General features: G+C 40.0%; 3 protein-coding genes across 17 annotated transcripts; 1 reads left to right on the forward strand and 2 right to left on the reverse strand.

Moving 5' to 3' along the window:
- The first annotated feature begins 29,113 nt into the window (after positions 1-29,113).
- On the forward strand, positions 29,114-38,917 carry LOC110809259 (RNI-like superfamily protein). Of its 4 annotated transcripts, XM_022035023.2 has the most exons (6): positions 29,118-30,679; positions 33,881-34,314; positions 34,422-34,583; positions 37,512-37,587; positions 38,083-38,238; positions 38,437-38,917. In XM_022035023.2, the coding sequence occupies exons 1-6, from the start codon at positions 29,426-29,428 to the stop codon at positions 38,578-38,580; spliced, it is 2,226 nt and encodes a 741-aa protein (XP_021890715.1). In that variant the 5' UTR covers positions 29,118-29,425; the 3' UTR covers positions 38,581-38,917. The 4 variants fall into 4 exon arrangements, 3 of the variants coding, with proteins under 3 accessions (XP_021890716.1, XP_088063105.1, XP_021890715.1); XR_002538783.2 differs by lacking the exons at positions 38,083-38,238; positions 38,437-38,917 and adding an exon at positions 34,685-34,864 and having other exon boundaries at positions 29,114-30,679; XM_022035024.2 differs by lacking the exon at positions 34,422-34,583 and having other exon boundaries at positions 29,115-30,679.
- Positions 32,681-41,865, reverse strand: YLMG2 (YGGT family protein). Of its 12 annotated transcripts, none has more exons than XR_002538785.2 (5): positions 41,443-41,865; positions 41,165-41,367; positions 40,822-41,079; positions 40,185-40,249; positions 39,510-39,679 (listed from the first exon to the last, which is right to left on the reverse strand). XR_002538785.2 is itself a non-coding variant. In XM_088206982.1 (4 exons), exons 1-3 carry the CDS (start codon positions 41,803-41,805, stop codon positions 40,833-40,835), a joined length of 813 nt encoding a protein of 270 aa, XP_088063108.1. In that variant the 5' UTR covers positions 41,806-41,865; the 3' UTR covers positions 32,681-32,943; positions 40,822-40,832. The 12 variants fall into 12 exon arrangements, 8 of the variants coding, with proteins under 8 accessions (XP_088063108.1, XP_088063109.1, XP_021890745.2 ...); XR_015813084.1 differs by having other exon boundaries at positions 39,510-40,002; XR_002538786.2 differs by having other exon boundaries at positions 40,818-41,079.
- Positions 39,510-39,936, reverse strand: LOC110809280 (uncharacterized). Its single transcript, XM_088206984.1, has one exon. The coding sequence runs from the start codon at positions 39,934-39,936 to the stop codon at positions 39,601-39,603; it is 336 nt and encodes a 111-aa protein (XP_088063110.1). The 3' UTR covers positions 39,510-39,600.
- Positions 41,866-72,089: the final 30,224 nt, after the last annotated feature.

Consider the following 72,089-nt stretch of genomic DNA (forward strand, 5'->3'; position numbering starts at 1 on the left):
GTGGTCTCCTCCACCAACTCTGGGCCGAATAATTTTATGTCGTCCACTTCTTCCCAACAAATCGGTGATCTACATGGACGCCCATATAACGCCTCATAAGGAGCCATGCCAATGCTCACTTGGTAGTTGTTGTTGTAGGCAAATTCTATCAGGGGTAGATGGTTATCCCAATGGCCTCCAGAGTCAAGGACGCAAGCTCAAAGCATATCCTCAAGTGTACAGATTGTCCTTTCTGACTGTCCATAGTCTGAGGATGGAAAGCAGTACTGAGAGACAGCTTTGTTCCCATATCCTGCTGAAAGCTACTCCAAAACCGAGAAGTGAACCTGGGGTCCCTGTCGGATACCACTGTCACTGGAACTCCATGCAATCTGACTACTTCCCGGATATACATTTTTGCCAACTTGTCCAAAGGATTGGTCATCCTGATGGCTAGGAAGTGGAAAGACTTGGTAAGCCGGTCAATAATTACCCAGATGGCATCATGTCCTGAACGTGCCTTAGGTAATCCCGTTACGAAGTTCATGGTGATATGTTCCCACTTCCACTCCGGGATCGGTAAGGGCTGAAGTAACCCGCCTGTGCATTGATGCTTTATCTTGACCTGCTAACATATCAAGCATTTAGATACAAAGTCAGCTATATCCCTCTTCATCCCATTCCACCAAAATCGGGGTCGCATGCTTTGGTACATTTTGGTGCTTCCGGGATACATGGCAAACTTCGAGCTGTGGGATTCTGTCATGATGTCTTTCTTCAACTCACTGTCGTCTGGGATACACACCCTATCTTAGAACCGGAGTAACCCATCGCAGATATTCGGAATTCTGAGCTCACTCCCTGTTCTGCATCATTTTTGCGGGCTATTAGGGCGAGGTTGACTAACTGGGCTTCCCTTATTCTCTATATTAACTCGAGCTGAATGGTCAGACGACCCAAACATGCGACTCTCTTCAGGTTCTGAAGTCGAACCTGTTGTGTGGCCCTAATTCGCCTGCGTTCTGAAACCATTAAATGGGCTAATATACCTGTACTTTTCCTGATGAGGGCATCTGCCACCACGTTGCCCTTATCCGGATGATATATGATATCACAATCATAGTCTTTAAGGAGTTTCATCCATCTACTCTAACGCATGTTGAGATCCTTTTAGGTGAATATGTGTTTCAAACTCTTATGATCGGTATAGATCTGAAAGGTCTCTCCGTATAAATAATGGCGCCAGGTTTTCAAGGCGTGTATGATTGCGGCAAGTTCCAAGTCATGGGTGGGGTAATTCTTCTCATGACTCTTTAACTGTCTAGACCCATAGGCTATGACCTTCCCATGCTACATCAGGACACAACCCAGGCCTAGATAAGAGGCATCACTGTAAACTGTATATCCCCCCGATCCACTCGGTAAACCCAGTACGGGTGCAGTGGTCAACCGCTCTTTTAATTCTGAAAAATTTCTCTCACAGTCCTCATTCCACTCAAACTTGGCATTCTTCTTTGTGAGTCGGGTTAGGGGAGCCGCTAGACTAGAGAATCCTTCGACGAACCTGCGGTAATAACCTGCCATTCCCAAGAAGCTACGGATATCCTTAACTGATGTCAACTTTTCCCAGCCAAGTACCGCTTCAACCTTTTTGGGATTCACTGATACTTATTTCTTCGATATGATATGTCCTAGGAAGGCGGTCTGCTCAAGCCAGAATCCACACTTACTCAACTTTGCATATAGCTTTCTTTTTCTGATGACCTGAAAAACTTGGGCTAGATGGTGAGCATGCTCTTCTCTGCTTTTTGAGTAAACCAAGATGTCATCGATGAACATAATAATAAATTGATCCAAGAATTCTCTGAAGATCCTGTTTATCATATCCATAAAGATGGTCGGGGCATTGGTTAGCCCAAATGGCATGACCAAGAACTCATAGTGTCCGTACCTAGTTCGAAAGGCCGTTTTGGGGATGTCTTCTATTCTTATTTTCACTTGATGGTAACCTGATTGCATGTCTATTTTGGAGAAGACCTGCGCACCCTGCAGCTGATCGAAGAGGTCGTCAATTCTAGGAAGGGGATATTTGTTCTTGATTGTAACCTTGTTCAATTCTCTGTAATTAATACACAGTCTCACTGTTCCATCTCCCTTTCTGGCAAACGTGACTCCAGCACCCCAAGGAGACACACTGTGTCTAATAAAACCACTGTCTTGCAATTTAGTGATCTGTTTCCTCAGCTCTTCCATCTCAACGCGGCTCATGCGGTAAGGAGCAACCGAAATGAGCTGAGTGCCTGATTGAAGGTCTATAGTGAACTCAACTTCCCTGTCCACTGGCAGTCCGGGCAGTTCGTCCGAAAACACATCTGGAAAATCTCGGACTACCGGAATCTCTTGGATACAAATTTTCTTCTTGGGCTTGCCTAGTTAGAGAAAATAGCAAGGTTAAAGTACTTGAAAATTAAAGAAACTTGCCATCAAGGAATAAGTATCAAATAATTTTATTAATTTGTAAATGGCTCCTCATTGGGAGGATTAAATACAACCTTCTTGTTAAAGCAATCTATGGTGGCGTGATACGCCGCTAGCCAATCCATCCCTAAAATTACATCAAAATCTCCCGTGTTTAACTCTATTAGATCCACACTCAGTTTTCTATTTGCTATCTCCATCGCACAAGCCCTGTAGACAACTTCACCTAATAGTGTTTTACCCCCAACAGTAGACACAAACAACATTGAATCAAGTTTATCAGGTGATACAATAAGTTTGGATGCAAAAACATGTGAAACAAATGAATGCTATGCACAAGTGTCAAATAAAACATGAGCAATATGGTCACAGATAGTGTACATACCTTGTACTACGTCCGGATCGGCATCGGCATCCTGCTGTGTGAGGTTGTAAACCCTGCCCTGAAAATGAGGTCTTCCTTGGTTCTGGTTCCTCGGGCACTCTCTCGCACAGTGCTGGGCACTACCACATATGCGATAGGTGTTGTTGAGGCGATAGCATGGTCGGTCCCCGTGATCCCTGCCGCAGTGTTGACAGACCTTGCCATGTGCTGCCCCTAGAGCTTGAGGGGGAGCCTGGATCGCCGGTTTGAGCCTCTTATTTTGTTGGACATGCGCAATAGGTACTGGTCTGCGGGGTGGAGCTTAGGGTTTGTGACTCCCTGCTGACTGGGAAAGGGTGTTGAAACTCCTTTCCATGATCTGCACCTTTGCCAGAACGGCTGAATATGTCTTGAGCTCTAGTACCAATAAGTGCCACTTGATCTCTAGGCGGAGGCCCCACTGGAACCTCCTGGCCTTTCTGCCCTTATCCATCAATGTCTTAGGGGAGTATCGGCCCAGCTCTAGGAACTTACGAGCATATTCCGACACCGTCATGTTTCCCTGGACCAGCTAAATAAACTCCGTCTCCTTTAAATGTCGGATGTGCTCAGGGAGGTACTCCGCATGAAAGGCTGCTAAGAACTGCTCCCAAGTAACTGGCGTAGGCAGGGTGGTCTGCTTGAGCTCGATCCAACGATCTACTTCCCTCACCAGCATGTAGGAAGCAAGAGTAACCCTCTGCTCACGAACCACTCCTAAGGTCTTGAAAGCCTTCTCTGTCTCCGCCAACCAGTACTAGGCATCTTCGAAAGAGGACTCCCATGCAAAAGTGGAAGGGTTTAGTCTCCTGTACCTCTCTACGTAGCCCGGGTCAATCAGGGAAGGAGTTGGGTCCTATGGAAGAGGGACTGGGCTGGGCTGAGGATAGACTAGGGGGCCATGTGGTGGCACCTGCTGATATAGTGGGGGGCACCGGATCATACTGTGGTGATGTCAGGCAATACTGTGGCTGAAGCACCGGATTATACTGCGGCGATGGTGCCGGGTGGTATTATGGAGGAGCAGGCTCTTGCTGGGGTGGATCGGGATCCGCTCGCTGCAGCGGTGGCTCAAATTGTGGTAGTGGGGGAGGGTCGAGTAATTCCCTTCTCTCCTCTCAACCTTGTTGAGCAACAATGATCCTTTCAAGCATCTCAAATATTCTGTCAACATCTTCCCGAAGCGAATTATCCCGGGCTGCTCGATTTAGTGAGGGTCTCCCTCTCCTCATCTCTCTGCACCTGCATTTCACAAGGAATGGTTGAGTAATAATTCTCAGTTTGGTATTCCTCTAAGTATTATTGTGTAAGGGATGGGTCCGAGGAACGCGGCTCTGATACCAACTGTAACGGCCCCCGAAATTAAAAAAAAATGTATATATTTATTCTAAGTGCGGAAGCGAAATAAAATAGATTATGATTAACATTCCTTACACAATAATCAAAATGTATAAACGTATGAAAAAATAAACTAACTAAAGAAAATACTATGAATGAATACTATAAGGAAAACTATTAAATTCTTAGGCTTCTACTCGCCATCTTCCTGCAGAACGGGCTCAGGAACCAAGTCCTGCTGATCTGAAATGGTTAAGTAAGGAATGAGCTACACTAACCCAGTAAAGACATCACACTATTTGTAACAGCCCCAGTAATTTAAAAAAAATGTATGTATTAAAAATTTTAAGTGCGGAAGTGAAATAAAAATTCTGATTAATATCCCTTACACAATAACCAAAACGTATTAAACGTATAAAAAAATAAACTAATTGAAGTAAACACTAGTAATGAATGCTATAAATAAATTTATCAAATCCTTAGTCATCTACTCGCCATCTTCCTGCGGGACGGGCTCAAGAACCAAGTCCTCATGATCTGAAATGGTTAAGTAAGGAATGAGCTAGACTAACCCAGTAAAGACATCACACTATCTCACTGCCACAGGAGTAAAGGTTGGTAAAAAACAAAAACGACCAATGGAGCATAATTTATAACAAACTAATTTATCAATAATAAAAATCTTTACTGTCCACTTACCTTGGTGAGATTCATGAAGACAATTTATGAAACACAATAACATCATAACATCATAAAATCATGCAGACTCTGTAACACAACATATATCATACTCTCGTTTTTCAATCATCAAACAATAATTTTTCTCTTTTATCAGCCTACTTGTATCCATGGGGATCCATAGGGGTCCCCGCTACACGTGAACCATTCACATTGATAACTTGATGTCAGGGCCGTCCCCATACCCCGTCCGGTATGGGTGCCAAAACACATAAGGTCTCCATACCCCGTCCGATGTGAGAGACCACATTCCCGGTAGGGTTCCCTATGGACCCGATCCGTCCACCATCTCCTAGGATATCTAGTTAGGCTGTCAACATTATCCATTTATCAATTCACATACCTTTTTCCATTTTTCTTAATCTCAATTACCCAATCAAACATAAACACGTAAACCAGTAATAGACACCAAATAAGGCAACACAACATCGGGTTCACAATAATTCAAACCATAATAAATGAAACCGTGATTCATGCATACGAAACCATAGAATAAACACATCAGGCACCATACTGCATTTAAAACTGTAAAATAAATCAAAGAACAACTGACCGAAAAATGCATCAGATTCGGGCTCCATTAGCAACCTTAATTAATTATACATATCTATTAATTCACAAATACCATTTTATCACTTATTAAGCTTTAATGTCATAATAGGAAATAGGATGAGAGATCCTTACTTGTTTCGATGTCTGAAATCGGGTTCTCACTATGCCTACGGGTTGTCCCTAAATTCTCTGAATTTTTTTTTCTGAGAAACTGAAACACACTTCCGGTACCTACACATGTCCCCAAAAAACTCCAAATCAGACCTGGGCCCTTTCGGCCAATATCAGAATTCCGGCACGGCGGCTCCACCATGCTCCAGCGACGACTCTGTCGCCCACGAGGGCGATCCGCCTCGGGTTGGCCATTTTCGGCCATATTCAGCCAAACTCGCATCGATTCCTACGATAAAACACCCTAGGGCCCTCGGTGGGCCAAAAAATACGAAAAACTGAGACTTACCGACAACGGAGCTCTCGGGTATGACAATTTCTTCGGTACGGGTCGCGATTTGATGTTTTGCTCCGGTCAACCTGTAGAGAAAAAGACGGTGATCACAGTGGTATAAAAATTACATCAAACGGGAATCGGGAAGGGCCTCATCGAAGGCAAAAATCAAGGAAAGCCGCGGCAGCGCCGCTGGACTTCGGCTGTATTTTTCGGGCGATTAGCCGGTGATTTGGCTCCGATTTGACCACATGTGGATTCAGCATCGAAAAACGAGCCCAGGGGAGAAATTTTACCTCGTTTGGCGGTCGAAAAATCCTCCATGGTGATGTGTTCCCACTTCCACTCCGGGATTGGTAAAGGCTGAAGTAGCCCATCTGGGCGTTGATGCTCTGCCTTGACTTACTGACATACCAAGCATTTAGATACAAAGTCGGCTATGTCTCTCTTCATCCCATTCCACCAAAACTGGGGTAGCATGCTTTGGTATATTTTGGTGCTTCCGGGATGCATGGCAAATTTCGAGCTGTGGGACTCTGTCATGATGTCTCTCTTTAACTCGTTGTCGTCTGGAACACACACTCTCTCTTGGAACCGGAGTAACCCATCGGCAAATACCCGAAATTCTGAGCTCGCTCTCTGTTCTATATCGATCTTGCAGGCTACTAGGGCGCGGTCGATTGACTGGGCTTCTTTTATTCTCTGGATTAACTCGGGTTGGACTATCAGGCGGCCCAAACATGTGACTCTCATCAGGTCCTGAAGTCGAACCTGTTGTGTGGCCCCAATTTACCTGCATTCTGAAACCATTAAATGGGCTAAGATACTTGTACTTTTTCTGCTGAGAGCATCTGCTACCACGTTGCCCTTACCCGGATGGTATAAGATATCACAATCATAGTCTTTAAAGAGTTTCATCCACCTTCTCTGACGCATGTTGAGATCCTTCTGAGTGAATATGTGTTTCAAACTCTTATGATCGGTATAGATCTGAAAGGTCTCTCCGTATAAGTAATGGGGCCAGATTTTCAAGGTGTGTATGATTGCGGCAACCTCCAAGTCATGGGTGGGATAATTCTTCTCATGATTCTTTAACTAGCTGGACCCATATGCTATGACCTTCTCATGCTGCATCAGGACACAACCTATGCCTAGATAGGAGGCATCACTATAAACTGTATATCCCCCCGATCCACTTGGTAAAGCCAGTACGGGTTCAGTAGTCAGTCGCTTCTTTAATTCTGAAAAACTTCTTTCGCAGTCCCTATTCCACTCAAACTTGGCATTCTTCTTTGTGAGTCGGGTTAGAGGAGCTGCTAGACTGGAGAATTCTTTAACGAACCTGCGGTAATAACTTGTCATCCCTTAGAAGCTCTGGATTTCCTTAACTGATGTCAACTTCTCCTAGCCAAGTACCGCTTCAACCTTTTCAGGATTCACTGATACTCTTTCCTTCGATATGATGTGTCCTAGGAAGGCAGTCTGCTCAAGCCAGAATCCACACTTACTCAACTTTGCATATAACTTCTTTTTTCTGAGGACCTGTAAAACTTGGGCAAGATTGTGAGCATGTTCTTCTCTGCTTGTTGAGTAGACTAAGATATCATCGATGAACAAGATAACAAATTGATCTAAGAACTCTTTGAAGTCCTTATTCATCATATCCATAAAGATTACCGGGGCGTTGGTTAGCCCAAATGGCATGACTAGGAACTCATAGTGTCCGTACCTGGTTCGAAAGGCTGTCTTGGGGATGTCTTCTGTTCTTATCTTCACTTGATGGTAACTTGATCGCAGATCTATTTTAGAGAAGACATGTGCACCCTACAGCTGATCGAAGAGGTCATCAATCCTGGGAAGGGGATATTTGTTCTTAATTGTAACCTTGTTCAATCCTCTGTAATCAATACACAGTCTCAATGTTCCATCTCCCTTCCTAGCAAAAGTGACTCCGGCACCCCAAGGGAACACACTGCGTCTAATAAAACCACTGTCTTGCAATTCAGTGATTTGTTTCCTCAGCTCTTCCATCTCAATACGGCTCATGCGGTAAGGAGCAACCGAAATGGGCTGGGTGCTTGGTTGTAGGTCTATAGTGAACTCAACTTCCCTGTCCACTGGCAGTCCGGGTAGTTTGTCCGGAAACACATCTGGAAAGTCTCGGATTACCAGAATCTCTTGGATACAAATTTCCTTCTTGGGCTTGCCTAGTTAGAGAAAATAGCAAGATTAAGGTACTAGAAAATTAAGGAAACTTGCCATCAAGGAATAAGTACTAAATGATTTTATTAATTTGTAAATTGCTCCTCATTGGGAGGATTAAATACAACATTCTTGTTAAAGCAATTTATGGTGGCGTGATACGCCGCTAGCCAATTCATTCCTAAGATTACATCAAAATCTCCTGTGTCTAACCCTATCAGGTCTACACTCAGTTTCCTATTTGCTATCTCCACGGCACAAGCCCTGTAGACAACTTTCCCTAATAGTGTTTCACCCCCAGTAGTAGACACAAACAACATTGAATCAATTTTATCAGGTGATTCATTAAGTTTGGATGCAAAAACATTTGAAACAAATGAATGCGATGCACCAGTGTCAAATAAAACATGAGCAATATGGTCACAGATAGTGTACATACCCTGTACCACGCCCGGGTCAACGTCGGCATCCTGCTGGGTGAGGTTGTAAACTCTGCCCTGAAAAGGAGGTCTTCCTTAGTTCTGGTTCCTCGGGCACTCTCTCACATAGTGCTGGGCACTACCACATATGCGACAGGTGTTGTTGAGGCGGTAGCATGGTCGGTCCCCGTGATCCCTGCCACAGTGCTGACAAATCTTTCCACGTGCTGCCCCTGGAGCCTGAGGAGGGGCCTGGATCACTGGTCTGGGTCTCTTATTTGGTTGGACCGGCGCAGTAGGTACTGGTCTACGGGGTGGAGCTGATGGTCGGTGACTCCCTGCTGACTGAGGACGGGTGTTGAAACTCCTCTCCACAATCTGCGCATTTACTAAAATGGCAGAGTATGTCTTGAGCTCCAGTACCAATAAGTGCTGTTTGATCTCTGGTCAGAGGCCCCACTGAAATCTCCTGTCCTTCCTGCCCTCATCCATCAATGTCTCCAGGGAGTATCGGCCCAGCGCTAGGAACTTACAAGCATATTTCAATACCGTCATGTTTCCTTGGACCAGCTGAACAAACTCCATCTCCTTTAGGTATCAGATGTGCTCAGGGAGATACTCCACATGGAAGGCCGCTAAGAACTGCTCCCAAGTGGCTGATGTAGGCAGGGTGGTATGCTTGAGCTCCCACCAACGATCTACTTCCCCTACCAGCATGTAGGAAGAAATGGCAGCTCTCTGCTCGGGAACCACTCCCAAGGTCTTGGAAGCTCTCTCAGTCTCCGCCAACCAGTACCGGGCATCTTCGAAAGAGGATCCCCCTGCAAAAGTAGAAGGGTTCAGTCTCCTGTACCTCTCTATGTAGCCTAGGTCGATCAAGGAATGAGCTGGGTCCCATGGAAGAGGGACTGGGCCCGGCTGGGGATAGACTGGGGGGCCCTATGGTGGCACCTGCTGATATAGTGGGGGCACCGGATTGTACTGTGGCGGTGCAGGGCAGTACGGTGGCTGGGGCACCGATTCACACTGCGGCGGTGGTACCGGGTGGTATTGTGGTGCAGCAGGCTCGTGTCGGGGTGGCTCAGGATCCGCTTGCTGTAACGGTGGCTCAACCTGTGGTAGTGGGGGAGGTTCGGGTAACTCCCTTCTCTCCTCTCGACCTTGCTGGGCGGCAATGATCCTTTCCAGCATCTCAAATATTCTGTCCACATCTTTTCGAAGCGAATCATCTCGGGCTGCTCGGTTTAGTGGGGGTCTTCCTCTCGTCATTTCTCTGCACCTGCATTTCACAAGGAAGAGTTGAGTAACGATTTATCGGTGGGTATGTCTCTAAGCATTATTGTGTAAGGGATGAATCTGAGGAACGCGGCTCTGATGCCAACTATAACAGCCCCGGAAATTTAAAAAAAAATGTATATATTAAAAATTTTAAGTGCGGAAGCGAAATAAAAATTCTGATTAATATCCCTTATACAATAACCAAAACGTATTAAACGTATAAAAAAATAAACTAACTGAAGAAAACACTAGTAATGAATGCTATAAATAAATCTATCAAATCCTTAGTCATCTACTTACCGTCTTCCTGCGGGACGGGCTCGGGAACCAAGTCCTCCTGATCTGAAATGGTCAAGTAAAGAATGAGCTACACTAGCCCAGTAAAGATATCACACTATCTCACTGCCACAAGAGTAAAGGTTGGTAGAAAACAAAAACGACTAATGGAGTATAATTTATAACAAACTCATTTATCAATAATAAAAACATTTACTGTCCACTTACCGCGGTGAGATTCATAAAGACAATTTATGAAACATAATAACATCGTAACATCATAAAATCATGCAGACTCTGTAACACAACACATATCATACTCTAGTTTTTCAATCATCAGACAACAATTTTCCTCTTTTATCAGCCTACTGGTATCCATAGGGACCCATAGAAGTCCCCGCTACACGTGAACCATTCACATTGATAACTTGATTCCAGGGTCGTCCCCATACTTCGTCCAGTATGGGCGCCCAAAAAAAAAACCTCAATACCCCATCCAGTATGAGGGTGAAACAGGTCGTCCCCATACCCTGTCCGGTATGGGCGCCAGAACACATAAGGTCTCCATACCCCGTCCGATATGAGAGACCACGTTCCTGGTAGGGTTCCCTACGGATCTGGTCCATCCATCATCTCCCAGGATATCTAGTTAGGCTGTCGACATTATCCATTTATCAATTCACATACCTTTTTTTATTTTTCTTAATCTCAATTATCCAATCAAACATAAACACGTAAACCAGTAATGGACACCAAACAAGGCAACACAACATCGAGTTCACAATAATTCAAACCATAATAAATGAAACCGTGATTCATGCATACGAAACTATAGAATAAACACATCAGGCACAGAACTGCATTTAAAACTGTAAAATAAATCAAACAACAACTGACGAAAAATGGATCAAATTCGAGCTCCATTAGCAACCTTAATTATTAATACATATCTATTAATTCACAAATCCTATTTTATCATTTATTAAGCTTTAATGCCATAATAGGAAATAGGATGAGAGATCTTTACTTGTTTCGGGGTCTGAAATCGGATTCTCACTATGCCTACGGGCTGTCCCTAAATTTTTTGAATATTTTTCGGGAAACTGAAACACACTTTCGAAACCTGCACGTGTCCCCAAAAGACTCCAAATCAAACCCAGGGCCCTTTCGGCCAATATCAAAATTCTGGCACGGCGGCTCCGCCATGCTCCGGTGACGGTGCCGCCGCCCACGGCGGCGATCTGCCTTGGGTTGGCCATTTTCGGCCAAACTAGCATCGATTCCTACGATAAAACACCCCTAGGGCCCTCAGTGGGCCAAAAAATCACGAAAAACTAAGACTTACCGGCGGCGGAGCTCTCGGGTGCGGTGGCTTCTCCGGCGTGAGTCGCGATTTGATGTTTTGCTCCGGTCAACCTGTAGAGAAAAGGACGGTGATCACAATGGTGTAAAAATTACACCAAAAGGGAATCGGGAAGGGCCTCATCGAAGGCAAAAACTAACGGAAGCCGCGGCGGCGCCGCTGGACTTCGGCGGTGTTTTTCGGCCGATTGACCAGTGGTTTGGCTCCGATTTGGCTACAGGTGGATTCAACATCGAAAAATGAGCCCATGAGAGAAATTTTACTTCGTTTGGTGGTTGAAAAATCCTCTGGTGTGGCGGCGGGTGGCGGCAGCCGGCTCCTCCGGTGACTGGGTCGTCTTCTCCAGCGAGGGTACTGGCGGCTAGGGTTTGGGTTTGGGTGTGGATGAGGTTATTTATAACCTTCCCCTTTTAATCTCAGCCGTCCATCACGATTTAATCTGGACCATCCGATTGCGATTAAAATAGGAATAAATCAGGACCGTCCATCGCAATGCTATCTGGACCGTCCGTGCGTGATTCAATCTAGGCCGTATGCACGCGTGAGATCTGAGCCGTCCGATCGCGCGTACGCAGATTGCTTACGTAGCCCCGTCCTGCGTGGCTTCCCGCATCAACGTTCCTGCCACGCAGCGTGTCCTAGTTGACTGGGGCTACTGACCGAGCTGCTGACGTGGCACATCTTTTCTAAATTGTGTTTTGACCCCGGTTTTCGATTTTCTTTTCAAAAACACCCCCAGAATCCAAATTTTCACCCATTTTTTTCAAAATCATTTTCAATTAATTCCCAAAAATAATTTTATCCATTTTTATCATTATTATTATTTTTATCTCCATTAAATAAAATTAAATTAAATTACAACCTTATAAATTAATTAATAAATAAAATAAAATTCCAAGAAAAATAAAAATAAAATAAAAGTTTTTGGGTTGTTACACTATCTCACTGTCACAGAAGTAAAGATTGGTAGAAAACAAAAACGACCAATGAAGCATAATTTATAACAAACTCATTTATCAATAATAAAAACTTTTACTGTCCACTTACCTCAGTGAGATTCATGAAAACAACTTATGAGAAACAATAACATCATAAACATCATAAGATCATGCACACTCTGTAACGTAACACATATCATGCTTTTGTATTTCAATCATCAGGCAACAAATTTCCTCTTTTATCAGCCTACTAGTATCCATGGGGATCCATAGGGGGTCCCCGCTACACGTGAACCATTCACATTAATAACTTAATTCCAGGGCCGTCCCCATACCCCGTCCGTTATGGGTACCAAAACCATAAACCTCAATACCCCGTCCAGTATGAGGGTGAAACGGGCCATCCCCATACCTCGTCCGGTATGGGCACTAAAACACATAAAGTCTCCATACCCCGTCCGATATGAGAGACCACGTTTCCAGTAGGGTTCCCTATAGACCCGGTCCGTCCACCATCTCCCAAGATATCTAGTCAGGCTGTCGACACTATCCATTTATCAATTCACATACCTTTTTCTATTTTTTTTCTTAATCTCAATTATCCAATCAAATATAAACACGTAAACCAGTAATGAACACCAAAGAAGGCAACACAACATCGGGTTCACAATAATTCAAACCATAATAAATGAAACTGTGATTCATGCATACGAAACCATAGGATAAACACATCAGGCACCATACTGCATTCAAAACTGTAAAATAAATCAAACAACACCTGACCGAAAAATACATCAGATTCGGGCTCCATTAGCAACCTTAATTAATTATACATAACTATTGATTCATAACATACCATTTTATCATTTATTAAGCTTTAATGCCGTAATAGAAAATAGGGTGAGGGATCCTTACTTGTTTCGGAGTCTGAAATCGGGTTCTCACTGTGCCTACGGGCAGTCCCTAGATTCTCTGAATTTTTCCCCAGAAATTGAAACACACTTCTGGTACCTGCACATGTCCCCAAAAAAACTCCAAATCAGACCCAGGGCCCTTTCAACAAATTTTGAAATTCTGGCACGGCGACTCCGCTGTACTCTGGCGACGGCGCCGCCGCCCACGGCGGTGATCCACCTCGGGTTGGCCGTTTCTGGTCGCTTTCGGCCGAATTCAGCCAAACTTGCATTGGTTCCTGTGATAAAACACCCCTAGGGCCCTCGGTGGGCCAAAAAATTCTAGAAAATCGAGACTTATCGGCGGCGAAGCTCTCAGGTGCGGCGGCTCCTCCGACGCGAGTTGGGATTTGGTGTTTTGCTCCGGTCAACCTGTAGAGAAAAGGACGATGGTCACAATGGTATAAAAATTACATCGAACAGGAACCGGGAAGGACATCATCGGAGGCAAAAATCGAAGAAACCCGCGGCGACGCCGCTGGACTTAGACGGTGTTTTTCGGCCAATTGACCGGTGGTTTGGCTTCGATTTGACCACAGAGAGGTTCAACATCGAAAAACGAGCCAAGGGGAGAAATTTTACCTCGTTTGGCGGCCATAAAATCCTTCGGTGCGGCAGCGGGTGGCGGCAGCCGGTTCCTCTGGTGGCTGGGTCATCTTCTCCGGTGAGGGTTTTGGCAGCTAAGGTTTGGGGTTTGATGTGGATGCGATTATTTATAACATTCTTCTTTTAATCTGAGTCATTCATCTTGATTTAATCTGAGCCGTCCGATCACGATTAAATTAGAAATAAATCTGGACCGTCCATCGCCATGCGATCTGAACCGTCCGTGCATGATCAAATCTAGGTCGTCCGCACGCGTGAGATCTGGGCCGTCCATGCGTGCTTTTGATATGGACCGTCCGTGTGCGCGGGAACGAATATGGGCCATCCGATCGCGCGCACGCGAATCGCCCACTTGTCTCTGTCCCGCGTGGCTTCCCGCGTCAGCGTTCTTGCCACACGGTGTCTCCTGGTTGGCCGGGGCTGCTGACGCGGCTGCTGACATGGCGTTATTTTTCTAAATTGCGTTTTGACCCCCGATTTTCGATTTTCTTTTCAAAAACAACCCCAGAATCTAAATTTTAACCCATTTTTTCTAAAATCAATTTCAATTAAATTCTAAAAATAATTTTACCCCATTTTATTATTATTATTATTATTATTATTTCTATTAAATTAAATTAAATTAAATTAAAATCTTATAAATTAATTATTAAAATAAAAGAAAATTAGACAAAATTCCAATAAAATTAAAATAAAATAAAATAAAAATTTTGGTTGTTACATAATTAATATATTAATAAATAAAAATAATTTTACATAGAAGTTGTTGAAAATTGTAATAGTTGACTATTCTTAATTAATTAGCCCAATTCCATCATCCCAAGATCCAACCATTGTTATGTAGTTGATGATAATGGCCAAAAAGGATCAAGAAAGTAAACAATTAACAATTACATAACTACCAAAAACATAAATTAGTTCACTAACAACTTTTCATTACCATCATGCAACGTGATAAATCTAAACCGCTAATTTATTAGTCAACTATTAATTTAGACTATTACCATAGCCTTATTGAATGCTCAATTGCATACTTTTTTTTTATTAATTGTAAACTCACTCTTTTTCATTCAAAATTAGTTATTATGATCATCTCCCTCTCTATTATTCATTATATTTTTTTATATTTATCTTTTTACTTATTGTGTTTATTAATTTTTTTGACATGGCTTAAAATTCATTAGCTAGTATAAAATGATATATATATAATAAAAAAAAAGAATGAATTTGGTATACTCAAAATTGAAATTAATTAAAAAAATGAAAAATTATCTAATATGGTAAAAATAAAAATAGTAGTTACTTATTTGTGTAGTATTATCTTTTCTTCCATAATGTTCCTTCTTCCATTTTCCATTCCCAAGCACCATTGTCAACAAAACAACAAATTAAATATCATAGATAGACAAAGAAACCTAATGTTGTCCCTCATTTCTTCACCATGCGGCCAATGTTTCTCTTCTTTTATAAAATAAAAAAAATTCCCCAAAATACCAAACTTCCTTTTTTTTTTTTATTTAAATTCTTTTTGTCTATTCTAAAAGAAGACGAGGATATTATTTTCAATTCTAATTCGAATGCTCAAAGAGAAGCTTCCATAACATTTTTCCCATCACCCAATTAAAGAGTTTTGGTAGCTTCAACTTTTTTTTTTAAGACTACCGATCACAATCACTTGTACTTTATCCTTTATTTGAATGATGTTACTTTATGGTTCATTACTGTACGGTATGGTGGTGAGATAACAAAATCATATTTGTTTGCTAATGATATGGTCAGTTTAGGGTATTTAATGGTGTTTAAAAGATAAAATTTGGACAAATTTTTAAAACCACTAATTTAGTGATTTTTTACGGGTTCATATTTTTTTTTTCCGGTTATACTCCCATTATATTTTATTAATTTTTATTTTATCATTTAAAAAATACTTATTTTAGACTTCATTTTCTTTTTCAGTAACCCAACTCGCTTTTTTTCTTCTTTTCTTCTCGTCTTCTCCATATGTTTCTATTATTTTATTAATTGAATAGATTAAAATTAATTAATAATTGTATTTGAGTTATTTTTAAATATAATTTAATTATTTTTTTATTTATTAAAAATATAGTGAAAATAAAAATTAAAAATAAATAAAAATTTATCGAAAATTAATTTATAACAAAAAATATTATAAATTAAATTTTAATACATATAAGATTTTATATATAAATTTAAATTTACTTTATATTTTAATATAATTATTTTATGAATATTAATCAGTTAAAATAAATAACTTATAAACGAATGAGTGAAAAGTTAACACCGAACGAAATCCAACTCCAAACAAATGAGTGAAAAGCTAAATAACTTATATTAATTGAGTATGTATTATTAAGAGGATGATTAAAATAGATAAGTTCATTGAATGTACGTAAGTATTTAATTATTTAAAAATTATCAAAACTAAAAATTATTTTTAATAAAATTTATTTATTTACTTTATTGATGTCATAAAAATAATAATAATAAATATTATGTAATAGATAATTTTTTAGATTAAATTAATTTTTTATACTAATTATAAAAAAAATATATTTTTATTTTTCATAATAAATTTATTTTTTGATATTTTAAGAAAAGAATTCATTAAAAATTACAGTTTAAATAATTTATTAAATTAATTGACTTAATTACAAGTTAAATGGGTATTATTTATTCTTTTTTTCCCTTCAATATTATATATAATAAGAAATTGACAAATTGTTAATTTGACTTAATATACAACCATATCAACATATCAATCCAAACAAAACAGTTGTCATTACCATACATTAATACACAAACTTTTCAAATAAGTTATAACTTTATAATTATCATCCAATGTAATACCCGCACCTAGAATTTAGCCTGAGATTAATTTTAACATTAAAAAATGTATAAAAATCTAATTTTGAAATTAATAAATTTAATTTAATGTGGAATTACGGAAAAAAATAGGTTGAAGATGAAATTGAAAATAATTTTGAGAAAAATAAGTGAAAATTTGGGTTCGGATGGTGTTTTTGAAAGAAATATCGAAAACTGGGTGTCAGAACGCAATTAAGAAAAATTTTGCCACGTAGGACTACCCAATTAGCAGCCTCGACGAACCGGAGCGTGTTGTGTGGCAATGCACGCTGACTCGATGCCAGCAGGAGGCACACTGGCGATCCGCGTGCCCCGCGATCGGACGACCTAGAAGTGTTCCTGCGCGCGTGGACGATCCGAATCCATTTCCTCATCAGGCGTGATCGGACGGTCGCGATTAAATGCGATAAATGGTTCAGTTTTGTTTCCTCTTTAAACGCGAATGAATGGTCGAGATCAAATCGCGATAAACATTTCAGATTCATTTTCTCTTTAAATGCGACTGGACAATCGAGATCAAACGCGATGAACGACTCAGATTAACAAGATGCGGGTATAAATATTTTGTATCACACTGAACCCAAACCCTAGCCGCCAGCCTTCCGTCAGACAAGAAAAACTAGTCACCGGAGAAGGGAGTTGACCATCACCTGCTTCTGTGCTGAAGCCACCTCCGACCGTCAAAAAAGGTAAAAATTCTCTTATCCACTCGGAATTTGATTTCGAATACCCCCATGACTAAATAAGAGCAAAAAGAACAGTGGATGAGCCAAAAACAGTAGGCAAAGCCCGGCGGTCCGTTGCGGGCAAAATCTGCAACCTCCTCCAATGAGCTCCTTCCCAATTCCCATTTCGCGCGATTTTTCCACCATTATGTTCACCGTTCTATTTTTTACAGGTTAACCGAAGAAAAATGTTCAGCTGTAAAAGTGAGTCGGCGAAGCCGCCGCATTGGAAAATCCTACCACCAATAGGTTTTTGTTTTTTTTTTACTTTTATCAGCCAACTAAGGCTCCCAAACGTGTTTTCTCGCAGCGATGGGTATAAAACCGACTGAAACCAGCCAACACTAACCGAAAACGGTCACGTCGAGGAAAACTGTCTTGGCCAGCGGTGTTGTTGCCGGAGCACAGTGGTGCTACCGTGCCGGAATTCTAAAATTGGTCGAAAAAGGATTTTTAACACCGATTTTGAATTTTTTTGGGTATTTTTAGGTACATAAAGCGTATTTTAATCTTCACAGAAAAATTTAAAAAACCTGGGGATCGTCAATAAGTGCAGTAGAAAGTTCAATTTTTCGGATACCGATTCAGGTAAGAATCACCCATCTTATTCTCTGTTATGCAATTGAACCTTAATAATCGATAATATGATATTTTGTGTAATTTAGAAAACTTTGAGAATAATTACATATTATTAATAGAGCCATAAACTGTTAGTCACTCATTTATTATTTTGTGTAACTGATTGTTGAATTTACAGCTTTGAATACATAATGATATACGGGAATAGTTAAACAATTCACTTGTGCTTCCTTGATATATATATTGCAACTCTTGCGTGATTTACGGTTGATTTGTGAAATTAGAAATTAATATGCAAATAAAAAATTATTTAGTCATGTGAATTAATGAATGGTAGTCTTACTAGATATCCTGAGAGATGATGGACGGACCGGGTTGTAATACTCAGGCCCAAAATTTGGCCCGGGATTAATTTTAAAAAATTAAAATTAATATATAAAAATATAATTTTTAAATTCATAAATTTTTATTTAATGTAAAAATTATTAAAAAAATAGGTGGATGATGAAATTGAAAACAATTTTGGAAAAAATGGTGAAAATTTAGGTTCGGATGTATTTTTGAAAAAAAAATCAGAAACTAGAAGTCAAAGCGTAATTTAAGAAAAATTTGTCACGTAGGACCGCCTAATCAGCAGTTCCGACGAACCGGAGCGTACCGCGTGGCAAGACATGCTGACTAAGTGCCACGGGCGAGGCCACGCTGACAATCTGCATGTCCGAGATCAGACGATCTGGATTTGTTCCCGCATGTGTGGACAATCTGGATCCGTTTCTACCTTAGGTGCGATCGGATGGTCGTGATTAAATGTGATAAACAATCTAGATTCGTTTTCTCTTTAAACGTAATCATATGGTGCAGATCAAATCGTGATGAACGGTTTAAATTTATTTCCTCTTTAAATGCGATCGGACGGTTGAGATCAAACGCGATGGACGGTCCAGATTAAAGAGAGACAAGTATAAATATCTCACTTCACACCGAACCCTAACCCTAACCGCCAGGCCCTCGCTAGAGAAGAAGAACCAGTTGTTGGTGAAGGGAGCCGACCGCCGCCCGCCACTGCACCAAAGCCACCTCCGACCACCAAAAAAGGTAAAAAAAAATTTTATTTGCTCGAAATTTGATTTTGAATACCCCCATGACCAAATCAGAGCAAAATAACCTGCGGATGAGTTAGAAATTGTGGGTAAAACCCGACAGCATCACCGCGAAAAAACCAAAAATCGTCTCTGATGAGCACATTTCCGATTCCTATTTCGCGCAATTTTTCTACCATTGTATTCACCATTCTGTTTCCTATAGGTTGACCGAAGAAAAACACCCAACCGCGAAGGCAAGCTAGTGGAGCCACTGTACCGGAAAACTCACTGCCGGTAAGTTCTATTTTTTGACTTTTTTCGGCCAAGCAATGCCCCCTAACATGTTTTCTCGCAGGGATGGGTACGAAATCGGCCAGAACTGGCAAAAAACAGTCAATCCGATGTGAACCACTGTCATGGGCGGCGGTGCCGCCGTGCCAGAATTTCAAAGTTGGCCAAAAAATATTTTTAACACTTATTTTTGAATTTTTTGGGTATTTTTAGGTACTTGAAGCGTGTTTTAATCTCCGAATGAAAATTTAAAGAACCCAGAGACTGCCAGTAGGTGAAGCTGAAAGTTTAGTATTTCATACATCGATTCGGGTAAGAATCCCTCACTTTATTTGCTCTTATAGAATGAAGTTTAATCATAAATAGTAAGACATTTTGCATAATTTAGAAAATCTCGATAATTAATTATAGGTTACTAATGGAGGTGAAATCAGTTATTTATCATTGTTTATCATGTCTTAACTAATTGATTGATTTTACAGTTTTAAATGCATAATAATACGTTAGAGTTGATAAGATAATTCAGTTGTGTTTCCTTGATGCATGTATTACTTGTTTTGCGTAATTTACAGTTTAATTGTGAAATTGAAAATTAAATATAAATGGAGAATTGCTTGATTAAGTGAATGAATGAATGATAGCCTTACTAAATATCCTGGGAGATGGTGGACGGACCGGGTACATAGGAAACCCTATCATGAATGTTATCTCATATCGGACGGGGTATCGATAATTGGTATTGTGGCGTTCATACCGGACTGGGTATGGGAACGACCTGTTTCACCTCATACCAGACGAGGTATTGAGGGATGGTATTTTTGGTGTTCATACCATATGGGATATGGGGACAGTCGGTTAGTTGAAAATGCTGAATAAGGGTTTACACATAGTGATGACATCCTTATGGACCCCCATGGATACCAGTAGGCAGATAAAAAGAGAAAGTTGTTGTCTGGTTAATTGAATATGAGACTATGATGTTGTTTGTGTTATTACCTCTATATGTCGATTTTGAAAATCTCGCTAGGGTAAGTATACAATAAATTATTCTATTTATGATAAATGAATTTACTTAAATTAAGAGCTCCATTAGTTATTTTTATGATTTTTATCAACCTTCATTTCTGTATTGGTGAGTAGTGTGACATTTTTACTGGGCTAATGTAGCTCATTCTTTCATTAACCATTTCAGATCAAGAGGATCAAGATCCAGATCCCGATCTACAAGAGGGTTGCGAATAGGATGCCCAGTTGTTTACTATCCATTTATTTCTTTGATTTTTCATTTGATTTTTTAGAATGGTAATTTCCGTAGCCCTATTGGGTATTCTAAATTATTGTGTAATGAATGTAAATTCTAACTTTATTATTTCGCTTCCGCATTTAATTTATAATTTATTTTCTTTTAAGTTCTAATCTGTTACAGCTGGTATTAAAGCCGCATTTCTCAGAACCATTAATTACACAAAGATAAAAACACCAAATACGAACTATTTTTCAACCTTTTCTTGTGAAAAATGAGTATAAAGACACGAGGAGATGAGGTCCTTTACTGAATGGCATCACTCGAGTCGGGTCGCTTTGAGAGGATGTCGATCGGATCATCGAGATTTTAGAGAGACTCATCTCCCAGTAAGCCAGAGAAGACAGGAGGGAACTATCTGACCCTCCACCACTTCCATAATATGAGTCATCCCTATAACGAGAAGATCTAACGCCACCTCAATGCAACCTTACTCTTCTGTTGTATCACCTAACACCGTCATAATATAATTCGGAGCCCCTACTGTATCATCCGACACCGTTACAGGGCCACCCGGTTCCTCCCAAACAACATATGGCCCCTCTTCTACAGAACTCAGTTTCACCCATGATGGACCTGATAGAGATTGACATGGGGGACCTTGATGTATTTGTAATGATGAACTGGTTAGCGACGTATCATGCCACCGTGGACTGTTCTCACAAAAAAATTGTATTTAAACCTCCTAACGAAGAGTCATTTACAAGTCAAAAAAATTTTTGAATATTATTTCCTCATAGTGATTTCCTTATTACATAGCCCTTTAACTTGATTATTTTCTCTAACTAGGCAAACCTAAGAAAGAAATTTGCATCCAAAAGATCCTAGTAGTCCGAGACTTTCCGATTGTGTTTCCTGATGAACTTTTATAACTATTAGTGGACAGAAAAGTTGAGTTCACCATAGACCTTCAGCCTGACATGCAACCTATCTTAGTTTTTTCCTTACTGCATGAGTCATGTAGAGATAGAAGAGTTGAGGAAATAGATCAAGAAATTGCAGGATAGTGGATTCATCCGACATAGTGTGTCCCCTTGGGGTACTGAAGTCACATTTGCAAGGAATGGGGATGGGACGTTAAGGTTATGTATTGACTACAGAGGATTGAACATGGTCACGGTCAAGAACAAGTACCCTCCCCAGGATCGGTGACCTTTTTGATTAGTTGCAGGGTTCTCAGGTCTTCTTCAAAATATACTTGCGTTCAGGTTACAATCAGGTAAAGATCAAGGCAGAAGACATTCCCAAAACAGCTTTTCGAACCAGGTACGGATACTACAAGTTCCTGATCATACCATTTGGACTAATCAACACACCAACCATCTTCATGGATTTGATGAACAGAGTTTTCAAATAATTCATGGATCAGTTCATCATTGTTTTTACGGATGATATCCTAATCTATTCAAAAAGTATGGAGGAACACGCTCACCATCTGACTCAAGTTTTGCAAGTTCTCAGAGAAAAGAAGTTATATGCAAAGTTGAGTAAGTGTGGGTTCTGGCTCGAGCAGACTATCTTCCTAGGGTATATCATATCAAGGGATGAGTGTTAGTGAACCGCGAAAAAGTTGAGGCAGTGCTTGGCTGGGAAAAATTAACATCGGTCAAGGAGATTCGTAGCTTCCTGGGGATGACAAGTTATTACCGCAGGTTTGTAGAAGGATTTTCTAGTCTAGCTGCTCCTTTGACTTTGCTCATAAAGAAGAACATCAAGTTTGAGTGAAACGAGAACTGTGAAAGGAGTTTTTCAGAACTAAAGAAGCGGTTGACTACTGCACCTATGTTGGCCTTGCCGAGTGGGACAAGTGGATATATAGTTTATAGTGATGCCTCCTACCTGAGGTTGGGTTGTGTTTTGATGCAGCATGGGAAGGTCATAGCCTATGGGTCCACTCAGTTGAAGAGTCATGAGAAAAACTATCTCACTCATGACTTAGAACTCGCCGCGATTATCTACGCCTTGAAGACTTGGCGCCATTACTTGTATGGGGAGAACTTTCAGATTTATACCGACCATAAGAGCTTGAAACACATATTCACTCAAAAAGATCTCAACATGCTTCAGAGAATATGGATAAAACTCCACAAGAACTACGATTGCAACATCTTGTATCAGCCGGGTAAGGGTAATGTGGTAGCCAACGCACTCAGTAGAAAAAAGTGTAGGTATATTAGCTTACCTAATGGTTTCAGAATACAGGGCAATAGGGGTTGCACAATAGGTACGACTTTAGGACCTGAAGAGAGTCACATGCTTGGCTCACCTGACTGTTCAACCTGAGTTGATCCAAAGAATAAAGAAAGTCTATTCTGCCGATTCCATCCTAGCAGTCCTTAAGAGAGATGCAGAATAGGGAGTTAATTTAGAATTTCGAGTATCTACCGATGGGTTGCTTAGATTTCAGGACAGGGTGTGTGTTCCATATGACAGTGAGCTAAAAAATGACATCATGACTGAGGCCCGTAGCTCAGAGTTTGTCATACACCCCAGAAGCACTAAGATTTATCAAAGTATGCGACCCCAATTTTGGTGGAACAGGATGAAAAGAGATGTAACCAGCTTTGTTTCTAAGTGTTTGGTATGTCAGCAAGTTAAGGCAGAGCATCAACACCCAGACGGGCTACTTCAGCCATTACCAATTCTGGAGTGGAAGTGAGAACACATCACAATAGATTTCGTAACAAGATTGTCTAGGGCACGCTCGGGACATGATCCCATTTGGGTAATTATTGACCGACTCACCAAGTCTTCCCACTTCTTAACCATCAAGATGACCGACCCATTGGACAAACTAGCAAAAATATATATTCGGGACATAGTTAGGTTACATGGAGTGTCAGTGACAGTAGTATCCAACAAGGATCCCAAGTTCACTTTTTGGTTCTAGTATAGTTTTCAGCAAGCCATGGGAACAAAACTGTCTCTTAGTACTGCATTCCACTATCAGACTGATGGATAATCAGAAAGGACAATGCGCACACTAGATGATATGCTCCGAGCTTGTGTTCTTGACTTCGGGGGCCATTAGGATGATCATTTACCCCTAATAGAGTTCGTCTACAATAACAGCTACCAAGAAAGTATCGGCATGACTCCATACGATGTGTTATATGGCCGTCGATGTAGATCGTCGATCTGTTGGGAAGAAGTTGGTGATAGAAAATTATTCGGTCCAAATCTTGTGGAGGAGACTACAACCAAAATAGTCAAGATCATGAAGAACATCCAGACGGCTCAGAGCAGGCAGAAGAGTTATCCAGATACCCGGATGATGGATTTGGAATTTGAGAAAGGTGATCGGGTGTTCCTTAAGGTCACTCCATTCAGGAAAATCAGTAAGTTTGGCAAGAGAGAAAAAATAAATCCCCGATTTAATGGGTCATTTGAAATCTTACACAGAATTTGCACTGCCGCCTACAGACTGACATTACCTCCAGAACTATCTAAGGTCCATAACGTGTTTCATGTGTCCATGCTATGCAAGTACAACCCGAACCCCTCTCATATCTTGGCCCACAAGCCTCTTTCACTCTAAGAGGATCTGTCCTACGAGGAGATACCTATGGATATTATAGACCGAAAAAGCAGAGTACTCCGCAACTGAAAAATTTCTTTTGTTAAGGTCCTATGGCAGAATCACACACAGAGAAAGGCCACGTGGGAGCTAGAATCCGACTTCGGAGCCTAGTATCCCCAACTGTTTGATTGAGTGAGAGAGAGGCAAATTTGAGGGACCAAATTTATTTTAAGATGGGAGAGTTGTAATATCCGGACTCGAAATTTAGCCAAGGATTAATTTTAAAAAATTAAAATTAATATATAAAAATATTATTTTTAAATTCATAAATTTTTATTTAATGTAAAAAATTAGAAAAAAAATAGGTAAATGATGAAATTAAAAACAATTTTGGAAAAAATAGGAAAAAACTTGGGTTCGTGGGGTATTTTTGAACGAAAAATCAGAAACTAGAGGTCAAAATATAATTTTAAAAAAATATGCCACGTAGGACTGCCTTGTCAGCAGCCCCGACGAACTGGAGCGCGTTGCGTGGCAAGGCCCGCTGACTCAGTGCCACGTGGGAGGCCATGCTGGTAATCTACGTGTCCGCGATTGGATGGTCTGGATTTGTTCCTATGTGCGTGGACGGTCTGGATCCGTTCCCTCTTCAGGCGCGATCGGATGGTCGCGAACGCGATGAATGGCCCAGATTTGTTTTTTCTTTAAATGCGATCGTATGATCTAGATCAAATCGCGATAAAAAGTTCAGATTCATTTCCTATTTAAACGCGATAGGACGATCGAGATCAAACGCAATGGACGACCTATATTAAAGGGAGATGGGTATAAATATCTCATTTCACACCGAACCCTAACCCTAGCCGCTAGCCCCCCGTCAGAGAAGAAGAACTAATCACCAAAGAAGGGAGCCGACCGCCGCTCCTCGCTGCGCCGGAGCCACCTCCGACCACCAAAAAAGGCAAAAAAAAATTTGTTCGCTTGAAATTTGATTTTGAACACCCCTATGTCCAAATCCAAGCAAAAGGACCGGCGGATGAGCCCCTTCCCGATTCCTGTTTCGTGCGATTTTTGTACCATTGTATTCACCATTATGTTATCTACATATTGACTGAAGAAAAAGGCTTAACTGCAAATGTGAACTAGCGCAGCCGCCTTACCGGAAAACTACGCCGCTGGTAAGTTCTGTTTTTGATTTTTTTGGGCCAACCGAGGCCCCCTAACATATTTTTTTTTCATGAATGGGTATGAAACCGACCGAAATCGGCCAGAACTGGCCGAAAATGTCAGTCCAAGGCAAACTGCCACCGCGAGCGGCGGTGTCACCGTGCCAAAATTTTGAAATTGGTTAAAAAAGTTTTTTAACACTGATTTTTAGATTTTTAAGGTATTTTTAAGCACTTGTCTGAAGAAAAATTCAGGAAACCCGAGGACCGCTAGTAGACGCAACTGAAAGTTTAGTATTTCGAACACCGATTCATGTAAGAATCCCTCACCTTATTCCCTGTTACAGAATTGAAGTTTAATCATAAATAATACGACATTTTGCATTATTTAGAAAATATCGATAATTAATTACATGTTACTAATGGAGCCGGAACCAGTTAAATGCATAATAATATGCTAGAGTTGGTAAGATAATTCAGTTGTGTTTCCTTAATGCATGTATTGCTTGTTTTGTGTAATTTATAGTTTAATTGTGAAACTAAAAATTAAATGTAAACGGAGAATTGCTTCATTAAGTGAATGAATGAATGATAGCCTTACTAGATATCCTAAGAGATGATGGATGGATCGGGTACATAGGGAACCCTACCGTGAACGTTGCCTCATACCGGATGGGGTATCGATGATTGGTATTTTGGTGTTCATACCATTTTTGGGAAAAATGGGTGAAATTTATGTTCGGATGATGTTTTTGAAAGAAAAATCAGAAACTGGGGGTTAGAACACAATTAAGGAAAATTTTACCACGTAGGACCACCCAATCAGCAACCTCGACGAACTGAAGTGTGCCATGTGGCAAGACAAGCTGACTCGGTGCCATACGGGTGGCCACGTTGGCAATTCATGTGCCCCGCAATTGGACGACCCCAAAGCATTCACGCGCTCGTGGATGGTCCGAATCTATTCCCTCCTCAGGTGCGATCGAACGGTCACGATTAAACATGATGAACGGTCCAAATTTGTTATTTCTTTAAACGCAATTAGACAATCAAGATCAAATCGTGATGAACGTTCCAGATTCATTTTTCTTTAAACGCGATCGGACGGTTGAGATCAAATACGATGAACGTCCCAGATTAACGCAAGACGAATAAAAATATTTCGCATCACACTGAATCCAAACCTTAGCCCCCAGCCTCCCACTAGAGAAGAAGAACTAGTGCCAGAGAAGGGAGCCGACCACCGCCCGCCGCCGCGCCGGAGCTACCTCCGACCGCCAAAAAAGGTAAATATTCTCCTATCATCTCGGAATTTAATTCTGAGCACCTCTATGGCCAAATCAGAGCAAAAGGAACGATAGATGAACTGAAAACCCCGGGCAAAACCTTCAATCTCCTCCGATTATCCCCTTCTCATTTCTCGTTTCGTGTGATTTTTTCACAATTGTGTTCACCGTTATGTTTTCTATAGGTTGACCAAAGAAAAACATCCAACCGCAAAGGTGAGCCGGCGAAGCTGCCGCACTAGAAAATCCCACCACTGGTAGGTTTTTATTTTTTAATTTTTTTTTTCAGCTAATTGAAGCCCCCTAACGTGTTTTCTCACAGTAATGAGTATAAAATTGGCCAAAACCGGCCAACATTAGCCAAAAACAACCAGACCGATGTAAACTATTATCGCGGACGATGGTGCCGTCGCTAGAGCACATCGGTGCTTCCATGCCGAAACCTCGAAATTGGGCAGAAAATGATTTTTAACACTGATTTTGGATTTTTGGGGTATTTTTAGGTACGTAGAGTATATTTTAATCTCCGCGGAAAAATTCAGGAAATCTAAGGATCGCCAGTAGGCGCAGTAGAAAGTTTGGTGTTTCGGATATCAATTCGGGTAAGAATCCCTCACCTTATTTTCTATTATGGAATTGAAACTTAATAATCGATAATATAGTATTTTGTGTAATTTAGAAAACTTTGAGAATAATTACAAGTTACTAATAGAGTCGGAACCGGTTAATCATTTTTTTGTTGTCCTGTGTAATTGATTGTTGAATTTACAGCTTTAAATACATGATGATATACTGGAATAGTTAAATGATTCAGTTGTGCTTTCTTGATATATATATTGCTAGTCTTGCGTGATTTATGGTTGATTTGTGAAATTTAAAATTAATATGCAAACAGAAAATTATTTGGTCATGTGAATTAATGAATGGTAATCTTACTGGATATCCTGTAATATGGTAAACGGACCGAGTACATAGGGAATCCTACTGTGAATGTTGTCTCATATCGAACAGGGTATCGAGAAATGATATTTTTAGCACTCATACCAGACGATGTATGGGGACGTCCTGATTCACCTTCATACCAGACGGAGTATTGAGGGATGATATTTTTTATGCTCATACCGGATGGGGTATTGGGACGGCCAGTTAGTTGATAATGTTGGATATTGGTTCACGCGTAGTGGAACATCCTTGTAGACCCTAGAGATACCAGTTGGCAAATAAAAATGGAAAGTTATTGTTCTTACTCACTTGAATATGAGATTATAATGTTATTTGAATTATTGTCTGTATAAGTCAGTTTTGAAAATTTCACAACGGTAAATATATGCAATAAATGATTTTTCTTATGATAAATGAATTTACTTAAATCAAGAGCTCTATTGGTTATTTTTCTGATTTTTACCAAATTTCAGTTTTTGTATCGACAAGTAATGTGATATTCTTACTGGGTTAGTGTAGCTCACCCTTTCATTAACTATTCATATCAAGAGGATCAAGTTCCAGATCCTGATCAACAACAGAGTTGTGAATAATTCACCACTCAGACTCCCTTGAAAAGCTAGTGAAGGTCGTCATAAAATGTTCAGCATATTATCTTTTATTTATTTATTTGATTTTCATTTATTTTTTTAGAAATTCATGTATTCTTATTGAATATTTTAAATTATTGTGTAAGGAATGTAAATTCTAAACTATATTATTTCATTTCCGTATTTAATTTATGATTTTTTTTAAGTTACGGGTCTCTACATTCTACGCATGTACTATACATTATCTTACATTAATTATTCACCACAAAAATTATTCAAACAGAACATTAACGTTCATTTTTTTTAATATTTTAAAAATAACGACAAAAAAATCAGAGTATTAATTATTAATTTAAAATTATAAAAAATTTATAATATTAATTTTTTATTATAAGTATTGTTAAAAATTAAAGTAAATTTAGTTATTAAAGATAGAATTAAATTAAGATATTAAAAAAAATAAATTAAAACCATAAAGAAAAAGTAAATTAAAATATTAAAGAAAAATAAATTAAAATAATAAAAATCAGAGTATAACTACATCTCTTTAATTAATTTTTTTTTTCTGTCTTAAAAAAACTATATATATGAATTTAATAATCAACAAAACTCATAAATGAAAAATATTCTTAACAAAGAAAAATAAATTTTATAATGGGCTGAGTTGTAACTCTGTGAGTTTGCTTCAATTTATAAAAAAAAAATACATATATAATTAAAATATCATTTTGACGGCAAGGAAAGAGCCAGAAACGGTGTGTTTCCAGGAGAGGCAGGAGAAACAGAGAGAGCCAATCATTTGCTTCCAAGTGTCGCAATACCCACGAGACATATGTAAAGCAGCCTTTTTGATCCCCGGGTATTCGTACTCATGATGACAGTGGGTAGCGCCGCCGTTAGAATTCCGGGTTTGAAAATTAATTTTTGACATGCAGTTTGGTTTTTCCGCTCTCTCCGATTCTCAAACCAGTAGACGTCAATCCATACCAACTCAATTCTGCAAATCTTGAAGGCACAGAACCTTATGGTGCTCGTTAACTTTTTCGCGGGAATATATAAAGGACGCTGAGATTAGTGTGCTTTTGATATGGAAAGAGAGATGGAACTAGGAATTGACCTTGAAGAACGCGAGGAAGCGACGATAGCTACAGGTTTATCGGAGAATGCCCGGGAAAATAATGGAATTTCGAGACAAAGCGAAACTGACGGAGATAAGGAGGGCGAAGGGATCGTTGGTGATTTTGACATTTTGGGGAAACGGAAAGGAGAACTAAATCTTGACCTCAATTTGCAGCCAGACGAGGGAGGAATTGTAGGGATTGGAGATAGTTTTAATCTCGATTTGAGCGATGAAGTTTCCGATAACCAAGCGGGAAAGAAACGATCAGTTGAGAGCAGTGACGCCCGGGGATGTGAAGGGAGTTTTCTTTTCGGCGTCGATTTGAGGGAAATGGAGACAGTCCCTGATCATGAACGAGGTAGTTCTTCGAGTAAAAGAAGAAGATACTCCATTGAAGAGAGCAAAGCAAAATTAGATGATAGTCAGTCTTTAATGAGTATCAATGATGTTGGTTCAACTGATCTTGATCTTCAATTGGCTCTGCAGATAGACCTGGTTGGAGAAGAATTCGCGAGGGATAATACATTTCGAATTTCGTCTCCTATCCCTGGTGAGGTCAAGGAGCGTAATTTCATTGAAATTTTAGATTCAAGCGAAGAGGAAGAGAAACGGGAGCGTGAAAGGAAAAGAGCGCAAGCCTTATCAAGCGCAATGCGGAAAACATCATTGAGAAGGGAGGAGACGAGAAGGCAACATGAGATTGCGAGAAGGTTCGCACAACGATTTGCTCATTTTGACCGTGAAGAGCAGGACTCCTCGGGGTTTTCAAAGAAGGAGAAGGGAACAACATCAAGTAAAGTTGAGGACCCGGAAGATATGCAAGGTCCATTTTCTTTGGCAATGGAGAACATCAAGAAGCGGAATTCAGGCTCAAATGCTCGGAGGAAACCCTTAAATGGTGCATCTATACATGAGTTTAAATGGGTCCCCTCAAACAACAAAGCATCTAATATCTTGAACCGTAGTGTTCCTTCCCTTCTGGATCTTAGCATGAGTGTTCTTGCTAAACACGCTGCAGCAATGGTATCCCTTGAACATGTCCCGGATACACTGAGGCATAAGCTAAGTCGGTTGCTCTGTGACTCCAGGACAATGCATGCTCATTTCCTTGAGCTCCTTGCCCGAGGCTCTCCAACGGAGATACGTGTGAAGGACTGCACATGTTTGACAGAAGAAGAGTTCACCAAAGTATTTGGTACTTGTGACACAAGGAACTTGATTGTAAGTGAGTTCTAAACACGTTTCTGTATACATTTCTTTTGAGATAGGTACTTATATTGGTTTCCATGCTTTGGTTTAAATAAGCAAGTCACTTAATTAACTCATATGGTCTTATCTAAAGATTTTGAGAATATTTTGTACATGAAGTAGGCTAGGGTTTAGCCTTGGTATAGGGAGCCTGTTTATGAGGTAAATAGTTGCTTGGAATGCATGTGTCCTGAACTGAAGGGGAAGATGAGGTAGTGCAGCAGAATAGGAGGAATCCATACCACCCCCTTCTTTTCAGAAGAACTCAACTCTGAAGTGGAAGCCTAGATACAATCATCAAGGTAGGATCCATCATGTGAAACTCATCTTCAGGTCAATTGCAAAGCAGAAGCTTAAATACAATCATCAAGGCATGATCCATCAAGTGAAACTCGTGTTTCGTGACCCATGAATCATCTGACTGTGGATGACCTTTCGATTTCACAAGGAACTTGTGATGACCTGTCGAAATAATTGATTGCACTGATTATTCCAAAATTTTAGCCTGACAGAAAGTGAACCAGTCAATTATTTATACTCTAAACATTCTGTCACACATAAGCCAAATGGACTGAAACCATGGATCAAGCACATGCCTATCAAACCTTGTGGAAAATTAAATTTTGATAAAAATGGGGCAACCAAGATTTCAAACACTATACATCTGACTTTGATACCATTTTAAATAATCGATTGAATCGATTATCACAAAAACTTAATCTGATAGAGAATGATCTAATCAATTATTAACTAACAACCTCCATCAGTAAGAGTAATATATAGGCATCTTTTAAGACATCTTGATTACATTGGGTGGAGGTAGTGGAAATATTGGTGCTTTAGAAACCTAGGCACTATAGAAACCCTGGTAGGCAAAGTAGGAGGCTCAAAGTATGAGGATCATAGTCCTGAATTGGATGGACATTAAGAACAAAGGAAGAATTTCAAAGAAACAGAGAACAGCATAAGTGAGAAATGAGAAATGGGAATTACAGTAAGGAGAATACATAGAGGGAATTTGATGATTACTGATAATTTTTGTATTCAAAATGTTGGATAATTTCAATACAAACTAAAACTTTCTGCATATACCCTCTTTGCCATAGAACCCGAAATCGACCAACAGAAGAACAAAAGTTGCTCCCATCAGAACAATAAAAGCTACTAATAGAGTAATCAACAATGATTATATGAAAACATTAATCATATTAATAAACCAACACGTTCTCCTCCTTTAGTCTTCTCTGCCACCTTAGTCTTTCTTGACACCTCTATGTACTGCATGTCTTAGCTGGTCCTAGACACAAGAACTTGACTGATATTCATATGATCAGGCAAATCAAGCACATAAGCATCAGCTCCAAGATCTCTAAAATAGAGTAAGGGCCCATTTCTCGAGCTTGCAATTTTTGTTACCAGAAGGATATCGTTATGGTTTAATGTGAACCATGTTATAGTTACCAACATCAAACTCTTTACCCTGCATGCACATTAGCAACAGCTTGGAGTCTATATTATTTCTAGCAATGTGACATATAATCTCAACATGCAAATTCTAGATTTGTTGGACAAAGGGTTCTGCAGGTTGAAAAAGTTGGACGTCATGAGGAAGTGGTAGCAAAGTAATAGGTTCACAAGGTGAAAACCCGCAAAAATGGTGAAGGGACTCTTTCCTATGTACCAATTAATAGAGTTGTTATAAGCAAATTGGACAAAAGATAATATTAGACAACTAGGCCCTGATACCAGATTGATGGGACACATCAGAATAGGACTTAGCAAGATAGAAAATTTAGAGAAAGAAAAGAATATGTACAGTCACAATTATAGATATCGACAACCACAATCATCAGTTGTCACGACGACAGTCATAGGATTGTTAGCCACTCAATATAACGAGAAAAAATCAGTAGTTTTTTTCTCCAATTTGTGTAACAATGATGAACCATCCATGTATCTGTAGAGTGTTTGCGTAGCATAACATGAGTATATTTTTTATATAGAAAACAACAAAATAAGACTAGCTGAAAAGGAGTAAAATAATAAGATATAATAATACTATACTAGTAAGTCTGGGAGACTTACACTAGTTTCATTGATGCACATTGGTGCTTTCTCATCACATTATGCTAAGGTGTTTGCATAGTTTTTGCAAATGATTTATGTTGGTAGAGTGAATTCCATTAGCCAATAAGATTTGAGCAGGTTCTCTCTTCTAATCACTTCAGCAATAAACCCTTCATAAAAAAGATCACTTCAGTGATAAGACTTGGTGTTTTCAAGAATGGAGTGGATCAGGGTATATGATATGATACACTTCAGGAACAAAGATTAACAGGGAAAAGTTCAGTTCACGCCTAAGGTTTTAACACCGTAAAGATAATGAGAATTTTGTTGACTTTTATTACTCAAAGTATGTTACAGCACTATAGCAATCCTATGAAAATCTCGGTGGTCAGGTGTAATTCATTGTAAAGGATCTAATCAGTAGCTCTCTAACTGGAAGATTTGAAATATTGCTTGCATTCTTTTGTTTGTTCTGAAAAAAAAAAAAAACTATTGCTTGCTTTCTTATATTGTACACTTGATGATTCCCTTGCTCATCTATATTTGATTTTACTCATCTTATGGTACAAAGGTTATATTGTTTTCTCTTTTGTTAGTTGTAATCAATTCAATAAGAGAAATTGCCTTTCTTAATCTATCAAAAGATTAAGAAAAACTATGAGCTTCAAATATTTAAGAATTTATATTAACATTTTCTCTGGAAAGACTGGCCCTGGACTATACTTTCAGCTTTTGTTACAGACTGAGTATTGTATGAAAATAAGAAATCGAACTATAGCTTATTATGCTGTTATCCATGATAGTTTTCTTGTATGTATTTGTCTCTAGTAGCACATTGCTGGAAGGCATGTACTTCAAAGATTTTATTGGCTAAAGATACAGTTGACTTAATGTTAGAAAATACAGAAAATTTGTAATGGTTAGTGTCTCCAAATACTTGTGTTTCCAGGGATGTAAACTCAGTTCTGCTAAATAGTTAGGAAAATGATATTAATGCAAATGTTTATTTCAAAAAAAATGCAAATGTTTCGTCCTCTCGCAGATTCTGCATCAATTTTTATAACATTAACTGTCATTAGGATGATGCTTCTTGCGGTTTGGTGGCAGGTGCTCCAACTTGACCATTGTGGAAAATGTATATCTGATACCAAGTTACGTGATACCTTAGCATGTTCATCATGTTGCCTCCCTGCATTAGCCACTATCTCTTTGGTGGGTGCATATCGTTTAACAGATGCCGGGCTAACTGCATTGTTTGCATCCGCACCTGCACTGCAGTCTATAAATTTGCGCAGCTGCTCTCTTCTAACTGCTTCTGCAATCAATGCTTTAACAAGCAACTATGAATCTACTTTAAGAGAGCTGTACTTAGATGATTGTCAAAACATAGATGCTGGCCATATTTTACCTGCACTGAAGAAACTCAAAGCTCTGGAAGTGTTGTCAGTGGCTGGAATTGAGACTGTTTGTGATGATTTTGTCATTGGAATGGTCGAAGCATGTGGTGTAAATATGAAAGAGCTTTCCTTTGCCAATTGTCGGTAGGAAACTCCTTTATGCTTTCCTCGCTGATTACTTGTTAATGTGGGAATTTTGTCAATTTTTAACAGATTGCTTTCTTAACAAAGATCTTTTTGATTGGATACAGAGCATTGACGGATAATTCCCTGGAAAATGTGGGGAAATATTGCCACAGATTGTGTGCCCTTGACCTCTCACACTTGCATAACTTAACAGATTCAGCAATAAAGTATATTGCCAATGGTTGCCAATCAATTCATGTGCTTAAACTTTGCCACAATAGTTTCAGGTTTCTATCTATACAGTTCTTTGTCTAATGTTATTTGTGCAGATTTTCACCATGTGCTTATCCTCAGTATTCAATAATTTCACTATTTCATTTCAAAATAGAAATAAATATTCAGTAGGCTATTGGACTGGCTTTGATGGAAGAGCATGTCGCTGAAATATGCATAAGAGGAGCAATTAACAGATTAAACTGTGATTGAAGCCATATTTCCACAAATTATGATGTAGACTTTTGCAGTTGACCAGAACCTAGGGTAACTGCAATTTCAGAATGCAAAGAAGGTTAGTAGCTGGGGCCATGGACCTTCCTGGTCGCCATTGTCCGATCTAATTATGTTAGCATTTGAAACAGTACAATGTAGCTGACCCCAAATAAGTCTAACTAGGTATCATTTTTTAAACATAGTTATTTTTTACTCTCAAGCTTAATTGTTGAAGAATGGGGTAGAGATTTGTTTAAGATAAAAATAAAACATTAGCTGAGTCTCTGCGAAGGTATCCAATTATCCCCAGTTAGCTTAGTGACAAGTGTGTACAAGATTATCACCAAAGTCCTTTCCCAACGACTTAGTAAATTCTTGGATCATACTACTTCCATTAATCAGAGTGCCTTTATGGGAGGTAGAAAATCCTAAATGTCGCACTTGTTGCAAATAAGGTGGTGGAATACACTCAAAGGACAAAAAGGAAAGGAGGTGATTCTCAAGTTAGACTTTGAGAAGGCATATAACAGAGTGAACTAGAGATTTCTTGATGGCATATTGGAATAATAGGGATTTAGGCATAAGTGGAGAGGTGGATTCTTGGGTGTCTTTCTTCAGTGCAGTTATATCAAATGGGAAACCACAAGACTAGTTCACAACCTCAAGAGAGTTAAGATAAGGGGATCCCCTTTCACCTTTTCTATTTACCCAGTTAGTGGATGTGTTAAGTAAGATGTTGAGTAGGGCCATTGAAAGGGATATCATGAAGGGTGTCAAGGTAGGAAAGGATAATGTTGAGGTTTTATATATGCAGTTTGCTGATGAGACGATATCATTTCTGGAGCAAAATGATAGATCTATTTCGAATTCACTCTCTCTTATCCAGGTGTTTAAAAGAATATCAGAATTGAAAATTAATGTGGCTAAGAGTGGCATTAATGGGATCAATATTGAGAATGATGTTGTTGACCACCTTGCTGAATCAATAGGGTAGGTTAAGTTATCTTGGACGATTACAGATTTAGGTGTTCCACTGCGGGATAACCCTAGGAGTCGGACTTTTTGGAAATGGGTGGACAACAGGATAGCTAGGCATCCAGAGAGTTGGAGATGGGATCTATTTTCGCTAGAGGGAAGGGTCACTCTCATCTAGGTCTGTCTTACTAGCATACCACTTTATTTTCCATCCCTTTCAGGATTCATGCTGGGTAGCTGAGAGATTAGAGGATCACATAAAGAGATTTGTGTGGGCAGGGCCGGGAGAGGAGAGCAGAGATCACCAAGTGAAATGGGAGACTTGTTGTCAATCCAAGAGTTCAGGAGGTCTAGGTAGGGAATTTAAGACCAAAGAACCTATCACTATAGGCTAAATGGCTATGGCACTTCCCGCATAAACCAAACTTTTTGTGGCACAGGGTCATAAACAGTAGTTATGGGAGTGAACTGGAAAGTTGGGATGCCTTAGCAGGGAGATCTTACCGAAATCCTTGGAAATCCATCTCTCAAGTCTACTCCATTTTTGCCCACTTACTCGTTTTCATGTGGAAGATGGAACTAGCGTCATGTTTTGGGAGGACACCTGTCTAAGGGATCAACCTTTTGCCAACAAATTTCCTAGATTGTACAATGTTTTTGCCAAACATAATAGTCATGTGTTTTCACCTTACACGTAACAACCCATATGATAGAGTCTTCCAACATGTCCCCTTTATTAACCACTTTGGAAGCCATTTGCATTTCACCACAGCCAGACAATAGATCCTAGACCCTTGAAAAATTGGGAATGTATACATGAAACCACCTTATAAAGAAAGTCAGTTACTTTCATTTCCATGTGGCTAAGGTTTTTTGGAAAGCCTTATTCAAAGGTAAAGGTCTTTTCTTGGACAATCATCCATCAGAGGCTTAACACAAATGAGATGCTTGAACTCCGTCGTCCTCATCATGCCTTGTCCCCAGATGTCTGTGTATTGTGCCTTAGAGATAGTGTGACCCATTCCCACCTTTTCCTACATTGCAATTTAGCCTGGAAGTTGTGGACAAAATTATTTAGATTGTTCAGCTTGGTATGGGTGTTGCCTCCAATAATGGGAACGTTTATTTCCTCGATTATTTACGGAGTAGGATTGAGGCATGAAGCTAAACCCCCATGGCAAGGGGTGATTTTTGCCGGACATTAGAGCATTTGGGTAGCAAGAAACTGGCGAATTTTCTATAAACATATTATTTCTTTGGATGAGATATGGGATAGGACTACGTTTATGGTATCTTTGTTGGCAAAAGCACATCAACATTTTCCCATAGCTATATCACTGCACTTCGCCAGAATCGGGAACCTATTACCCATAACCCGCATGATATTACCATCATGTGATTGCTTCTACATTTTCTTTTTGTGTGTTTACTTTATTTGAGGATGATATCTTACCCTCCACTTTTATATTTGTTTCTCTCTCCATAATAATAATTCTTCTTTTATATATAAAAAAAAAGCTTAGTCTCTCTCCTGCTAACGACCTTCTAGGTTGTGTCATCTGCTGATATCTTCAGTAGCAACCTAGTAGGTTTCTGTCATCTGGCGATGTTTTAACTAGCTCTGGAGGTAGTACATGACTTGTTACGTCTCATTCCTTATTCTTGTATTTTTTTTTTCTGTCCAACTGTTCAAAGGTGTTGAGTTATACATTTTTAGTATTGATCTGATTGTAATTTTCTTTGCATGACAGTGATGAAGCTATTGCTGCCTTGTTAGAAGTCTTGGGAGATTCTCTCAATGAACTTTCACTGAATAAGATCAGTAGGGTGAGCCATGAACATGCTTTTCTGGATTTCAACTTTTTATTGTTTGATTGGAAAGTTTTTTTTTTCTCAATAGGTCATTGTATCCTTGCAGGTAAGCAATATATGCTTAACCTTGTTTCTTTTTTACTTAAAAATAATTTGCATGCTTGTGCACCTCACCTTGTCTTTTACTTGTCTGTTCGAGATTTGGAACTACATTGTTTGATAATCCATGTTAAATCATACTAAGATAGATTGTCAACATCTAAGAGAAAAGGAAAACAATTTGAAATGAGCATTTGATGAAAATGTGCAACTGAATCTAATTTCACAGAGGCCTTTTGGCAACTGCTGTTGAAGGATTGGTGAACGTATTGCGAGATCTGATTCAAATCTCACGTTATATAAAATTTTATTAGAAGAAAATCTATAAAAAGCCTAATCTAAAATTTTTTTAAGTGCTCCCCCATGTGGAGGAACTAAATTTTTCGAAACTGATGAAGTGAGCTGTAGCAGATTGGGGACGCGACTGCTTTGTCACTTGCCAAATGTTCAAGAAATTTATGCAGTTTGGACCTTTCATGGTGCCGCAACTTAACTGAAGTGGCAGTTAGGCTGATTGTTGATAGCTGCTTGTCACTGAGATTGCTCAAACTGTTTGGATGCTCACAGGTACTGAGCCCAATATTTGGCCAGTCTTATTTTAACTTCTATGCTACTGAGTACAATCCCCTGACATGGTGGCTCTTTGAATTGTTGCTATGGCGTTAAAGATATCTCACTAAACTTAAGCAAACTAGCAGTTATACAGCTTGGAACAAGTTAACCACACTGAATCAGTTAAAAGTGTTTGCCTGTCTATTTTTGCAGATTACGAATGTCTTCTGGAATGGGCACTCAAATCCCATTGTGAAGATTGTTGGAATGAAAATGACCCCAATGTTAGAACATATCAATGACCCTGAACCCCAGGAAGCTCCATTGCGCTATTCTCCAACAACAATTTATGCTTAGCTGCATCTTCTAGCTTCTTCTTTACCCATAATGCTATACAAAGAAAGTCTTCCTGGTCTTGATTTGACAGAAGTACTGAAAACAGAAGTGTTTTCATTATAAAGCCATGTCCTCTTTGCAGGTAGTTTTGCTCTCGGATATCCTTTTTGCTAGAACACAGTTAACCAATACATATAGCTTTTCATTTGTGAATTTTAAGATTGAATGTCTAATGCATTCATAAGCTGTATGAAGTAGATAGGATGTTGAATAATTTCAACGATCAAATTATTAAGCTCCTGATACTGTTGGTGATATTCTAGAATTTATACTAGTTTTTTTTCCTTTTTACATGACAGACATGACTGTTAAATCCATTTGTAGTGATCTACTGTAATCTAGATTCTGGGTGCATAAAAATCATGTTTTTTTTTTTTAAATTCAAGTTTTTCAAATTTTTATGTAATATTGAAGTGCAAATCAATTTTTTAAAAGGAAGTTTTAGATGTTGTAGCTCTTGTGAACTCAATATCACATAATTTTGTTGTCAAATTATACGTTTTGTTATTAGATTTATATAGTATTCAGTAATTAAAAATTTTAAAATATCTTTACATGTGAGCTTTATATTCATGCAGTAATTCTTATATTAGCCTTAATGTGTATATAATTAGAAACTGATTTGTTGTATTTAAGTCACTACTTTACCTTCAACTTTTTTTTAAAAGAAGGTTATTTAAGATTGGATTCCAACGGTAAGAATTCATGGCAAATTTATGTTCTAATTTTTATATTAAGATTGATATGGACTTTAATTACTGAAAAGAAAAATGAAGTCAACAGAATGTGTCTTAATCCACAGGGAAACTGTGTCATGTAACCAGTTTCACCAATTTTAAATTTTGAAACAAAATCAAGTAGGGAAAATAATTCAAATGGGAAAGACGAGAAAACAAAAGTGATTTGGGTTAGTTTAATTTTAGAAGAAACATTAAGATCAAGGCCACTGGTACACAACCGAAACCAGGAATTTCAAAGGTTCTACATGGCAGCTTTACACTTCAGGACAAAGGCAAGAACAATCAGAATGACGATGATACCACCGGATGAACCACCAACCCTGTGAATCCAGTAAAGATCAAACCTGGTCAAGCTCCGGTCCAGATAAAGTGACAAGGTGATTACCAAGATTAACCCAAAGAGAAGCAGAGGCAAGCAGAAAGCTGGACTGATGGGTTGGTCATCAAAATCAGGATCATAAGCCGGTCTTCGATTGATATAGAGAGGTGAAACCACAGCTACAAGAATCAAGCCAATGGCTACCAGTCTCTCATACGAAGAAAACCTGCTAGTCCTCCATGTAGCTGAAGGTTCCATTCAGGAAGCAAATTCCTTCCAATAGAAAACTACCCTTTCTTCTTGGTAAGCTTTGCTCTGCTAGAACTTGTAAAAACAAAAGGCAATAAAACAAGATTGTCCCCTCACGTCCTCAGCTCAAAAAACCTATCATCTAATATCAAAACTTGTGATCTATGTTTCCTTTGTTTCCTATGATTTCATATGAAATTATTCAAAACCCAGATTTCCAATAGACATGATGAATCAGAAATATCAATAATTCATACCATTCTGCATTGGCCATGACAAAGCTGATTCATTTCCACTGCAACCATGGCAGATCATTAGGATCCTGCGTTGAATAAACTATGAATAGTAGATGCCAGAAACTTGAAGGATTTATTTTAATTGGAAGGAGGTGGGAGGGGTGAAGTCTGTGCTGTTCTGTGGTTAGATGTCTATACTGATTATTCATTTTTCCAAGGGAATCCTTCCAGAAGTTGGAATATTTATGGTGTGACAAATTTGGGATGAGCAACTTATGCGTGAAGCTTCTGGTAGTGGATTGGATGGATGTGAAAGAAGCAAGGAAAGATGATAAGACTAATTTTCCAACACCCAAAATTTTTTATTTGATTCTTGCTGGCTACATTAATGATTATCCTTTGGAATCAGATGCTCCTAGCAGAAGTTGCTTTCATCATGCCCTCTCCTTGATTAGAACTAATTCTATTTATCAAAGATAAATATAGTAAATTTTCTTTTGTTTTTTATATATACCACCAATGCCTCAAAAACCTAACATTCAATGTCAATGTAACAGATAACCAAAGAGGGAAAAAAAAAGAATATTATTATACCAGATGAAAAGAACTTTCCACATCCCAACCCAGCACAAGAAACTTTGACAGAAAAATTACCTACCCAGCAAAGCCCTAATTGGCACCAGTATTTGAGCGCTTGTTGCGGTTGGCGTGCAACCTTCTCAGCCATTTGGCCTGCGAGGAAGTAGGCTCCGAGAGACGTGTAGACCCGGCTGGTGGAAGCTCGCAAGGAAGTGCAGCAGCAGTGCTGGTGAAAGCATTGAGAACCAAGAAAGCTAGTATTGGAGACAGGTCCAGCGTCCCTCCCAGCGGCGGTATGAGCCCACGGAATACGTTCAAGTACGGGTCACACAGAGTGCTGATATAAAGAAAATGAGAAAATAATAAAATCATCATGTATGTTCAAAATACATTACAATCAAAAACTTGCGAAGAATAATGACCTCAAGGGGCTAACAATGGCGGGAGGCGTATTAGGGAACCAGGTCAAAACAAGGCGTACAATGAGCAGCGTGTTGTATATGTTCAAGAAATTGAGTATCCCGTTTGTCACCACTATCCCCGCCACTGAATCTCCAGGTAGTATCGCAGCAAAATTGTGCGTCGACAACGGGAACCTGATTTGGTAGCAGCTCCTGCTACGAATCTAAAGGATACAAGCTCAAACAACCAGTAGTCGTGAACAAAACGAGAAAAGACGAAAGATAAGTGGAGAAGCTACCTGGTTGCAGAAAGTTTGAAAAGAAGAGGAGGAGGAGGAGAGGAGTTTCTTGAAAAGCGAGGTTTGAGAACGGATAAAACAGAGGAACCTATCGGCGGAATGTTGAAGTTCAGAGACGGTTTTTGTAGGCATCGGAATGGATTTGGATAACCTCATAAGTGGTGTTTGTTGAAATGGTGAAGATATAACCACCAGATTTGGCACCGTGGATATGGATTTGGCGGTGGAATCATCCATAGCCATTTCGATGGAAGGGACACGGACAGTGTTTCTGCTTTTCCTACAAACGAAGAAGATAACATCACCTGGAGGATTGAGATACTTTTCTGCCAAACACATATCTTCCACGTGGCTTATTCTCATATGTTTGTTTCACTCCAAAATCATGCCCTCAAAACGCCGCGTTTTCTCTAAGTTTTTATTTTTTGTATATGAAAAATTAATACAACAAGAAGTACCTTTGTAGCAAAACATATTTTTGCTTAAATCTTTTCCTAATCGTTTTCTCAAATATATTTCATGTGAAACTTGTGTGTTTGAAATCAACAAATCTCATATATGTATTAAACCCATTTCAAATTTTTAATTTATTTAGCGACAGCTCATCATAAAATTCATATATCACACATTAAAATTATTGCTAAAACAAAAATTAAAAAAAATATATATGAGCACTTGCTAAGGGGTAAAAAGGTAAAAAGCAAGTACAAGTGAGCCTGCAAGAAAAATGTAGCAAATGTGAGGGGTGATATAGTTATGCTTGCTTTTAAGGGAAGCAGAGGCAATGCAACTCAGACTAAAGAAAGTTGAGGTGAGAGATGATGCACTCAGTGAAAATTTGAAGTAAGTCATGATGTTAAAATTGAAACTAGAAGGAAATGGAGGTTAAGAGTTTTAATAAGATGGTAATGTTTGAAATGTGTAATGTAAAGGAAGTTGGAAGCAATCCAAATATAAGAAATAATCCGAGGAGTGAATTGGGTTTCTAAATTTTTTAAACTTTTTACTATTAAATAAATTCTAAATGAAAATTTCAAATGATTAATGCATATTTTTAAGTGGTATGAGCTCACACAATATTATTCAAGTTCATATAAGTCTTTTTCAATTGAATATGATTATCTAAGTAGCTCTCAAGTACTTAATGCGTACTCAACCATATAAATGTTTCAAATACTATAAAAGCAAAGGAGTTGCATATAAAGAGAGCAAACAAACTTGCTCCTATATCTTCTCGTCATGTCACCAACTTAAGTATTTCACTATCAGTAAAGGAATTGTCCATATATAAAATTATAATTATTGATACTGATATTTTTCAATTAAAAATAAAATCTTTTGCTACAATAGAAGCAGAAGTAATGTGGATTATTCAAGAAGAAACTTATCGAAGGTTTTTGTAACACTCTGCTCATCACTGTGCTAAAATGATTTAGAAATCCTATTTATTTGAGTTTTTGGTCACGTTAAATTTAATTAATTTACGGTACTTAATATTTATAGTAATTTATAATTTTAATTAATTTTTATTTAATTTTTATTTTAATTTATTTAATTTAATTTTAAGTCCAATTTATTTAAATTAAATATAATAATTAAAAAAATCGAAAAATGGCAAATCAGGGAAAAATCACGTGGGATTTCGAAAAAACGGCGAATCGGAAAGAAAATTCCGCGGAAAAAAATCCCACGGGGAGTCAAGTTGCCTGCGCAGGTGCTGGGCACTGTGCACACGTGCATGCGCGTACAGTAGTTGCGAGAGGTGCGCACAGCGCGCACGTCGAGTCCGCCCGCACACACGCACGGGACGTGCGCGCAACGCGCACGTCCCCGCCGCATGCACAGTGCAAGGTCAGGACCTGCGCACGCTGTCCGCACAGCACGCCTGCACGGATAGGCCCTGTGCACCGCAGGCCTACGCGTGCGATAGGAGGCCTGTGCGCTTGCAACGTGACAGTCGGAGCACTGCCACCTTGGGCAGTGCACCGCCGCAGTCGATGGAGGAGGTCCTCCTCCCTTGTTTTTCGTATCGAGCATCTTTTTTCATCTCTCTTCACTAGATTTCACCACTTGGTATGAATTCGACAGTTCTAAAATTCTATAAACTATCTTTCCCCTTCCCTTCTTCTCAACATTTTCATTCTTCTATTTTTCAAAGATTTAGAAAAAAAGAAAGAGAGAGAGAGAGAGATATATATATATATATATATAACAGTCTAGTGATTTAAAAAGAGAAAGAAATGAGAATGGTGAATGAGAAAATATCAAGATTTCGGTAAAGAATTTAGTATGTCTTTCGACGTCTTAAGAAATATTTTTAGATAAACTAAATTAATATGATTGTTATTTTTCCTGTTTTGTATGCTTCTGTGTTCAGGTAAGTCGAATTGTTCTTGTTTTCAATCATACTATGTGAATTGATGACACTTGATGAATTTGCATGTAATAAATATAATATGTAATCGGTAATAATAAAAAGTATAAAAGAAAATAAAAAGAGAAAAGTGAAATGAAACTTATATGGTTCGAAGTGTATTTGTATTGACATGCATATTGCATAAAGTATCTCATAAGACTTTTTATCTCTGAGGAATATATGTTCCCCTTAGCCTTCGGGGTATGTGTTTCTCTCTCCCCTATTTGTTCTGTAAAAACGTAAGAGAACTGCTCTTAGTGAATGACAGCGTACCTTTTGACGAGAGTAGTATCACACTATCTGTAGGGGTCATCCATGGCTAAGTAGTGACTATCTATATCTGTTAGAGCCATTATTGCTAGTACGGTCGTGGTCATAGATCGTACTATGGTTTGGTCAATCAAAAATGAGCCTAAACAAATTTTCGTATCTATATATGATCTGGTCATTCCACTTTCGTAGTTAAAAATCTATATCTGCCATCAGATATGGAAATTGTAACAACTTCGCGAAGCATAACACGAAAATCTGAGTATTTCATGATTTATTTGATTTTTTCTATTATCTGACATGATGTATGTTTGATTTTCTGTATTAACGTATCATTTTTTTAAGAAATAAATGGTTCTCCATAATGTGAGATAGGTAAACGAGGAAGTTAAATAGTAATGTAAAATAATTAACTTTTGAAATCTTACGATATTAATTTAATATTATTTTCTTTACTGAGCATATGAAATTCACTTTTTCCATGCCCCCTCCCCAAATGAGGAAGAAAGTAAGGAACCACATTCTAACTTATCATTGGAAGTCTATGAGGATCCCGTGGATCCACAAGTCTGGGTGCATGACTGTTCCCGCACTCTGATGAGTCCAATAGTATAGTGAAAGAAGTGGCTCTTATGTTTTATTTTGTATTTTGCAGCCACTTCTGACCTCAGTATATGCATGTATTAGAACTCATATGTATTTGTAAGGTGTAATACCCGGGCTCGAAGAACAACCTGAGACAAAGTTTTTATTTTTTAATTATTAATTTAAAATAATTGATTATTTTATTTTATTTTTATCTAAGTAGAATTTTGAGAAAAAAATGAATTAGGAACGAGATTAGAAATAATTTTGGAAAAAAGTGGTGAAATTTTAGGTTCTGTGGATGTTTTTTAAAGAAAAAATAGAAACAGGAGGTCAAAATACAAATAAAAAAGTTCGACAACGTATGACTATCTAGTCAGCAATCTCGACGAACTGGAGCGCGATGCATGGCAAGGCACGCTGACATCAATGCCACACGAAAGGCCATGCTGGCGATCTGCGTACCCCGTGATTGGACAGCCCAGGATCGATCCCACACACGTAGACGATCCAGATTCATTTCTCTCTTAGGCGCGATCGGACAGTCGAGATCAATCGCGATAAACGACCCATATTCGTTTCCTCCGTAGGTGTGATCGAAAGGACGATATCGATCGCGATGGACGGCCCAGATCAACGCAAGATGGTTATAAATACTTTGCATCACACGAAAACTTGAACCCTAGTTGTCAGTCCTCACTGGACAAAAAGAACCAAACGTTTGAGAAGGAGGCCGACCGCTGCTGCACCGGAGCTACCGCCGACTGCCAAAAAAGGCTCTCTACCTGCTCGAAATTTGATTTCGAGTACCCTTGTGGCCAAATCAGAGCAAGAGGGACAGTGAGTGAGCCAAAAACTACGGGTAAATCCCGGCAGAACTGTTGCGACTAAATCCCAAAATTCCTCTGATAAGCCCCTTCCCAATTTCTATTTCATGTGATTTTTCGATCATTGTATTCACCGTCTTTTTCTGTGCAGAGTAGTTGAAAAAAGAACCTCAGCGCGAAGGAAGATCGACGGAGCTGCCACACTCGAATGTCCCCCCGCCAATAGATTTGATTTTTTTATGATTTCTCGGCCAACTGAGGCCCCTAACGTGTTTTTCTACAGGAATACGGTCAAAATCAGCAAAAAATCAGTCAGACCGAGGCGAACTACCACCGTGGGCAGTGGAGCCGATGCCGGAGCATGGCGGCGGCGCCGTGCCAGAACACCAAATTTGGTCGAAATGAGTTTTGGAGACCGATTTTGAATTTTTTGAGATATTTTTAGGTATGTGACGAATGTTTTGAATTCTACAAAAAAAATTCAGGAAACTCAGTACCCGTTAGGAGATGTAGCAAATAGCTCGATGTCTCGAAATATCGATTCGGGTAAGAATCTCTCACACTATTCTTCATTACGGTAAATTGAGGCTTAACGATGTATAATTTTATATTTTGTAAAAAATTAGAAAATCCTAAAAATAATTACAGGTTACTAGTAGAGTCGGAACCGATTAGTTCACAATTGTCTTGATTTTCTGTATTGTCTTACTTACTTGATTTTTGTATAGTACATATTCTTAATTTATAGTTCAATAGTCTTATCAACTTATCTGGTTATTTTGGTTATATACTGTCAGTATAAATGTAGTTTAATTGATCTGCGAATGTAATATAAGATATTGGCATGAGTTGTTAATTGTTTGTTGATGAAAATCTGTATATGAAAGACTTGTTAGTTACCTAGAGAAATGGTGGACAAGCCCAATACATAAAAAATCCTACCATGAATGTTACCGTAGTCGGACGAAGCTGGGAAGTCCCTTATTAAAAAGGTTTGGGAGATATGGTTCACCCTCATACCGTACTGGGTATCGAGACGATAGAATAGTTGAGGCCCATTACCGAACGGGGTATGGAGTTCACGAGTAGGGGGGACACCTCCTATAAACCCCCAGGGGTATTAGTAAACAAGTAAGAAATGAAAGCTATTATTTCTCGTTCTCTTATTCGTGAAAGTGAAAAGTGATATGGATATAAGTTTTCATAGGTTGTCTTTGAAAAATTCGTTATGGTAAGTATTAAACAAATGTATTCAAGTTTTAAATGTATTTAAATAAAGCAATGACTCAATTAGTTATTTTTTTTATTTTTTTACCAATCTTCAGTTTTTCATATTTGTGATTAGTGTGATATTCTTACTAGTCTAGTATAGCTCACTCTTTCATTAATTATTTTATATCAAGAGGACTAAGATTCAAATCCCGATCAGTAAGAGGGTTGTGAGTAGTTTACTATCCGGACTCCCTTCAAGTGCTAGTGAAGATTATCCTAGGATGCATAGTTATTCGTTTTTCATTTTATTTCTTTAATTTCCGTTTTTCTTTTAGAATGGACATTTCCGTAACCTTATTGAGCATTCAAAATTATTGTGCAAGAAATGTAAATTCTAACTCTATTAATCGCTTCCACATTTAATTTATGAATTAATTTTTCTTTAAGTTCCGAACTTCTACATAAGAAATTTATAATGATTTTGTTCCGCTGCATAAATTTTATTATGCACTCGTTATTTTGAATCTATATCTGATACTCATTTGTCTTAATTAGTACTTGGGATGTCACAGTTTCTTACTCCATAACAATGAAAGCACCGAAATAAATGTTAAAAAAGTAAATATTTGCCAGTAAAAAAATTATTTTATTGAATTTATTATGGTCAATTCAATATAATAAATAGGCAAAGACAATAATGATTTTTTACAATATTATAACTCCAACAAAAATAACATTATATTATCATATATAAAATTCATTTATAACCCCAGTTTCACCATATAATGCTCTCTTCTCAAGAACAACCCCTTTGAGGATTTTTCTTTCTTCTTTTATAATACTCAAAGAAATATAGATGAAGAAATGATAAGATTTCCTCTCTTAAATAGTGAATTATAAGATAAAGCATTAAGTGAATAGAAAATTAGGACTCAAGAGCAAAAATATTATTTTTAGCTTCAAAAATTCAAACTTTTTTCGCTTGAAAGATATATTAAATATAGTAAGTGGAGTCTACTTTACTATAAAGCTTAAAGCATATATTAAGCACATAAAAAATACAGTCTATATATTAAACGCGTGCAAAACGTATAAAAATACATATTTATAATGTGCAAGTTATGACATATGTGATTTTCACATTATTCTTACAGTGAGCCTCACATCACACCATTCACATGTTTCCTCACATGACATGTTATTTTAGTTATTTTTAAGTATAAATTTTTATCTAATTTTTTCTTCCAACTTTTCTTATCTTGATAAAAATTAATTTTTAGTTTTGAAAATGCATTTGTGAAAACATTAAAAATAGGTAATTCTTGAGCCTTAATTTTGTAAATCACTATTTATATATGTAAGTTATTCCCTTCAACAAATTTAGATCTTCTTGATCACTTTTCTTTCTCCAATGATTTCTTGAAGATCTTCATATCCCATGCATTTTTTCAAAAGTTAGTTGTACTAGACACTTCAAAACTTTTTTTTTTTTTGGGAAGTATGAAATAGGAGAGAAAGAAAAAAAAAATTATAATGTATTCAATCCCATACCTAATTAGTTTGATAAATTTTAATGCAAATTAACAACCAAAATCTCTAGAAATTAATACAAAGATATGCAAAAATTACATAAAACTTTTCATTTCAAATTGTTTGATATCGTGCTGAAATTGTGATCCGTAAAAAATTATCTTTTTTTATTCATTCAATTAATAAAAAATAGATTTATAGATTTAAAAATTCATATAAATCATTAAAAATGAAAAAAAAAAGAACATTTTTAAATAATTATTAGAAAAATTTAGAATTGGCTATCATCAAAATTAATATATTTTTTCCAATAAAATCTAAATATTATGCAAAGTAAAATATTCTATCATATATTGCTTGAAATGAGTTTTATATGAATATATGATAAATATCCTTTGTGTTATGCAATATGTGTGTAAAGGTGATGTGACAAAAAAATTAGATACTGTTGGCTTTTCATAACTTATTAACATCACTAGTTATAGGATCAATATTACATAAACACAATCAAATCCGAATGGACTAATATGTATTATGCTAATCATATAGAAGTGTTTGATATTTGTATATAACAATGTTGATTCAAATAAATAGGCAACTCAAGAGGGAAGTGAATTGAGTTTCTAAAAGTTTAGCTTATCTTAATTTAAAATGAGAACTATAAAAATATGTAGGTAATTAATGCAAGTCCAACAAGTTCTATGAATGCCAGAAGAAAACATTTATGTGATGTTCAAGCTCTTAAATTTGTGACAAGATAAACAAGTTTTAAATGCTTTTAACAAATATATTTTAAGTTATGATAATAAATTTAAGAGCAAGAGTAACTAAAATACGAAATATATTCAATAACAAATTAGTAAATATATAATATTAAATTAATCACTTGAACAAAACAAAAATTAATTCATAATTTTTAAATTAAATTCAATATATAAATTTAAGATGGAATGGTTACAGACTCGATTTGTAACAGCCCCAGAAATTAAAAAAATATATATATATTTATTCTAAGTGCGGAAGCGAAATAAAATAGATTATGATTAACATTCCTTACACAATAACCAAAACGAATTAAACGTATGAAAGAATAAACTAAGTTAAAAGAAATACTATGAATGATATAAGGAAAACTAATAAATTCTTTGGCTTCTACTCGCCGTCTTCCTGCAGAACGGGCTCAGAAACCAAGTCCTCTTGATCTGAAATGGTTAAGTAAGGAATGAGCTACACTACCCCAATAAAGACATCACACTATATCACTGTCACAGAAGTAAAGGTTGGTAGAAAATAAAAAGAACCAATGGAGCATAATTTATAACAAATTCATTTATCAATAATAAAAACATTTATTGTCCACTTATCCCAGTGAGATTCATGAAAACGACCTATGGAAACAATAACATCATAAATATCATGAATTCATACATAATCTGTATCATAGTACATGTCATACTTTTGTATTTCAATCATCAGGCAACAAATTTCTACTTTTATCAGCCTACTAGTATCCATGGGGATCCATAAGGGGTCCCCGCTACACGTGAACCATTCACATTAATAATTTAATTCCAGGGCTATCCCCATACCCCGTCCGGTATGGGCGCCAAAACCATAAACCTCAATACCCCATCCGGTATGAGGGTAAAACGGGTCGTCCTCATACCCCGTCCGGTATGGGCGCCAAAACACATAAAGTCTCCATACCCCGTCTAATATGAGAGACCACGTTTCCGGTAGGGTTCCTTATGGACCCGGTCCGTCCACCATCTCCCAAGATATCTAGTGAGGCTGTCGACTTATCCGCTTATAAATTCACATACCATCCTTATTTTTCTTAGTCTCAATTACCCAATTAACATAAATACGTAAACCAGCAACGCACACCAAACAAGGCAACATAACATCGGGTTCACAATAATTCAAACCATAATAGATTAAAAAGCTACTCATGCGTACGGAACCACAGAATAAACAATCAGATACTATACTATATTTAGACTGTAAAATACATCAAACAGGAACAGACCGACAAATACATCAGGTTCGGGCCCCATCAGCAATCTTAATTAATTATACATATCTATTAATTCATAAAATACCATTTTATCATTTATTAAGCTTTAATACCGTGATAGAAAATAGGATGAGGGATCCTTACTTGTTTTGGAATCTGAAATTGGATTTTCACTGCGCCTACGGGCAGTCCCTAGATTCCCTGAATTTTTTCCTGCAAACTGAAATACACTTTCGGTACCTGTACATGTCCTCAAAAAATTTCAAATCAGACCTAAGGCCCTTTCGACCAATTTTAAAATTTCGGCACGGCGGCTCTGCTGTGCTCCGGCGACGGCGTCGCCGCCCACGGTGGCGATCCGCCTCGAGTTGGCCGTTTCTGGCTGTTTTCGGCCGAATTCGGCCAAACTTGCATTGGTTCCTATGATAAAACATCCCTAGGGCCCTCGGTGAGCCAAAAAATTTCAAAAAATTGAGACTTACTGGCGGTGAAGCTCTCGGGTGCGGCGGCTCCTCCGGCGCGAGTTGCGATTTGGTATTTTTCTCCAGTCAACCTGTAGAGAAAAGGACGGTGGTCACAGTGGTATAAAAATTACATCAAACGGGAACCGGGAAGGGCCTCGTCAGAGGCCAAAATCGAAGAAACCTGCGGCGCCGCCGCTGGATTTCGGCAGTGTTTTTCGGCCAATCAGCTGGTAGTTTGGCTCCGATTTGGCCACATGGCCAAAATACCCCCAAAATCTAAATTTTCACCCCTTTTTTCTAAAATTAATTTTAATTAAATCTCAAAAATAATTTTACCCCATTTTATTATTATTTTTATTTTTATTTCTATTAAATTAAAACCTTATAAATTAATTATTAAAATAAAATAAAATAAATAAAATTCCAAATTAAAATAAAATAAAATAATAAAAGAAAAATTTTTGGGTGTTACAACTCCCCTCCTTAAAGAAATTTAGTTCCCCAAATTTGCCTCTTACTCTGGGTCGAACAAATGGGGATACTGGGCTCTAAAGTCTAATTCTAGCTCCCAGGTAGCCTCCCTTGGCGAGTGGTTCTGCCACACTACCTTTACAAATGATATTTCCCGATTGTGGAGTATTCTGCTCTTTCAGTCCGTGATACCGACTGGTACTTCCTCATAAGATAAGTCCTCTTGGAGTGGAAGCGGTTTATGAGCCAAGACATGAGATCTCACTGCGCCTACGGGCAGTCCTTAGATTCCCTGAATTTTTTTTCGAAAACTGAAACACACTTCCGGTACCTGCACATGTTCCCAAAAACCACAAATCAGACCCAGGGCCCTTTCGGCCAATTTCGGAATTCAGGCACGGCGGCTTCGCCGTGCTCCATCTTCACCGTCGCCGCCCACGGCGGCGATCCGCCTCGGGTTAGCCGTTTTCGGTTGTTTTAGGTCGAATTCAGCCAAACTTGCATTGGTTCCTGTGATAAAACACCCCTAGGGCCCTCAGTGGGCCCAAAACTTCCAGAAAATCGAGACTTACCGGCGGCGAAGCTCTCGAATGCAGTGGCTCCTCCGGCGCGAGTTGCGATTTGGTGTTTTGCTCCGGTCAACCTGTAGCACCCGGAAAGGAGGAGGAAAAAAAAAAAAAAAAAAAAAAAAAAAAAGGGGGGGGGCCACGTCAGCAGCCACGTCAGCAGTCCCGGCCAACCAGGGCCTGCCACGTGGCAAGATCGCGTCACTCCGAAAGGAGCCACGTTGGCGATCCGCGTGGGTGCGATCCGACGGCCCAGATCAATCGCGCGATCGGACGGCCCAGATTCAAACGCACGGACGGCCCAGATTCAATCAAAAACGAACGGCCCAGATTAAAACGAAGTGAACGGCTGAGATCAAAAGGCAAGGGGTTATAAATAGAACCCCCACACCAGACCACAAACCCTAGCCGCCTGCCGCTCGCCGGAGAAGACGAACCAGAGGCCGACCGCCGCCACCCGCCGCCGCACCGGGGAAATTTCCGACCGCTGATCGAGGTAAATTTCATACCCCCGACTCGTTTTTCCCCGCTGATTCCTCCTATGGCCAAATCGAGGCCGAAATCCTGGCCAAACGGCCGGAATACGCGGTCGAAGCCCAGCGACGCCGCCGCGCCCCCTCTCGGTTTTTGCCTCCGACGAGGCCCTTCCCGGCCTCCGTTCGATGCAATTTTTATATCACCGTGATCACCATTCTTTTCTCTACAGGTTGACCGGAGCCGAATCACCAAAACACGAACCTCGCCGGAGAGCCGCTGCACCCGAGAGCGCCGCCGCCGGTAAGCTCTGTTTTTCCGTGATTTTTTGGCCCCCCGGGGGCCCTAGGGTTGTTTTCTGACAAGGACCAATGCGAGTGTGGCCGAATTCGGCCGAAAACAGCCAACCCGAGGCGACTCGCCGCCGCCAGCGGCGGCGCCGTCGCCGGAGCACGGCGGAGCCGCCGTGCCGGAGTTGCGATTTGGTCCGAAAGGGGCCCTGGGCCTAATTTGGATTTTTTTGAAACACGTGCAGGTACTGTTAGTGTGTTTCAGTTTCCTGGGAAAAATTCAGGGAAAATTAGGGACGGCCTGCAGGCGCACTGTGAATCGTATTCGGATCCCGAAAACAAGTAAGGACCCCTCACCCTATTTCCTATCACGGTATTAAAGTTCAAAATGATAAAACGGTATTTCTTGAATTAACGCATGTGTGAAATTGCTTAAGGTTGCTAATGGAGCCCGAGTCTAGTGTGATTGATGATTTACTGTTATTTGGCCTGTTTACAGCTTTAAATGCAAAATGAGGTTTGATGTGTTCATTTTACAGATTTGTGTGCATGTACTACGTTTTTATTAATTATGGGTTGAATGACTGAAAAACTGATACTGTATGTTGTCTGTTTGGTATGAAGTACGATTTGCTTGTTTAAATATGAATTGATGATGCTTATTGAGGAAAAGGAAAATGAAAGATTGTGTAGACTGATAATTGTATTATGGGGGTCAGCCTGACTAGATATCCTGGGAGATGGTGGACGGACCGGGTCCGTAGGGAACCCTACCGGGATTGTGGTCTCACATGCCGGACGGGGTATGGAGATCTTATGGTTTTGGCGCCCATACCGGACGAGGTATGGGGACGGCCCGTTTCACCCTCATACCGGACGGGGTATTGAGGTTTATGGTTTTGGCGCCCATACCGGACGGGGTATGGGGACGGCCCGTTTCACCCTCATACCGGACGGGGTATTGAGGTTCATGGTTTTGGCGCCCATACCGGACGGGGTATGGGGACGGCCCTGGCAACTGATTATGAATGTTAAAGGTTAACGGGTAGCGGAACCCCTATTGACCCCCACGGATACTAGTAGGCTGGTAAATGAGAAAAAGATATGTTGTACAATGATTGAATTACAAGAGGCGTGATAAGTGTTATGTTTTACAGCTTAGATTATTCAATGATTATGATAATGTTATTGTTTTTTTCCATATTGTTTTCATAAATTCCACCAAGGTAAGTGGATGGTAAAAGTTTTATTATTGATAAAAGGTTTTGTTGTAAATTATGCTCCATTGGTCTTTTTGTGTTTTTCTACCCACCTTTATCTCCGTGACGGTGAGATATCGTGATGTTCTTACTGGGCTAGTATAGCTCACTCCTTAATTAACCATTTCAGATCAGGAAGACATGGTTCCCGAGCCCGTTCCGCAGGAGGACGATGAAGGGGATGCCTAGAGACTCTGTAGTCATACGCATAGTTTATTTTCGAGTTTTCTTTCTTAGTTAGTTTAACCTTTTATATTTTAAGTACGTTTTTGGTTTTTCGTGTAAGGGATGTTAACTGAAATTTTGATCTCGCTTCCGCATTCGATATATTTAAATACTCATTTCTTTTTAATATTTCCGGTGCCGTTACAGTTGGTATCAGAGCCGCATTTCCTCGGACCCATCCCTTACACTATAGTCCTTTAAAGAAATACTCACCGATGGGTCGTTACTCAACCATTCCTTGTAAATGCAGGTACACAGAAATGAGGAGAGGAAGGCCCCCACTAAACCGAGCGGCCCAAGATAATTCGCTTCGGGAGGATTTGGACAGATTATATGAGATGGTGGAAGCTCTCGTAGCTGCCCAGCGAAGGCAAGAGGAGAGAAGGGAGTTACCCGGACCTCCTCCGCTAGCGCAGGTTGAGCCCCCGTTACAGCAGGCTGATCCCGAGCCACCCCGGCAGGAGCCTGTTCCTCCACAGTACCACCCGGCACCACAGCCGCGGTACGACCCGGTACCACAACCACAGTACCAACAGGTACCGCCACAGCATATTCCAGTGCCCCCACCCCATCAGCAGGCGCCACCACAGGGTCCCCCAGTTCACCCTCAGCCGGCCCCAGTTCCTTTACCTCGGGACCCCGCTCCCTCCTTGATCGACCCTGGCTTCATAGAGAGGTACAGGAGACTGAACCCTTCTACTTTTTCGGGGGGATCCTCTTTTAAAGAGGCCCAATACTGGCTGGTGGAGACTGAGAGAGCCTTTGAGACCTTGGGAGTAATTCCTGAGCAGAGGGCTGCCATTGCCTCCTACATGCTGGTAGGGGAAGCAGTACGCTGGTGGGAGCTCAAGCGGGCCACCCTGCCTGTACCAGTTACTTGGGAGCAGTTCCTAGCGGCTTTCCATGCGGAGTATCTCCCTAAGCACATCCAACATTTAAAGGAAATTGAATTTGCTCAGTTGGTCCAGGGTAATATGACAGTGTCGGAGTATGCCCGCAAGTTCCTGGAGCTGGGCCGACATGCCCCGGAGACATTGTTGGATGAGGGCCGAAAGGCCAGGAAATTCCAGTGGGGTCTCCGCCCGGCGATCAGACAACACTTGTTGGTGATGGAGCTCGAGACATATTCGGCAGTCCTGGCAAAGGCGCAGATCATAGAAATGAGCTTCGACACACGCCCTCAGCTAACGGGAAGTTCCTGACCTTCAGCCCCGCTTCGCAGGCCAGCGCCTACCATGCCTGTCCAACCCAGTAAGAGACCCAGGCCTGCCGTTCAGGGCCCTCCTCAGGCTATGGGGGCAGCTCGTGGGAAGATCTGCCAGTACTGCGGCAGGGATCATGGGGACCGACCCTGCTACCGCCTCAACAACACCTGTCGCATATGCGGCAGTGCCCAGCACTATGCGAGGGAGTGCCCTAGGAACCAGAATCAAGGGAGGCCTCCAATCCAGGGCAGAGTTTACAACCTTACCCAGAAGGATGCCGATGCAGACCCGGACGTGGTACATGGTAAACCCAAGAAGGAAGTTTGTATCCATGAGATTCCAGTAGTCCGAGACTTTCCAGACGTATTTCCGGATGAACTGCCCGGTCTACCAGGGGACAGAGAGGTCGAGTTCACCATAGACTTACAGCCAGGAACCCAACCCATCTCGGTAGCTCCTTACCGAATGAGCCGCATCGAAATGGAAGAGCTAAGGAAACAAATCACTGAGCTACAAAACAGTGGCTTCATTAGACACAGCATTTCCCCATGGGGTGCCGGGGTTACTTTTGCAAGGAAAGGAGATGGAACGTTGAGGCTGTGTATTGATTATAGAAGGATAAACAAGGTAACAATTAAAAACAAGTACCCTCTCCCCCGGATTGATGACCTTTTCGATCAGTTGCAGGGTGCACAGGTCTTTTCTAAAATAGATCTACGATCAGGTTACCATCAGGTAAAAGTGAGAGCAGAAGACATCCCCAAGACGGCATTCCGAACCAGGTACGGACACTATGAGTTCCTGGTTATGCCGTTTGGGCTAACCAACGCCCCGGCCATCTTTATGGATCTAATGAACAGAATCTTCAGAGAGTTTTTGGATAAATTTGTCATCGTGTTCATCGATGATATCTTAGTCTACTCAAAAAGTAGAGAAGAACATGCTCATCATCTTGCCCAAGTCCTCCAGGTACTCAGGGGAAAGAAGTTGTATGCAAAGTTGAGCAAGTGTGGATTTTGGCTCAAGCAAACCGCCTTCCTAGGACATGTTATATCGAAGGAAGGGGTGTCGGTGAACTCCGAAAATGTTGAAGCGGTACTTGGTTGGGAAAGGCTGACAACAGTTAAGGAAATTCGCAGTTTCCTAGGGATGGCGGGTTATTACCGCCGGTTTGTCGAAGGGTTCTCCAGTCTAACGGCCCCTCTAACCCGACTCACAAAGAAGAATGCAAAGTTTGATTGGAATGAGAACTGCGAAAGGAGTTTTTCAGAATTGAAGAAGCGACTGACTACTGCACCCGTGCTGGCTCTACCGAGTGGATCAGGAGGGTATACAGTCTATAGTGATGCCTCCTATCTGGGCCTGGGTTGTGTCCTGATGCAGCATGGAAAGGTTATAGCATATGGGTCTAGACAGCTAAAGAATCATGAGAAGAACTATCCTACCCATGATTTGGAGCTTGCCGCAATCATACACGCCTTGAAAATCTGGCGCCATTATTTGTATGGAGAGACCTTTCAGATCTACACCGATCATAAGAGCTTGAAGCACATCTTCACTCAGAAGGATCTCAACATGCGTCAGAGAATGTGGATGGAACTCCTCAAGGACTATGATTGTGACATCCTATACCATCCAGGTAAGGGCAACGTAGTAGCCGATGCCCTCAGTAGGAAGAGTGCAGGCACCCTAGCCCATCTGATGGTTTCGGAATGCAGGTCCATTGGGGCTACGCAGCAGGTTCGACTGCAAGATCTGAAGAGGGCCACATGTTTGAGCCACCTAGCAGTCCAACCCGAGTTAATCCAAAAAATAAAGGAAGCCCAGTCAATCGACCCCGCCCTAGTAAACCGCAAGAAGGATGCAGAACAGGGAGTGAACTCAGAATTTCAGATTTCTGCCGACGGATTGATTCGTTTCAAGGACAGAATGTGTGTCCCAGACGACAATGAATTAAAAAGAGACATCATGACAGAGTCCCATAGTTCAAGGTTCGCCATGCATCCAGGAAGTACAAAAATGTACCAAACTATGCGACCCCGATTCTGGTGGAATGGGATGAAGAGAGATATAGCCGACTTTGTATCTAAGTGCTTGGTATGTCAGCAGGTCAAGGCAGAACATCAACGCCCAGGGGGGTTGCTTCAGCCTTTACCGATTCCAGAATGGAAGTGGGAACACATCACCATGGACTTCGTATCGGGACTACCCAAGGCACGATCGGGACACGATGCCATATGGGTAATTGTTGATCGACTCACTAAGTCTTCCCACTTCCTGGCCATAGAATGACTGATTCGTTGGACAAGTTGGCAAGAATGTATGTCCGGGAAATAGTCAGACTGCATGGGGTCCCAGTAACAGTGGTGTCCGACAGGGATCCCAGATTCACTTCTCGGTTCTGGAATAGTTTCCAGCAAGCTATGGGAACAAAGCTGTCCCTTAGTACTGCCTTCCACCCCCAAACCGATGGACAATCAGAGAGGACAATCCGTACGCTGGAGGATATGCTCCGAGCTTGTGTCCTTGACTCCGGAGGCCATTGGGACGACCATCTACCCCTGATAGAGTTTCCCTACAACAACAGTTACCAAGCAAGCATCGACATGGCCCCATACGAGGCGCTATACGGTCGTCCGTGCAGGTCACCGATTTGTTGGGAGGAAGTGGGCGATAGAAGATTGTTTGGCCCGGATTTGGTGGAAGAAACCACGTCCAAGATAGTTAAGATCAAGAAGAACATCCAGACGGCTCAGAGTAGGCAAAAGAGCTATGCTGATACCCGGAGGAGAGACCTGGCCTTTGAGAAAGGTGACCGGGTGTTTCTTAAAGTCACCCCCTTCAAGGGAATTAGTAGGTTCGGCAGAAGGGGAAAATTAAACCCCAGATACATTGGACCCTTTGAAATCTTAGACAAGATTGGTACCACTGCCTACAGACTTGCACTGCCCCCTGAGCTCTCCCGGGTTCACAATGTGTTTCATGTATCTATGCTGCGCAAGTACAATCCGGACCCTTCTCATGTCGTGGCTCATGAACCGCTTTCACTCCGAGAGGACTTGTCTTATGAAGAAGTACCGGTCAGTATCACGGACCGAGAAAGCAGAATACTCCGTAACCGGGAAATATCATTTGTAAAAGTCTTGTGGCAGAACCACACGCCTAGGGAGGCGACTTGGGAGCTGGAATCAGAATTTAAGGCCCAATATCCTCATCTGTTTGATCAAGAGTAATGAGGCAAATTTGGGGACCAAATTTCTTTATGGGGGGGAGAGTTGTAGCACCCGGAAAGGAGGAGGAAAAAAAAAAAAAAAAAAAAAAAAAAAAAAAAGGGGGGGGCCACGTCAGCAGCCACGTCAGCAGGCCCGGTCAGCAGTCCCGGCCAACCAGGGCCTGCCACGTGGCAAGATCGCGTCACTCCGAAAGGAGCCACGTTGGCGATCCGCGTGGGTGCGATCCGACGGCCCAGATCAATCGCGCGATCGGACGGCCCAGATTCAAACGCACGGACGGCCCAGATTCAATCAAAAACGAACGGCCCAGATTAAAACGAAGTGAACGGCTGAGATCAAAAGGCAAGGGGTTATAAATAGAACCCCCACACCAGACCACAAACCCTAGCCGCCTGCCGCTCGCCGGAGAAGACGAACCAGAGGTCGACCGCCGCCACCCGCCGCCGCACCGGGGAAATTTCCGACCGCTGATCGAGGTAAATTTCATACCCCCGACTCGTTTTTCCCCGCTGATTCCTCCTATGGCCAAATCGAGGCCGAAATCCCGGCCAAACGGCCGGAATACGCGGCCGAAGCCCAGCGGCGCCGCCGCGCCCCCTCTCAGTTTTTGCCTCCGACGAGGTCCTTCCCGGCCTCCGTTCGATGCAATTTTTATATCACCGTGATCACCATTCTTTTCTCTACAGGTTGACCGGAGCCGAATCACCAAAACACGAACCTCGCCGGAGAGCCGCTGCACCCGAGAGCGCCGCCGCCGGTAAGCTCTATTTTTCCGTGATTTTTTGGCCCCCCGGGGGCCCTAGGGTTGTTTTCTGACAAGGACCAATGCGAGTGTGGCCGAATTCGGCCGAAAACAGCCAACCCGAGGCGACTCGCCGCCGTGCCGGAGTTGCGATTTGGTCCGAAAGGGGCCCTGGGCCTAATTTGGATTTTTTTGAAACACGTGCAGGTACTGTTAGTGTGTTTCAGTTTCCCGGAAAAAATTCAGGGAAAATTAGGGACGGCCTGCAGGCGCACTGTGAATCGTATTCGGATCCCGAAAACAAGTAAGGACCCCTCACCCTATTTCCTATCACGGTATTAAAGTTCAAAATGATAAAACGGTATTTCTTGAATTAACGCATGTGTGAAATTGCTTAAGGTTGCTAATGGAGCCCGAGTCTAGTGTGATTGATGATTTACTGTTATTTGGCCTGTTTACAGCTTTAAATGCAAAATGAGGTTTGATGTGTTCATTTTACAGATTTGTGTGCATGTACTACGTTTTTATTAATTATGGGTTGAATGACTGAAAAACTGATACTGTATGTTGTCTGTTTGGTATGAAGTACGATTTGCTTGTTTAAATGTGAATTGATGATGCTTATTGAGGAAAAGGAAAATGAAAGATTGTGTAGACTGATAATTGTATTATGGGGGTCAGCCTGACTAGATATCCTGGGAGATGGTGGACGGACCGGGTCCGTAGGGAACCCTACCGGGATTGTGGTCTCACATGCCGGACGGGGTATGGAGATCTTATGGTTTTGGCGCCCATACCGGACGGGGTATGGGGACGGCCCGTTTCACCCTCATACCGGACGGGGTATTGAGGTTTATGGTTTTGGCGCCCATACCGGACGGGGTATGGGGACGGCCCGTTTCACCCTCATACCGGACGGGGTATTGAGGTTCATGGTTTTGGCGCCCATACCGGACGGGGTATGGGGACGGCCCTGGAAACTGATTATGAATGTTAAAGGTTAACGGGTAGCGGAACCCCTATTGACCCCCACGGATACTAGTAGGCTGGTAAATGAGAAAAAGATATGTTGTACAATGATTGAATTACAAGAGGCGTGATAAGTGTTATGTTTTACAGCTTAGATTATTCAATGATTATGATAATGTTATTGTTTTTTTCCATATTGTTTTCATAAATTCCACCAAGGTAAGTGGATGGTAAAAGTTTTATTATTGATAAAAGGTTTTGTTGTAAATTATGCTCCATTGGTCTTTTTGTGTTTTTCTACCCACCTTTATCTCCGTGACGGTGAGATATCGTGATGTTCTTACTGGGCTAGTGTAGCTCACTCCTTAATTAACCATTTCAGATCAGGAAGACATGGTTCCCGAGCCCGTTCCGCAGGAGGACGACGAAGGGGATGCCTAGAGACTCTGTAGTCATACGCATAGTTTATTTTCGAGTTTTCTTTCTTAGTTAGTTTAACCTTTTATATTTTAAGTACGTTTTTGGTTTTTCGTGTAAGGGATGTTAACTGAAATTTTGATCTCGCTTCCGCATTCGATATATTTAAATACTCATTTCTTTTTAATATTTCCGGGGCCGTTACACAACCTGTAGAGAAAAAGACGGTGGTCAGAGTGGTATAAAAATTACATCAAACGGGAACCAAAAAAGGCCTCATCGGAGGCAAAAATCGAAGAAACCCGCGGCGGCACCGTTGGACTTCGGCGGTGTTTTCCAGCCAATTGGCTGGTGATTTGGCTCTGATTTGGCCACAGGGAGGTTCAGCATCGAAAAACGAGCCAAATGGATAAATTTTACCTCGTTTGACGGCCGAAAAATCTTTCGGTGCAGTGGCGGGTGGCGGCGGCCGGTTCCTCCGTTGGTTGGGTCGTCTTCTCTGGCGAGGGTTTTCATGGCTAGGGTTTGGGGTTGGGTGTGGATGCGATTATTTATAACCTTTCTCTTTTAATCTAAGTCGTCCATCATGATTTAATCTGGACCGTCCGTGCGTGATCAAATATGGACCGTCCGCACGTGTGAGATCTAGGCCGTCCATACGCACTTTTGATCTGGGTCGTCCGTGCGCGCAGGAACGGATCTCGACCACTGATCACGCGAACGCGGATCGCCCACGTGTTTCTGTCCCTCGTGGCTTCCCGCATCAGTGTCCCTTCCACGCGGCATGTCCTGGTTGGGCGGGACTGCTGACTGGGCTGCTGACATGGCGCTATTTTTTTAAATTACATTTTGACCCCCGATTTTTTATGTTCTTTTCAAAAATACCCCCAGAATCCAAATTTTCACCCTTTTTTTTCAAAATCAATTTCAATTAAATTCTAAAAATAATTTTATCCCATTTTATTACTATTTTTATTTTTATTTCTAGTAAATTAAATTAAAACCTTATAAATTAATTATTAAAATAAAACAAAATTAACAAAATTTCAAATTAAATTAAAATAAAATAAAAATAAAATAATAAAAGAAAAATTTTTGGGTGTTACACGATTTTTATAGAGTTTTAACCACTCGTGTGTACATATATCATCTCCTTAAATTAATCATTTGAGTATTCCATTATCTTCTCAAAATTGTACAATTTTTTTTAACATGTATAGCTTCACTTTCTTACATATATTTGCCTATCTTGATGTCAAACTTTACCATTCAGTGTTTCTCTCAACTACTCAACTTCTAATTGGTTTCTATATTTATTCTTGAAAATCTCAAAGAATATGGAACAAAATACTTAAACTTTTTTCTCACAAAGTAAATTATAATACGAAGCTCAATAAGTTTTTAAAAGATTTTTTAAGATTTAACTTAAGATAATTTAATTATTCAAGTATTTAACTCAAGAAAATTTTTTTTAAATAAATTTTTATTTTCAAGTTTCAAGTACTTCAAAGAATAAGAGTTAAAACAAACTCTCATAAAAATAGATTTTTAATTTGAAATTCAATGGAAGGAGAATACATTTTTTCAAAAGATTAATTGAAATTTCAACTCTAGAACATCTCAAAAATTTGTTCAATTAAATGAATATATAAACAATATCTAAAAATTTAAATAAATCTTTAAATGTTAACTTAAGAGTCTCTCAAATAAAAGTAGACAACAACATGAAATATAATAATATTTAAAGTTTTGAACATAAAAGAAACTATGAAGTTTTTTCCTTTCAATACTCAGCATTTAACTCTTTGAAACTATCAAAAATAAAGTAAATGAGATCATTTTTTGTAACGACCTCATAAATTTAAAAGGAAATAAATTATAAATTCAGTGCGGAAATGAAATAAATAGTTAGGGTTTACATTCCTTACACAATAACTGAAAGTAACAAATAGAGCTTATGAAAATAACCTTTCTAAAAGAACAATTAATAACCAAGAAAATAAATTAAAAGTTTACTGAACGTCCTTCTCGCAATCTTTTTGTGGATCGGGCTCTAAATCCTCATCCTCTTGATCTGAAATGATTAATGAAAGAATGAGTTACACTAGACCAGTAAGAATATCATGTTACTTACCTACACAGAAATAAAGGTTGGTAGAAATCATAAAAATAACTAATTGAGCTCTTAATTAAACAAAATTGTTTATCATAAATAAAATCATTTACCGTCTACTTACCGCAGCGAGATTTACAAAAAAATAACCTATAGAAGTAATAACGTAGCACATATTATAATTTTCATATGCAATCGGTTAGAACAATAATTTTCTCTTTTATCAGTCTACTGGTATCCATAGAGGTCTATAGGAATGTCCCCATAATGCGTGAACCCTTTTCTTTAACATTTCTAATTAACAAGCCGTCCCCATACTCCGTCTAGTATGAGTGACAAATTACCAAACCTCGATACCTCATCCAATATGAGGGTGAAACGGGTCATCCCCATACCCCGTCCGGTATGAGCGACAAATTACCAAACCTCGATATCCCTTTCGGTATGAGGCAACATTCACGGTAGGGTTTCCTATGTACTCGTTCCGTCCACCATCTCTCAGTATATCCAATAAGACTGTTGTTTCATCCATTCACTTAATCAAACTGTAACAACCCCGAAAATACCCTAAGAAAATAGATAATAACTTAAGTGCGGAAGCGAAATAAAAGTGTTAAGGTTTACATTCCTTACACAATAACTTAAAAGTACTAAATAGCATTACAAAATTTACCCTTTTGAGAGAAACACAAGAAATAAGGAAATAAACGGAAAAGAGAAAATATATAGTATCTACTCGCAATATTCTTGCAGATTAGGCTCTAAAACCTAGTCTTCTTGATTTAAAATGGTTAAATAAGGAATGAGATACACTAGCCGAGTAAGGATATCACACTATATCACCGACACAGAAGTAAATGTGGGTATAGAAACAAAAACAACTAATTGAGCACTAAATTTAGAAAATTCATTTATCAATCATAAAATCATTTACCGTTCACTTACCACAGTGGAATTTATGAAAACAACCTATGCAAACAATAATATCATACGGATCATAATTTCATGTAGGATCAGCAACATAGCACATATCATAAATCTATACACATTGTTAAATAACCAAACAATAACTATCACATTTTTACCAGCATACTAGTATCCATAGGGGTTCATAGGAATGTCCCTACTACACGTGACCCCTTTCCTTTAACAATCTCCATTACGAGTTGTCCCCATACTCCGTCCGGTATGAGTGTCAAATTATTAAATCTCAATACCTCGTCCGGTATAAGGGTGAAGCAGGTCGTCCTCATATCCCATTCGATATGAGTGCTAAATTATCAAGTCTCCATACCTCGTCCAGTATGAGACAACGTTCACGGTAGGGTTCCCTATGTACCCGGTCTGTCCACCATCTCCTAGGATATCTAGTAAGGCTGTCTTTCCATCTGTTTATTTAATCACACAACTTTTCTATTTTTCTTTAGTCTCTATTTTCTAAATCAACCATAATCACATAAGCAAACAGACATGCATCAAGGAATGCAATCATATCTCAATTTTCTAATCAAACAGTAGTCATGTAATGCAGCAATTCATGCATTGAAATCATAAAATTGATAAACCGGATACCATCATGCTTTTAAACTGTGAAATAAATCAAAATGAATTAATAGAGAATTATTTTCAGTTCGGGCTCCATTAGTAATCCATAATTAATTATGCATAGTTATTTAATTTTCACAAATACCATATTATTATTTATTTAGATTTCAATTCTATGATAGGGAATAGGGTGAGAGATCTTTACTCGATTTGATGCCCGAAAAGCTAAGCTATTCGACTGCACCTACAGGCGATTCCCAGGTTCCTTAAATTTTTCTTTGGAAATTAAAACACGCTAATAGTGCCTACAAATGTCCCACACAAATCCAAAATCAGTTTTGGAGCCCACTTGGCCAATTTAAGAATTCTGGTGGTGGTCCACCTCTGGTTGCGTATTTTCGACCGATTTTGCATCGATCCCTGCGAGAAAACATGTTAAAGGGCATCGGTTAGCTGAAAAAATACAAAAAACCAAAACTCACCGGCAGCGGGGCTCTCCGGTGCGGGACTCCTCTAGCTCACGTTGCGGTCGGGCATTTTGCTCTAGTCAACCTGTAGAGAAGGATACGGTGATCCCAACAGTGGAAAACTTACACAGAACGAGAATCGAGAAAGGTCTTATCGGAGGGATTTTATGAAATTCCCCGCGGCGGCGCCGCCGGGCTTCGCTGATATTTTTCGGCTAAGTGACCGGTATTTTTGCTTCGACTTGGTCATGGGTGTGCCTAAAATTGAATTTCGAGTAAAAAATTTTTTTTTACCTTTTTTGGCGGTGGAAAAAAGGTCCGATGCGACAGCAGGTGGCGGCGGTGTCCTTCCGGTGGCCGGGTCTTCTTCTCCGACGAAGGAGTCTGGCGGCTAGGGTTAGGGTTTGGTGTAGATGGGGGTTATTTATATCTGTCCGCTTTTGATCTAGGTCGTCTATCGTGTTTGATCTGGACCATCCGATAGTGATTAAATAGGGAGTGAATCTGAACCATTCATCGCGATCCAATCTGGGCCATCCATCGCGATCCACTCTAGGTCGTCTGATCGCGTTCAAATCTGACCGTTCGATCGCGTTTGTGGAGGGAACGCATCTGGACCGTTAGTGCGCACGGGAACGGATCTAGGCCGTTTGATCGCAGGCAAACGAATCGCCCGCATGGCCTCCTGTGTGGCATCACGTCAGCGTCCGCTGCCACGCGGCGTGCCTAAATTCACTGGGCCTGCTGATCGGGCATCTGATGTGGTGAAACTTCCGAAAATTGTATTTTGGTCATTGTTTTCCTATTTTTCTTTCAAAAATACCCCCAGAACCCAAATTTTTACTTATTTTTCCTAAAATTATTTTCAATTTAGTTATCAATCAATTTTACTTCATTTTTACTCTAAATTAAATGAAATATAAATTATAAAAATTATTTTATAAATTTTAAATTACATACAATTTATTTTAGGGTATTACAGCTCTCCTCCCCCTTAAAAGAAATTTAGTCCCTCAAATTTGTCTCTCACTCTCAATCAAATAGTTGAAGATATTGGACTCGAAAGTCTGATTCTACCTCCCACATAGCCTCTTTCGATGTGTGGTTCTTCCATATGACCTTTGCAAAGGGAATTTTTCAGTTGCGGAGTAATCTGTTCTTTCGATCCACAATGTCGACTGGTACTTACTTGTAGGACAGATCCTCCTGGAGTGGAAGAGGATCGTGGGCCAAGACATGAAAGGGGTCTGGGTTGTACTTGCATAGCATGGATACATGAAACACATTATGGATCTTGGAAAGTTCTGGAGATAATGCTAGTTTGTAGGCGGCGGTACAAATTTTGTCTAAGATTTTAAATTGTCAAATAAATTGGGGATTCAGTTTTTTCCTCTTTCCAAACCTACTGATTTCTTTGAAATGAGTGACCTTGAGAAACAGTCGATCGCCTTTCTCAAATTTTAATCCCTCCTTCGGGTGGCCGCATAGTTTTTCTGTTTGCTCTGAGCTATCTGAATGTTCTTCCTGATCTTAACTATTTTGGATGTAGTCTTCTCTACCAGATCTGGACCGAATAGTTTTCTATCACCCACTTCTTCCCAATAAATCGGCGATCTGCATTGGCGCCCATATAACGCCTCATACAGAGCCATGCCAATACTCGCTCGGTAGCTATTTTTGTAGGCGAACTCTATCAGGGGTAGATGGTCATCCCAATGGCCCCCAGAGTCAAGAACACAAGCTTGAAGCATATCCTCAAGTGTGCGGATTATCCTTTCTGACTGTCCATCGGTCTAATGGTGGAATGCAGTACTAAAAGACAACTTTGTTCCCATGGCTTGCTGAAAGCTAGACCAAAACTGAGAAGTGAACCTGAGGTCCCTGTCGGACACAACTATCACTGGCACTCCATGCAGTCTGACTATTTTCTGGATATACATTCTTGCTAACTTATTTAAGGGATCGGTCATCCTAATGGCCAAGAAGTGGGAAGACTTGGTAAGCCGGTCAACAATTACCCAGATGATATCATGTCCTGAGTGTGCCTTAGGTAATCCTGTCATGAAGTCCATGGTAATATGTTTCCACTTTCATTCCAGGATCGGTAATGGTTGAAGTAGCCCACTTGGGCGTTGGTGCTCTGCCTTGACCTGCTGTTATACTAAATACTTAGAAACAAAGTCAGCTATATCTCTTTTCACCATGTTCCACTAAAATCAGGATTGCATACTTTGGTCCATCTCAGTGCTTTTAGGATACATGAAAAACTTTAAGTTATGGGCCTCCTTCATAATGTCCTCCTTTAACTTACTGTCACCTGTAACACACATTCTGTCTTAGAATATGAGCAACCCATCGGCGGAGACTCGAAATTTTGAGTTAGCTCCCTATTTTGCATATTTCTTGATGGTTGCTATAGTGGAGTCGACGGACTGAGCTTCCCTTATTCTCTAGATTAACTCAGGCTAAACGACCAGGTGGCCCAAACATGTGACTCTCTTCAGGTCCTAAAGTCGCACATGTTGTGGGGCCTCTATCTGTCTGCATTCTAAAACCATCAATTGGGCTAATGTGCTTGCACTTTTCCTACTGAGTGCGTCGGCTACCATATTACCCTTACTTGGGTGATACAAGATGTCGCAATTATAGTCCTTGAGAAGTTCTATCCACCTTCTCTAATGCATGTTGAGCTCCTTCTAAGTGAATATGTATTTCAAACTCTTATGATCGGTATAGATCTGAAAGGTCTCCCCATACAGATAATGGTGCCAAGTTTTCAAGGTGTGTATGATTACGGCAAGCTCTAAGTCGTGGGTGAGATAATTTTTCTCATGACTTTTCAACTATCTGGACCCATAAGCTATGACTTTCCCATGCTGCATCAACACACAACCCAGATCTAGGTATGAGGCATCGCTGTAAACTGTATATTAACCGGATCCGCTCAGCAAGGCCAACACAAGTGCGGTAGTCAGCCGCTTCTTTAGTTCTAAAAAATTTCTTTCACAGTCCTCGTTCCACTCAAACTTGACATTCTTCTTCGTGAGCTGAGTCAGAGGAGTAGCTAGACTAGAAAATCATTCCACAAACCTGCGGTAATGACTCGCCATTTCCAGGAAACTATGGATCTCCTTAACTGATGTCAATTTTTTCCAACTGAGCACTATTTCAATCTTATGGGGTTCATTGCCACTCCATTCTTTGATATGATGTGTCCCAGGAAGGTGGTCTGTTCAAGCCAGAACCTATACTTACTCAACTTTGCATACAGCTTCTTTTCTCTAAGAACCTGCAAAAATTGAGTCAGATGGTGGGCCTGTTCCTCTCTGCTTTTTGAATAAACTAAGATGTCATCAATGAATACAATAACAAACTAATTTAAAAATTGTCTGAAAACCCTGTTCATCAAGTCCATGAAGATGGCTAGAGCGTTGGTTAGTTCAAAAGGCATAACTAGGAACTCATAGTGCCCCTACCTGATTCGTAAGGCTGTCTTGGGGATGTCTTCTGTCTTGATTCTTACTTGATGGTAACCTGAACGCATGTCTATTTTGGAGAAAACCTGGGAACCCTATAACTGATCGAAGAGGTCATCAATCTTGGGAAGGGAATACTTGTTCTTGATTGTGACTTTGTTCAAACCTCTGTAATCAATACATAACCTCAACGTCCCATCTCCCTTTCTGGCAAAGGTGACTCTGGCGCCCCAAGGGGACACACTATGTCGGATAAACCCACTGTCCTGCAATTCAGTGATCTGTTTCCTCAATTTCTCTATCTCAACACGGCTCATGTAGTAAGGAGCGACCGAAATGGGCTGGGCGCCTAGCTGAAGGTCTATGGTGAATTCGACTTCTCTATCCATTGGCAGTCCGAGTAATTCATTCAGAAACACATCTAAAAAGTCTCGAACTACCCGAAATCCCTTAAATACAAATCTCTTTCTTGGGTTTGCCTAGTTAGAGAAAATAGCAGGGTTAAAGTACTTGATAATAAGAAAATTTGTCGTGAGGGAAAAAATGCTAAATGATTTTATTAATTTGTAAATGGCTCCTCATCAGGAGGATTGAATACAACCTTCTTGCTAAAACAATCTACAGTGGCGTGATACGCCGCTAAGCTGTTCATTCCTAAAATTACATCAAGTCCCTTATGTCTAATTCTATTAGGTCCACACTCAATTTTCTATCTGCTATATCTATGACACAGCCTCTGTATACAGCTTCTCCTAATAGTGTCATACTCCCAGAAGTAGACAAATAATATAGAATCAAGTTTATCAGGTAATACATTAAATTTTGATGCAAAAATAGGTGAAACAAATGAATGTGATGCACCAGTATCAATCAAAACATGAGCAAGATAGTTACAAATAGTGTACATACCCTATACCACATCCGAGTTGGTTTATGCATCCTGTTGGGTAAAATTATAAACTCTGTCCTAGATAGGAGGTCTGCCCTGATTCTGATTCCTTGGGCACTCCCTCGCATAATATTGGGAATTACTACATATGCGACAGGTGTTGTTGAGGCGATAGCAGGGTCGGTCCACATTATCCCTACCATAATGCTGACAGATCTTATCTCGTCCTGCCATTGGAGCCTGAGGGGGAGCCTGGATCACCGGTCTGGGCCTCTTGTTCTGTTAAACAGGCGCAGTAAGTGCTAGTCTGCTCGGTGGAGCTGAGGGTCTGAGATTCCCTGCTGCCTGAGAGAGGCTGTGGAAGCTCCTCTCCACTAGTTGTGCCTTTGCCAGAACGGTCGAATAAGTCCTGAGTTCCAGCACAAACAAATGTTGTCTGATCTCTGAGCGGAGACCCCACTCAAACCTTCTAGCCTTCTTGCCTTCATCCAATAATGTTTTAGAGGAATATCGACCCAACTTTAGAAACTTACAAGCATATTCTGACACAGTCATATTTTCCTAAACTAACTGTACAAACTCCATCTCCTTCAGATGTCGAAGATGTTCTGGAAGGTATTCTACACAAAAAGCCGCCAGAAACTATTCCCAAGTAACTGGAACAAGCAGGGTGGTCTGTTTGAGTTCCCACCAGCGGTCTGCTTCTCCCACTAGCATAAAGGTAGCAAGGGTGACTTTTTGTTCGGGAGTCACTCCCAGGGTCTTGAAGGCCTTCTCTGTCTCTGCTAACCAGTACTCGGCATCTTCAAAAGAGGATCCCCTTGCAAAAGTAGATGAGTTTAATCTCTTATACCTCTCTATGTAGTCTGGGTCAATCATGGAAGGAGCTAGTCCCATGGAAGAGAGACTGGGTTATGCTGAGGATGGACTGGGTGGCCCTGCGGTGGTACTTGCTAATACGATAAGGGCACCGGATTGTACCGTAGCAGTGTCGGGTGATACTGTGGCTGGGACACCGGCTCATACTGTGGTGGTGTCGGGTGGTGCTGCAGAGGAGCAGGATCGTACCGGAGTGGCTCAGGATCCTCTCGTTACAAGGGTGGATCAACCTGTGGTAGTGGGGGATGGTCAGGTAGCTCCCTCCTTTCCTCCCGGTCCTGCTGGGCAGCAATGAGTCTCTCCAGCATCTCAAATATCTGGTCAACATCTTTTCTAAGCGAGCTATCTCGGGCTATTCAATTTAGTAGGGGTCTTCATCTCCTCATCTATATGTGTCGGTATTTCACAAGGAGTGGTTAAGTGATAATTCATTGTTTTGGTGTTCCATAAGAATTTTGTGTGAGGAATGGGTCCAAGGAATGCGGCTATGATACTAACTGTAACAACCCCAAAAGTACCCAAAGAAAAAAGATAATAATTTAAGTGCGAAAGAAAAATAAAAGGGTTAAGATTTACATTCTTTACACAATAACTTAAAAGTACTAAACAGCATTACGAAATTCACCATTTTGAAAGAAATACAAGAAATAAGGAAATAAACGAAAAAAAGAAAATATTTAGCATCTACTCGCAATCTTCTTGCGGATCGAGCTCTGGAACCTGGTCCTCTTGATCTGAAATGGTTAAATAAGGAATGAGTTAGACTAGCCCAGTAAAGATATCACACTATATCACCGACACAGAAATAAACGTGGGTATAAAAACAAAAACAACTAATAGAGCACTAAATTTAACAAATTCATTTATCAATTATAAAATCATTTACCGTTCACTTACCACAATGGAATTTATGAAAACAATCTATGCAGACAATAATATCATATGAATCATAATTTTATGTAGGATCAGTAACATAACATATATCATAAATCTATACACATCGTCAAATAACCAAACAATAACTGTTACATTTTCACCAGCCTACTAGTATCCATGGGGGTTCATAGGGATATCTCCGCTACACGTGACCCCTTTCCTTTAACAATCTCAATTACGGGTCGTCCCGTACCTCGTCCGGTATAAGCACCAAATTATTAAGCATCAATACCCCGTCCAGTATGAGGGTGAGGCGGGTCGTCCCCATACCCTATTCGGTATGAGCACCAAATTATCAAGTCTGCATACTCTGTCTGGTATAAGACAACATTCATGGTAGGGTTCCCTATATACCCGGTCCGTCCACCATCTCATAGGATATCTAGTAAGGCTGTCGTTCTATCTGTTTATTTAATCACACAACTTTCCGTTTTCCTTTAGTATCCATTTTTCAAATCAACCATGATCACGTAAGCAAACAAACATGCATCAAGGAATGCAATCATATATCAATTTTTCAATCAAACAGTAGTAACATAAGGTAGTAATTCATACATTCAAATCATAAAATTGACAAACCAGATACCATCATGCTTTTAGACTGTGAAATAAACCAACAAAAATTAACAAAGAATAATTTTCAGTTCAGGCTCCATTAGCAATCCGTAATTAATTATGCACATTTATTTAATTTGCATAAATACCATATTATTATTTATTTAGAGTTCAATTCTCTGATAGGGAATAAGGTGAGGGATCCTTACTCAATTTGGTGTCCGGAAAACTAAGCTGTTCGACTACGCCTACGGGTGATTTTCAGATTCTCTGAATTTTTCTTCGAGAATTAAAACGTGCTAAACAAACCCAAAATCAGTCCCAGAGCCCACTTGGCCAATTTTAGAATTCTGACACGGTGGCTCCGCCGTGCTCTAGCAACGGTGTTGCCGCCCGCAGCGGCGGTCTGCCTCGGGTCACCTGAATTCAACTGATTTTGTATCGATCCCTATGAGAAAACACGTTAAATGGCCTCGGTTGGCCAAAAAAACATAAAAAACTGAAACTCATTGGCAGTGGAGCTCTCCGGTGCAGCGGCTCCTCCAGCCCACGTTGCTGTCGAGTGTTTTACTCCAGTCAACCTGTAGAGAAGGACACGGTGATAACAATAGTGGA

This window comes from Carica papaya, chromosome 7, assembly GCF_054855325.1.
Source record: "Carica papaya isolate Zhongbai chromosome 7, ASM5485532v1, whole genome shotgun sequence".
NCBI classification, from domain to species: domain Eukaryota; kingdom Viridiplantae; phylum Streptophyta; class Magnoliopsida; order Brassicales; family Caricaceae; genus Carica; species Carica papaya.

What these genes read in the sequence shown, in the direction of transcription:
- LOC110809259 (XM_022035023.2), top strand. Translation starts at nt 29,426, where the DNA reads ATGGAAAGAGAGATGGAACTAGGAATTGACCTTGAAGAACGCGAGGAA. An exon ending in CTTTCCTTTGCCAATTGTCG is followed by an intron (nt 34,315 to 34,421) that starts GTAGGAAACTCC and finishes GATTGGATACAG; the next exon opens with AGCATTGACGGATAATTCCC. An exon ending in CTTTGCCACAATAGTTTCAG is followed by an intron (nt 34,584 to 37,511) that starts GTTTCTATCTAT and finishes TTTGCATGACAG; the next exon opens with TGATGAAGCTATTGCTGCCT.
- YLMG2 (XM_088206982.1), bottom strand. Translation starts at nt 41,805, where the DNA reads ATGAGAATAAGCCACGTGGAAGATATGTGTTTGGCAGAAAAGTATCTC. An exon ending in TTCAAACTTTCTGCAACCAG is followed by an intron (nt 41,368 to 41,442) that starts GTAGCTTCTCCA and finishes TGTATCCTTTAG; the next exon opens with ATTCGTAGCAGGAGCTGCTA. An exon ending in GCCATTGTTAGCCCCTTGAG is followed by an intron (nt 41,080 to 41,164) that starts GTCATTATTCTT and finishes TCTTTATATCAG; the next exon opens with CACTCTGTGTGACCCGTACT.
- LOC110809280 (XM_088206984.1), bottom strand. Translation starts at nt 39,936, where the DNA reads ATGGAACCTTCAGCTACATGGAGGACTAGCAGGTTTTCTTCGTATGAG.